The 72,089-nt window shown below is 36.5% G+C and overlaps 1 protein-coding gene across 1 annotated transcript; it reads left to right on the top strand.

Moving 5' to 3' along the window:
- The first annotated feature begins 37,660 nt into the window (after window positions 1-37,660).
- LOC129753871 (uncharacterized) lies at window positions 37,661-44,030 on the top strand. Its single transcript, XM_055749720.1, has 2 exons — window positions 37,661-40,544; window positions 43,930-44,030. The coding sequence occupies exons 1-2, from the start codon at window positions 37,661-37,663 to the stop codon at window positions 44,028-44,030; spliced, it is 2,985 nt and encodes a 994-aa protein (XP_055605695.1).
- The last annotated feature ends 28,059 nt before the right edge of the window (window positions 44,031-72,089 follow it).

The following is a 72,089-nucleotide window of genomic DNA, read 5'->3' as shown; positions in this document are numbered from 1 at the left end:
AATAACTTTTAATATGAAAGAACTTAAACCCGAATAATGAGATAGTTTAAGTATCACTTTTTTCACTATTCTTCATATTTGCATTTTTCAAGCAAAAATGTACTAGGTAAAATTTCTTTCTTGGAGACTAAGTGAATTTTTTTCCGTAGCTGATCTACAGCTTTTTTCCAAACCATGTTTTTCGTTTTTTTTTCTTTGGCTTTGAGTATTGTCTGAAAAATATATTAGAGTTACATTACAAGGTTTTTTTTCAACAATTTCTTTATTTGAACGATTATATAAATTTTGTAAAAATCGGTTAGGAACAAGAAAGATATATTGATTTTAGCCAGGAGTGTTACTCCAGGGACTGTTACGGGTAAAAATTTCTGGGACAGATGGTAGTTAAATTGTGAGTAGTGTTTTTTTTTGCAAAGATTTTAACAACAAAAATTGGCATCTATGAAAATGTATCCCATTTCAAAGAAGACTCGTCCCTATGTATTCCACTATTCATGAAAATAATCCAAGATATTGTGCGTTCAAAAGACATGTTTGTATATGATGCAAACATGCAAAATAGCAAAATTTCTCTGATGCCCAATTTATTTTGAAAATCTGCAAAAAAGACACCGTGTAGCTGGAGAACAACTCAGGATGCCCATGCTCGTTATTATTATATTTGGGGATACCAATTTTCACCCAATGATGTTACAATGTCGATTGACTGTCCTGTTCCAAACCACAAAAATGTGCATTTAGTACCTAATGAAAATCAATATTCGTTAACAGTAGAGTAAGTTCAAGAAAATTTAATCTCTCGCCTGACCACTATGTCCAAACTGGGATCGAAATGTTATGATACCAAACAGCCAATGGACAAAATATGACCTGGAAAATCGCTTCCGGTTTAAAATCATTGTGTCCGCAACACAACACCTCATCAACTTCATCTGGACAGAACTAAGTCCACCTAGTAAGTCTACATGCAGGCGCTTGTAGCACATTGACATCCGGAAACCCGTGTCGAGCAGAATGCTGTTAAGTGTCTGTTTGTGTATTTCTAGCCATGAAATTCTGCAAAAGAGGAAACTGCGCCAATCAGCAGCAGCAGCAGCAACAGCAAAAAGTCGAGTCAAGTCCTGCAATGTTATTGCTGGCTATAAATATAAATTTTATAGACACTTTTCTCCCTGTAGCGCTTTCTGCTGCTGCTGCTGGTGAAAAATATATGTAGGTATCCATCTATATACGAGTTTAGTATATGCAATAATAGACTAAGTCGATTTGGGGTCATTTTTTAATTGATCAAACCCTAGGGTCTAAAAAGCTTCGTTTGGGTTCAAAACTCATCAATGTTTTTTTTGTAGAATTTTTGAGTAACGTTTACATGAGTAAATTTGAATTTTTAGGCATTCGACAAAGTTTTTCAGCGGAAAATTTCCTTCAGAAAATTCATAAATTGACACAAAAACCATAAGCAGGCTCGGTTCCACAGAAGAAACAGAAAGGATATTGATTTTTTCAGATTAAAACTTTCAATTTTTCCATACAAATCTAAAAGTTCAAATTTACTCATGTAAACGTTACTTAAAAATTCTACGAAAAAACCTGGATGAGCTTAGAATTAAAACAAAGCTTTTTATTCCCCAGAGTTTAAGAAATTAAAAATGACCCCAAATCGACTCAGTCTAATGCAATAATCTCCACACAATAAGCTCGATGTGCTGCTGCTGCTGCTTCTGAGCTGAGAGGCATCAGATGCACCAATAATATGGCCGAGTGAAAATGCATTGGCTGATTTTATTACGATTGCTTTGGAAAATAATTGGCTCGAATTGCGCTCTTGACTAGTTGTACTGGGTACCTCTAAACTCGAACGTAAGTAGGTATGTAGGTACCCACCTAGTCGTTGTCGAGTGGTTTTCTCGATCTGTTTCAACAGCCACTCACTCGAGCATTCGGGCCAAAGCTGTTTGTTTGTTTGTCAAACAACAACTGCGATTTATATGAGAATTTCATAGCTACCGGAAACGGAAACAGGATTTTTTTTAATTCACTCAAGTATCTAATTCATGGAATTATTGTAGAAGCAAACCAAGTTGTAAATGTTGAAAATAAATGCGAAATTCTAAAATTTTCTCTTGCCAAAAGACAATTCAAGTACATAATTATCATTTTTTTTAATTTTTTTTATCAGTTTTGGACAACTTTTGTGTCATTTTTGTATAATTTCTGTGTTATTTTTGGTTCAATCTTGTGTCATTTTTGTGTCTTTTTGTGTCATTATATTTTCATTTTTGTGTCGTTATTGTTTCATTTTGTGTCATTTTTGTACTATTTTTGTGTCATTTTTATGTCATTTTTGTATCATTTTAGTGTCATTTTTGTGTCATTTTTGTGACATTTTTAATTTATGTAAATTTTGTGTTATTTTTGTGCCATTTTTGTATCATATTTGTGTCTTTTTGTCATGTTTGTGTCATATATGTGTCATTTTTGTGACATTTTTGTGTCATTTTTGTGTCATTCATGTGTCATGTTTATGCCATTTTTGTATCATTTTTGTGACATTTTTATGTCATTTTTGTCATTTATGTGTAATTTTTTTTGTCACTTTTGTGTAATTTTGGGTCATTTTTGTGTAATTTTTGAGTCATTTTTGTGTCACTTTTGTGTAAATTTTTTGTCATTTTTGTGTCATGTTTGTGTCATTTCTGTACCATTTTTAGACTTTTGTGTCATTTTTGTGTAATTTTTATGCCATTTTTGTGTCATTTTTGTCATTTTTGTGTCATTAAGGTGTCATATTTGTGTCATTTATATGTCATTTCTGTGTAATTTTTTTGTAATTTTTGTTTCACTTTTGAATCATTTTTCTGTCTTTTTTGTGCTATTATTGAGCCATTTTTGTTTAATTTTTTTTCTCATTTTAGTGTTATTTTGGTGTAATTTTGGTGTAATTTTGTGTCATTTTTGTCATTTTTGTCATTTTTGTCATTTTTGTCATTTTTGTCATTTTTGTCATTTTTGTCATTTTTGTCATTTTTGTCATTTTTGTCATTTTTGTCATTTTTGTCATTTTTGTCATTTTTGTCATTTTTGTCATTTTTGTCATTTTTGTCATTTTTGTCATTTTTGCCATTTTTGTCATTTTTGTAATTTTTTGTAATTGTATTGTATTTTATTAAATTGTCTTGTATAGTTTTTTTTTGTTTTTTTTTTGTCATTTTTTTAATTTTTTGTAATTCTTCTAATTTTTGTAATTTTTGTAATTTTTGTAATTTTTGTAATTTTTGTAATTTTTGTAATTTTTGTAATTTTTGTAATTTTTGTAATTTTTGTAATTTTTGTAATTTTTGTAATTTTTGTAATTTTTGTAATTTTTGTAATTTTTGTAATTTTTGTAATTTTTGTAATTTTTGTAATTTTTGTAATTTTTGTAATTTTTGTAATTTTTGTAATTTTTGTAATTTTTGTAATTTTTGTAATTTTTGTAATTTTTGTCATTTTTGTTATTTTTGTAATTTTTGTAATTTTTGTAATTTTTGTAATTTTTGTAATTTTTGTAATTTTTGTAGTTTTTGTCATTTTTGTCATTTTTATCATTTTTGTAGTTTTTGTATTTTTTGTAATTTTTGTAATGTTTGTAATTTTTGTTAATTTTGTAATTTTTGAAATTTTTTTTTGTAGTTTTTGTCATTTTTGTTATTTTTGTAAATTTTGTAATTTTTGTAATTTTTTTTAAATGCTTGTAGTTTTTCTAATTTTTGTGATTTTTGTCTTTTTTTTTATTTTTTTTTTTGTCATTTTTGTCATTCTTGTAATTTTTGGTATTTTTATCATTTTTGTCATTTTTGTGATTTTCACAATTTTAGTTTTTTTTTGTAATTTTTTTGAATTTTTGTAATTCTTGTGATTTTTGTATTTATTGTGATTTTTGTATTATTTGTTATTTTTGTCATTTTTTTAATTTTTGTAATTTTTGTAATTTTTGTAATTTTTGTAATTTTTGTAATTTTTGTAATTTTTGTAATTTTTCTAATTTTTGTAATTTTTGTAATTTTTGTAATTTTTGTAATTTTTGTAATTTTTTAAATTTTTGTAATTTTTGTAATTTTTGTAATTTTTGTAATTTTTGTAATTTTTGTAATTTTTGTAATTTTTGTAATTTTTGTAATTTTTGTAATTTTTGTAATTTTTGTAATTTTTATAATTTTTGTAATTTTTGTAATTTTTGTAATTTTTGTCATTTTTGTAATTTTTGTAATTTTTGTAATTTTTGTAATTTTTGTAATTTTTGTAATTTTTGTAATTTTAGTCAGTTTTGTAATTTTTGTAATTTTTGTCATTTTTGTAATTTTTGTTATTTTTGTAATTTTTTTAATTTTTGTAATTTTTGTAATTTTTGTAATTTTTGTAATTTTTGTAATTTTTGTAATTTTTGTAATTTTTGTAATTTTTGTTATTTTTGTAATTTTTGTAATTTTTGTTATTTTTGTAATTTTTGTCATTTTTGTCATTTTTGTCATTTTTGTCATTGTTGTCATTTTTGTCATTTTTGTCATTTTTGTCATTTTTGTAATTTTTGTAATTTTTGTAATTTTTGTAATTTTTGTAATTTTTGTAATTTTTGTAATTTTTGTAATTTTTGTCATTTTTGTAATTTTTGTTAATTTTGTTATTTTTGTAATTTTGGTAATTTTTGTAATTATTGTAATTTTTGTAATTTTTGTAATTTTTGTAATTTTTGTAATTTTTGTAATTTTTGTAATTTTTGTAATTTTTGTAATTTTTGTAATTTTTGTAATTTTTGTAATTTTTGTAATTTTTTAATTTTTGTAATTTTTGTAATTTTTGTAATTTTTGTCATTTTTATAATTTTTTAATTTTTGTAATTTTTGTAATTTTTGTAATTTTTGTAATTTTTGTAATTTTTGTAATTTTTGTAATTTTTGTAATTTTTGTAATTTTATTAATTTTTGTCATTTTTATAATTTTTGTAATTTTTGTAATTTTTGTAATTTTTGTAATTTTTGTAATTTTTGTAATTTTTGTAATTTTTGTAATTTTTGTAATTTTTGTAATTTTTGTAATTTTTGTAATTTTTGTAATTTTTGTAATTTTTGTAATTTTTGTTTTTTTCAATTTTTGTAATTTTTGTAATTTTTGTTATTTTTGTAATTTTTGCGATTTTTGTTATTTTTTTTTCTGTTATTTTTTTAATTTTTGTAATTTTTGTAATTTTTGTAATTTTTGTAATTTTTGTAATATTTGTAATTTTTGTAATTTTTGTAATTTTTGTAATTTTTGTAATTTTTGCAATTTTTGTAATTTTTGTATTTTTTGTAATTTTTGTAATTTTTGTAATTTTTGTAATTTTTGTAATTTTTGTAATTTTTGTAACTTTTTGTAATTCTAGTAAATTTTTATAATTTTTGTCATTTTTGTCATTTTTGTCATTTTTGTCATTTTTGTAATTTTAGTAAATTTTTATAATTTTTGTAATTTTTATTATTTTTGTAATTTTTGTAATTTTTGTAATTTTTGTTATTTTTGAAATTTTTGTTATTTTTGTAATTTTTGTAATTTTTGTCATTTTTGTAATTTTTGTAATTTTTGTCATTTTTGTAATTTTTGTAACTTTTGTAATTTTTGTGATTTTTGTAATTTTTGTAATTTTTGTAATTTTTGTAATTTTTGTAATTTTTGTAATTTTTGTAATTTTTGTAATTTTTGTAATTTTTGTAATTTTTGTAATTTTTGTAATTTTTGTAATTTTTGTAATTTTTGTAATTTTTGTTATTTTTGTAATTTTTGTAATTTTTAATTTTTGTAATTTTTGTAATTTTTGTAATTTATTTAACTTTTGTAATTTCAGTAAATTTTTATAATTTTGGTCATTTTCGTAATTTTTGTAATTTTAGTAAATTTTTATAATTTTTGTCATTTTTGTCATTTTTGTCATTTTTGTCATTTTTGTCATTTTTGTCATTTGTGTCATTTTTGTCATTTTTGTCATTTTTGTCATTTTTCTCATTTTTGTCATTTTTGTCATTTTTGTCATTTTTGTCATTTTTGTCATTTTTGTCATTTTTGTCATTTTTGTCATTTTTGTCATTTTTGTCATTTTTGTCATTTTTGTCATTTTTGTCATTTTTGTCATTTTTGTCATTTTTGTCATTTTTGTCATTTTTGTCATTTTTGTCATTTTTGTCATTTTTGTCATTTTTGTCATTTTTGTCATTTTTGTCATTTTTGTCATTTTTGTCATTTTTGTCATTTTTGTCATTTTTGTCATTTTTGTCATTTTTGTCATTTTTGTCATTTTTGTCATTTTTGTCATTTTTGTCATTTTTGTCATTTTTGTCATTTTTGTCATTTTTGTCATTTTTGTCATTTTTGTCATTTTTGTCATTTTTGTCATTTTTGTCATTTTTGTCATTTTTGTCATTTTTGTCATTTTTGTCATTTTTGACATTTTTGTCATTTTTGTCATTTTTGTCATTTTTATCATTTTTGTCATTTTGGTTTTTTTGTCATTTATGTCATTTTTGTCATTTTTGTCATTTTTGTCATTTCTGCCATTTCTGCCATTTTTGTCATTTTTGTCATTTTTGTCATTTTTGTCATTTTTGTCATTTTTGTCATTTTTGTCATTTTTGTCATTTTTGTCATTTTTGTCATTTTTGTCATTTTTGTCATTTTTGTCATTTTTGTCATTTTTGTCATTTTTGTCATTTTTGTCATTTTTGTCATTTTTGTCATTTTTGTCATTTTTGTCATTTTTGTCATTTTTGTCATTTTTGTCTTTTTTGTCGTTTTTGTCATTTTTTTTAAATTTTTGTCATTTTTGTCATTTTTGTCATTTTTGTCATTTTTGTCATTTTTGTCATTTTTGTCATTTTTGTCATTTTTGTCATTTTTGTCATTTTTGTCATTTTTGTCATTTTTGTCATTGTTGTCATTTTTGTCATTTTTGTCATTTTTGTCATTTTTGTCATTTTTGTCATTTTTGTCATTTTTGTCATTTTTGTCATTTTTGTCATTTTTGTCATTTTTGTCATTTTTGTCTTTTTTGTCATTTTTGTCATTTTTGTTATTTTTGACATTTTTGTCATTTTTGTCATTTTTGTCATTTTTATCATTTTTGTCATTTTGGTTATTTTTGTCATTTATGTCATTTTTGTCATTTTTGTCATTTTTGTCATTTCTGCCATTTTTGTCATTTTTGTCATTTTTGTCATTTTTGTCATTTTTGTCATTTTTGTCATTTTTGTCATTTTTGTCATTTTTGTCATTTTTGTCATTTTTGTCATTTTTGTCATTTTTGTCATTTTTGTCATTTTTGTCATTTTTGTCATTTTTGTCATTTTTGTCATTTTTGTCATTTTTGTCATTTTTGTCATTTTTGTCATTTTTGTCGTTTTTGTCATTTTTTTAAAATTTTTTGTCATTTTTGTCATTTTTTTAAATTTTTTAATTTTTATTTTATTTTTGTCATTTTTGTAATTTTTTGTAATTTTTTGTCATTTTTGTTATTTTTGTCATTTTTGTCATTTTTTTTTTAATTTTTGGAATTCTTTTAGTTTTTTTTCGAGATTTGGTTATTTTGGTCATTTTTGTCATTTTTGTTAGTTTTGTCATTTCTGTTATTTCTTTGTTATTTTTTCCATTTTGTCATTTTTGTGTTATTTTTTATTTTAGTCATTTTTATCATTTTTGTTGATTTTTGTTATTGTTTTTTCTTCATCGTTTTATTTTCCATGCCTCTGGACTTACAACAGATATCTCAAGAAGTGAAAAATTGATCATTAAAATCCTAGCACCTTCTTATATTGTACTTGACGACTGTTTTTTGCCGGAACTGAAACATTGGCCAATGGGAGGAAAAAATCATAAAAAAACACATTCGAAAATGGCCACTTTCCGTAAATACAGGCAATTGGACATTTTACTGATGGGAAGTTGCCTCTTTGCCAATTGGCTGTTGCTTTGCTTGACCAGCCAGCGCATCGGCTTTTAGCAGCCAGTATATTTTACATCGAATTATTGGCCATTCAGGGAATTGAACCTGATGCTGTTGGAGTTTCGAGGTGGGAAAAAAGCAGAACCAATTTTGGGATTTCTTTTTTCGATATTTTTATTTTTATGAAACACCACTGGAGGTGCCCCATATATGTGGAGTTCGGTTCTTCGGTCTCGGAGGTGTCGAATAATAAAAGCAGTCGTTTGGTTTTATTGCGGCATGTGCTCTTGGCAGCTAATAGGTTGATAAAAGGTTTTATTGTAATAAAACAAACAGTTTACCTAGCAAACAGGGTGGGAAATCAAATTTAAGGTTCTTCGATTCGTAGTAAAATTTTTATGGGAATTTTTACATATCCTTTTATATTGATCTATTGAAGAAGAGAGCTGATATATTTGCAGGAATTATAACATAACTTTGAAAACTTTTCATTATTTACATGGTGTTCACCTCGAACAAAAAAAAAATCTCATCGAATTTTCCAGCCATCAATCCTTCCGACCACTTTTTGTGGTCTTTGACTTCGGTCCAAAAGGAACAGAACAAATCTAATATCAAATGGTGCTAGGCAACAGAAATGGAAATAATAAAAAAGCGAATAATGAGGGTTTGAAAAGTTTTGAAACAGCGTTTTTTTTTGCTTTTGGCTCTGGGAGTGCGAAATTCTATGGGATAACTTTGACGCACATGAGCCAAGCCAAAAGGTTGGAGGGAAAAGTTTCCCTATTTTTATTAAATTTGATCGAAAAGGATCATGAGCCAAAATTTCAATCATCATTCACGTGTTGGTATATTTTCTGTGTGTTTGTTAGTTACATTAAAAAAAAATTAAACAATATTTCCGAGATGTAATGCTTTTCAGAAACGGATTTTTATTTATAATATCGCATAACAGGGACGTTAGCGAAAAAAAAAATTTAACATTACATCATTTTTGTAAAATATCAAATTTTGGTTTTAGCACTAAATCAAGGATAAAAAAAGACAGAAATGCAGCACAAGAAATAAAACGATACCGGCATCAATTCCCAGAAGAACGAAATTTAATCATAGCGAAAGATGAACAACGATATCGATGAATGAAGACGGAAGATGCAACGATGTTGTTTGTTTCCTCATCATCATTATTGATAAGGAAAAAAATCCAAGCAACTCGTTTTTCGAGATGTCTCTTTGATTATTGTTGCTTACTTTTGAGTCTTTCTTAAAAGTCATTTTTTTAATTGTTGAAAAAATTTCAAGTCTGAAGCTTTTTTCGACTCAAGCCCTTTTGAAATCATCTCCCAGATGAACATTCAACCGTCTGGAAGAGTTTCTCCGATGTATCGAGATATGGATTCGTTCATTTTGAAGCAACCATAGACGGTTTGGTAGTTTTCTTTCTTCCATCCCTCAAAATAAAAAAAAAAACAACTTTACGGAAACGAAACGCTGCTCTGACTTTTGACCTATACAATTCGCTCGACATAATTTATGCGGAAGAAATTCAATCATTCCCGTCGCGTTCGTTGAAACTATTTTCTGAAATTAAGTTGCAGTTTCAAACTATCATTGCAAAAAAAAAAAGTAAAAAAGGTTTGGTGCTGCTTTTACAATTCTGAGTTGTAAATGTATGAAGCTAAACAAATTTTTAAACATTGTCGGCCTTAACGAAACCTGCCTTCAAGCACTCTTAGTCCAGAAGACTTTATATCTTGAAGACCTTGGTTTTGTAGACCCCTGAACTTGAAGACTCTCTTCTTCGGAGATCACTGACCTTGTAAACTATGGGCCTTGATGGACCCTAGAGGTAAAAAGGCCCTCTATTTGAAGGAATTCGGCCTGGATTTACTTGCTTTTTAAGGTTTAGACCTCCTGCTTTGAAGAATTCGGCCTTGAGAACCCTTGACCTTAACGACCCTTAATATTGAAGACTCTCGGCCTTGAAGACTCTCGACTAAAAGACTTTCGACCTTGAGGACTCTCGGCCTTGAAGACTCTTGGCTTTGAAAACTCCAGAAGTTACTCGCACTTTAAGGTTTCCAGCCTTCAGACCCGTGGCTCTGAAGACTCTCGGCCTTGAGATCTTCCTTAAATTACATCAACTGTAAAGAAATAATGCATCCTTGATATCAAAATCTTTTTGCCTTGAAGGCTTTTGTTTTGAGATCTTTAAGATTTGGAAATCTTCGACCTCGAGAACCCTCGACCTTAACGACCCTTAATATTGAAGACTTTCGGCCTTGAGGACTCTCGACTAGAAGACTTTCGGCCTTCAGAACTCTCGACCTTGAAGACTCTTGGCTTTAAAAACTCTCTACCTTGAAACCCTCAACCATGAACTTGAAAGCCCTTGGCCTTGAAATCTCTGGGCGTTGGGGACCCATTTACTTTGAGACACATAGCCTCAGTAATCTTGGCCTGCTTCGGAGATCACTGACCTTGTAAAACTGGACCTTTAAGGATTCTAAAGGTAATAAGGCCCTCGATTTGAAGGAGCTCGGCCTGGAGTTACTTGCTCATTAAGACTTCAGCCTTTAGACACTCGGCTTTGAAGACTCTAGGCCTTGAGATCTTCATTGAATAACATGTACTGTAAAGAACTAATGCTACCTTAATATTAAAAACTTTCTGCCTTGGATACTCTTGGTTTTGAGATCTGTAAAATTTGAAAGTCTTCGGCATCGAACACCCTCGACATTAACGACCCTTGATATTGATTACTCTCGGCCTCCAGGACTCTCGGCCTAGAGGACTCTCAGACTTGAGGACTCTCGGCTAGAAGACTCTCGGCCTTGAAGACTCTCGCCCTTTAAGACTCTCGGCCTTGAGAACTCTCGGTCTTGATAACTCTTGGCTTGAAGACTCTCTACCTTGAAACTCTCAACCATGAAGTTAAAGACCCTTTGCCATGAAAGTTCTTGGCTTGGAGGACCATTTACTTTGAGACACATAGCCACAATGACCCCGACCATGTAAATTCTTGGCCTTGAAAAAACTTGGGCAAAAATAACCTTTGCTTTAAAACATATAGGCTATAAAGACCCTTAAAACATTTTCGGCCTTGGATAGAGTTTCGGCCCTTAAACCAGTCTCTGCCTCAACTCTTGGCCTTTCATACATTTCACACCTCTAAAGATCTTCAGCCCTTCAAAGACCCTTGACCTTTTCAAAACCCTCGGTCCTTTAAGAACCCTTGGCTTTTCAAAGACCCAAAGCCTTTCAAAAACCCTCGATCCTTAAATGACCCTTGGCTTTTAAAAGATCTTCAGCCCTTCAAAGACCCTTGACCTCGATACTTAAATGACCCTTGGCTTTTAAAAGACCCTCAACTTTCAAAAGATTCTCGATCCTTAAACCAATGACCTTTGAAATGCCATAGAAATTGGAAGATATTTGACCTTAAAGGACCCTCGGCCTTTTAAAGACCCTCGAACTTTAAAAAACCGTGAGCCTTAAAAAACACTTGACATTAAAAGACCCTCGGTCCTTAAAAACATCCCAAACTTTAAAATGTCCTCGTAGTTTAGAAGCAACTCGACTTTAAAAGAGCTTCTGATTTTAGAAGCCCGACGACCTTTGAAAGGTCGGATCCTCGGACTTGAAAGACCCTCGACCTTTGAAAGATCCTCGGCCTTGAAGCATTGCGACCTTTGGAAGACCCTTGGCCTTGGACGATACTCGGCCTTGGAAGATGCTCGACCTTAAAAATATTCTCGATCTTTAAAACCCTGTGTAACATACTCGCCTTCAAAATACCCTCGGCGCTTAAAAAAAGACCCTCGACCTCTGAAACACCTTCGACCTTTGAATGACTGTTGGCTATGAGAGACCCTCGACTCTACAAAGACCCTCAACCTTCAAAATACGCTCGGCCTTGGAAGAACCTCGGCTTTTAAAGGATCCTCCAGCTCTGAAACACTCTCGACCTTTAAAAGACCTTCGTCCTTGAAGGACCCTCGGCTCTGAAAAGATATTCAATTTTAAAAAAACTTGGCCTAGAAACACACGGAAAAACTTTGAACATTGAAAGACCCTAGGCCATAAATGATGCATGGCCTTGATCAATACTGGACCGTGAAAGATCCTCCCTTCAAAGTTCCTCGTCCTTCAAAAGACCCTGAGCCTTGGAAGACAGTGGGCCTTGAAAGATTTTGGATTCTTAAATGACCCTAGCATTTTGAAACAGATTCGACCTTTGAAACACATTCGATCTTTGAATGCCTTTTGGCCTTGGGAGCCTTCGGCTCTACAAAGTCCTTTGACCTTTAAAAGACCTCCGGCTTTGGAAGTCATTCGGCCTTGAAAGATACCTGGCCTTGTAAGACACTCGCTTTTAGAATACCCTCGACCCTAAAAAAACCCTCAACCTCTGAAATACCCTCGACCTTTGAATGGTCCTTGGCCTTGAGACCCCTCGGCTCTACAAAGTTCCTTAGCCTTTAAAAGACCTTCGGTTTTCGAATAAATTCTAGATCTTTAATGACACACTCGACTTTAAACGACAAAGGGTCCTTTAAAGATCCTCAAACTTTTAAAGATGCTCGGCCTTGAACGATGCTCGACCTTGAAAGATCCTCGATCCTTCAAAGATCATCCTTCTTTAAAAAATCCTGAGCCTTTTAGAGAAACTCTGCCTTGGATGATCTTTGGCCTTGAAAGACACTCGGCCTTGAAAGACCCTCGACCCTGAAAAGACCCTCGAACTTTGAATGATCCTTGATCTTGGGAGCCTTCGGCTCTACAAAGTCACTTGACCTTTAAAAGACCTTCGATTTTGGAAAATACTCGGTCTTGATGGACCCCGGCTCTTAGAAAACCTTCAAACTTAGAAAATCTTGGGCCTTGAAACACACTCGACTTGAAAAGACCTCTTACTTATTAAAGATCCTCAAACTTTTAAAGATGCTCGGCCTTAAACGAAAGATCCACGACCCTTCAAAGATCATCGTTTTTTTTAAAAAACCCTGAGCCTTGGGAGACACTCTGCCTTGAATGATCTTTGGTCTTGAAAGAAACTCGGCCTTGAAAGACCCTCGACTCTTAAAAGACCCTCGAACTTTGAATGATCTTTGATCTTGGGATCCTTCGGCTCTACAAAGTCACTTGACCTTTAAAAGACCCTTGGTCTTGGGAGTCGCTCGGCCTTGAAAGATACACGGCCTTGGAAGATGTTCGACCATTAAAAGACCTTGACCTTTATAAAACCCTGAGCCTTGTAAGACACTAGCCTTTGAAATACCCACGGCCCTTAGAAAACCCTCGACCTCTGAAACACTCTCGCCTTTGAATAACTCTTGGCCTTGAGAGCCCTCGGCTCTACATAGACCCTCGACCTTCAAAAGACCTTCGGTGTTTGAAGATAATCGGCCTTGAAGGACCTTAAGCTCTAAGAAGACCTTCAACCTTCAAAAAACCCTAAGTCTTGAAACACACTCAACTTCAATAGACACCTGACTCATAAAAGATTCTCAAACTATGAAAGACCCTCGGTCTTGAAAGATGCTTGAGCTTGGAAGATTCTCGACTCCTAAAAGACTCTTGTCCTTAAAAAACCCTGAGCCTTAGAAGACAATCTGCCTTGAATGATCTTTGGCCTTGAAAGACACTCAGCCTTGAAAGATCCTCGACCCTTAAAACACCCTCAACCTCTGAAACACATTCGACATTTGAAAGACCCTTGGCCTAGACCCTTGACATTTAAAAACCCCTCGGCCTTGAATGTCACTCAGGCTTGAAGGACCCTCGGCTCTTAGTAGATCTTCAACCTTTAAAAAATCCTGGGCTTGAAGGCACACTCAGCTTTAAAAGACCCCCGACTTTTAAAAGATCCTCAAACTTTGAAAGTCCCTCGGGCTTGAACGAAAGATCTTCGATTTCTGAGACACATTCGACCTTTGAATGACCCTCGGCCTTGAGAGCCCTTGGCTCTACAATGACCCTCGAACTTAATAACACCCTCGGATTTAGTTGATACTCGGCTTTGAACGAACTTCGACCTTAAAAATCCTAAGCATTAAAAAACACTCGGCCTTGAAAGACCCTCGACCCATAAAAGGTCTAAGATCATTGAAAAGCCCTCGGTCATGAGCTAACTTAGGCCATTAATCGATCCCCGAACTTTAAATAACTCAAGGCTATGGAATACATTCGAATTAAGAACCTCAACCTTCAACAGACACACAAATAAAGCGATTGCAGAAAATCCAAAATAAGATTATGAGAGTTGTGACACGTTGCAACCGGTACACGCCTAGTGCTCTTATGCTTGACATGCTTAAATGGCTGTCTGTGAAACAACGAATTGCTTATAATAGCCTAATGTTTGTTCATAAAATGAAAATTGGAATGTTACCTTCATATTTGGCTCGAGATCTACAAGTTGGAAACGATATTCACAGTTACAATACGAGAAGGGCATGCGATTTTAGACTTCCATTAGCTAAGAAAGAAATGACAAAACGATCTATATTCTACAACGGCTTAAAGATGTATAACAGCTTGCCGCAAAACATCAAAGATAACTTAAACATAAAAAGCTTCAAAAGAATGGCAATACTATATGTGAAGACAAATTATTAAGATATGTAAGAATCCCAAATGGGATGTTAATAATGTGATGGAAATATGATATCAGACATATAATCTGTACAGTGATGGACATACGCGGGAGTTGATAAGACGACCAAGTAGTACAGAAAATGACAAAGAAATATGTAAACAAATATCCTAAGGATAAATTGTCCCTCCCACTTCAAATGATGCGTATGGGGTGGAGGGAGGACCCAAATGGGCCTCATGGGACCATCACAAAAAAAAAAAAACAGACAACCGACTTTAAAAAAAACCCTCGAACTTTGAAAGACCCTTAGCCGTGGAACACACTTTTAAATGACCCTTGGCCTACAAAGACCCTCGAACTTCAAAGACCTTCTTGGATGATACTCGGCCTTTAACGACATTTGGCTCTTGGAAGACCTCCAACCTTTAAAAAACCCTGGGCCTTGAAACACACCCCACTTAAAGAGACTTCCGAACTTTAAAAGGTCTCCGAACTTTGAAAGACCCTTGCCCTTGAACGATTCTCTGCCTTGAAAGATCTTCGGCCCTTAAAAGACCTTCGTCCTTAAAAAAAACATTGAGCCTTGGAAGACACTCGGTCTTGAAGACCCTTGCCTTTGAGACACTCGACCTTGAAAGAACCTTGGCCCTCAAAAGACCCTCGACCTTAAGAATTCCTGAGCCTTGAAAGACATTCGATCCTGAAAGACCCTCGACCTTGAAATACCCTCGATCCATAAAAGGCCCTCGTCAATTGAAAGAACATTAGCCATAAAAGACACTTGGCCTTGTTAGAACTTCGGCCATCAATAGACCCTCGAACCCTAAATAACTCGATCCTAAAAAGACCTTCGCCTTGGCCATGTAAGCCACTCTACCTCGAAATGCCCTCGGCCCTAAGAAGACCCTCGACCTTTGGGAGATCCTCTGTGTTGAAACATACTTGGTCTTGAAGGATCCTCGTGTCTTAGAAGACCTTCGTTCTTTTAAAGACCTTCGACCTTCGAAAGATCCTCGGCTTTGAACAATACTCGGCTTTGAAAGCTCTCTCAACTTTTTTAAAAATCCTGAGCTTTGAAAGACATTCGAATTAAAAGACCCTTGGTCCTTAAAATACCGTCGACCCTTAAATGAATCTCCACTCTTGAAAGACACTTCGCTGCTTACAACACCGTTGAAGATCTTCCTTCGAATCTACCAAAATGAAGACTCTCGTTTATGAAGACCGTCGGCTAATCATCCTTGGCCTTGACTTCAAGAGTCAGTAAGTCAAGAATCTCTGCCATTAAAACCGTCCACATAAAAACAAATTCTGCTTAAAAGTCTAGACTTCAGTTTAAAAGAAAACTGATCTTAACACCATTGGCCCTTGGGTCTTGTCATTATTATCTACAAACCCCTTGGTTTTTAAATACCTCAGTTAATAGGCCTGTAAGTTTTAGATTATGGCCTTGAAAACATTTAGCCTTAAAACCACAGATCTAAGAAGCTTTTCGGCCTTAAAGACGTTAGGCCTTAACAACCCTTATCCTTCAAAAACCTTGCCCCGAAGACCTCTGGTTTTGAAGTCCTACGGCTATAAAGATCTGGATAACCATCGGCCTCAGAGAATCTCCTTAAGGACCAACGACTTTCAAGAGCCTGAGCCTTAAAGTCCTTTCTTGAAAACTTTTATCTCAAAAACCTTAGTCCTAAAAGATAACCTTTTTACACTTTTTACATTCATTACATATATTTTTAATTGGGAGTTTCATTAATGAAAAAAAAAATTGTATGAAAATACATCATTTGGGAAAAACTTTTATCATAAAAGATACCAACTCGCTAAAACTCCAGCCGTCGGGCGTCTAGATAATTGAACCCCGAAAGCAATCAACACAGTCACGCACACCCATTAACAATTCATCGGCATCAATTATTCTCTACGCAGAGACAATAGAGTTGCTGAAACAATGCCATTGAGTGGGTCATGCAAAAATAAAAAGCGAGGATGAATAAAAAATGTAAATGTATGAATGTATGTAGGGGAACATGCCCTATTATGCGCCACCTAAGCGAATCGCTGATTTACTGTGTATTCCACGTACAAATTGTGTTGAAAATGGGTGCAATCGTTGAAGAAAAGTGTTTTCTACAAATGCCTATGATATTTTTTTACTCAAATTGCTATAGTTGCTTCAAAAACTTGATTTTTAAAAACCATATTCAAAGCCACAGAACAAAACTTTGTTGCAAATACGCGCCGCTGTGTATTCAATTTGCGCCTAGCAGCCGAACACACCCGAAAGCAGCCGAAGACCAAAAACACACCAATACTTACAGACACTTTGACTGAAAAGAAAATCAAAATGGACTAATCAAAATTTTGAAAAAATGAAAAGTAGATTTTTTGGGCTGAATTAACGCTCAAAATATGGTTTTAGAATTTTTGTTCATTTTTAATGAAAATTGGCCTTTTAGAAAAATTAATGCTATTTTCAGCCTACTACGATTGGCGCGTTATAAAGAGCGCATGGGCCGTGATAGAACATACCCATAAAAAGCATACCTTTGCGAGTTCAGTATGATTTTTTAGCATAAAATCATAGTTAAGATTCTCCTCTATCGATGTGTCAGAAAATATTGTCTTATTCGTTTTTCTCTGCTTGGTGACACCTTATTGAAAGTGTTTTAAAATTTAGATCAAAATTATGAAAAACCTAAATTGTGAAATTATCACGACACAGAGGCATTTTAAGGAAAAATTCATACTTGCCATAACCAATCACAGCATTTTAAACAAATTGGTAATATTTTGCAGGCTTCAAATATTTCAGATTCTTCAAATCAAAGGTGGCGCGTATTAGCCACATGGGGCGTTATATGAACTTTTCCCCTAGGTGGAATTTGTGCCCGTTACCGGCATCAGTTTAGACAGTTACCTCCTAGTCGAGAAGGATATTTTCTGACTGGCTGGCATTGACGCCAAAACAAACATATTAGGCGTACATTTTTAATGATCTGCAAACGAGCGCTCGGTTTTAAGGCTTTTGTCGAGAGTTCTTCTTTATTTTTTTTATTATTTACAACTTGTCGGGAGTTTTTCTCCTTGACCTTAGCTTGAACAATATTGCGTTGAATTGTGGATGTTTTGTGGAGAAAAGAAAAGGGCTTATAATGTCATAACAAACCCAATTACTTAACGATCATAAACAGGTGATAAAAAATGAGAATAGTTTATATCGAAGAAATCACGGGTATAGAAAAAAAAAAGAAATTCCTCATTCAGAATTAAATTTTAATTAAAATTAAAATTAAAAACTATTTGATAAAAAAATCAATGAAAATGAAAAATGAACCTTGAACAAGGCTTGTCATGAAAAGTGTATGAAGAAAATGCCAGTTTCCCTTAGGACCAACCAGTCCCAAACTCTTAGCGACTAAGCAATGCTAAGCTAAGTCAAAGATCCCGATCCTGGAAAATCTGATTTCTGAGGTTGTTTTTTTAGTGGTCTTGAATTTGATAGAAGCGCGACATCAAAATTTTTATAGATTATGCATTATTCATTTTCTAAACGGTGAATATTTTAAAGCGAATTAAATTTTAATTAAAAATTATCGAAGTGCAACCCCCTTGAGGGTCTAATACCAAGAGAGATAAAAATTGAGAATTCTCCATTACATTTTTAAGAACGTCTATGCTGATTTAAAAGTAGTAAACTTGGTTTAACACTATGGTCAAAACCTCAAGTCGCATTCCTGGCTCAGGATTCCGCCACAATTTTTACAAAATTGTCCCACTTGCAGATCGAAAATCCGTACAAATTTTTGTGCTTAGAATTCGAATTATTTTTATTTTAAGTTCGTATCACATTGAAACAAAATTTTAAATTCAAAATTTTATTTATAATGTTATGGGAGTAGGGTTCAAAAACTGCCATGAAAACATTTTTCGAATCCAAATTATGTCACATGTCACATTTGGCCCCATTTGCTTGATAAGTTTTCGAGTTGTTCATAACCTCCTTCTTCCCGTTTTTCCTCTGAAAGAAGGAGGGTTCCAACATTTGAATATAACTGTACACAAAAACATTTCATTTGAAATATGGTTTCTAAAGTTTGAAAAGTTTTCGAAACTTTGGGAATAACGTGAATAGAAGCCCCCTCTTTCCATCCATCGATTAACATTCGAGTTATGTTGAAAAAAAAATTGAATTCAAAAACCTTCTCCTGTTAAATTCGAATAATAAGATCTCGAGCCAAATTTTGATTCATTTGTTCGATTAGACAGACAGACAGACAGACAGACAGACAGACAGACAGACAGACAGACAGACAGACAGACAGACAGACAGACAGACAGACAGACAGACAGACAGACAGACAGACAGACAGACAGACAGACAGACAGACAGACAGACAGACAGACAGACAGACAGACAGACAGACAGACAGACAGACAGACAGACAGACAGACAGACAGACAGACAGACAGACAGACAGACAGACAGACAGACAGACAGACAGACAGACAGACAGACAGACAGACAGACAGACAGACAGACAGACAGACAGACAGACAGACAGACAGACAGACAGACAGACAGACAGACAGACAGACAGACAGACAGACAGACAGACAGACAGACAGACAGACAGACAGACAGACAGACAGACAGACAGACAGACAGACAGACAGACAGACAGACAGACAGACAGACAGACAGACAGACAGACAGACAGACAGACAGACAGACAGACAGACAGACAGACAGACAGACAGACAGACAGACAGACAGACAGACAGACAGACAGACAGACAGACAGACAGACAGACAGACAGACAGACAGACAGACAGACAGACAGACAGACAGACAGACAGACAGACAGACAGACAGACAGACAGACAGACAGACAGACAGACAGACAGACAGACAGACAGACAGACAGACAGACAGACAGACAGACAGACAGACAGACAGACAGACAGACAGACAGACAGACAGACAGACAGACAGACAGACAGACAGACAGACAGACAGACAGACAGACAGACAGACAGACAGACAGACAGACAGACAGACAGACAGACAGACAGACAGACAGACAGACAGACAGACAGACAGACAGACAGACAGACAGACAGACAGACAGACAGACAGACAGACAGACAGACAGACAGACAGACAGACAGACAGACAGACAGACAGACAGACAGACAGACAGACAGACAGACAGACAGACAGACAGACAGACAGACAGACAGACAGACAGACAGACAGACAGACAGACAGACAGACAGACAGACAGACAGACAGACAGACAGACAGACAGACAGACAGACAGACAGACAGACAGACAGACAGACAGACAGACAGACAGACAGACAGACAGACAGACAGACAGACAGACAGACAGACAGACAGACAGACAGACAGACAGACAGACAGACAGACAGACAGACAGACAGACAGACAGACAGACAGACAGACAGACAGACAGACAGACAGACAGACAGACAGACAGACAGACAGACAGACAGACAGACAGACAGACAGACAGACAGACAGACAGACAGACAGACAGACAGACAGACAGACAGACAGACAGACAGACAGACAGACAGACAGACAGACAGACAGACAGACAGACAGACAGACAGACAGACAGACAGACAGACAGACAGACAGACAGACAGACAGACAGACAGACAGACAGACAGACAGACAGACAGACAGACAGACAGACAGACAGACAGACAGACAGACAGACAGACAGACAGACAGACAGACCTAATGAGCTGTCAGGAAAAATTTGAAAATTTCTTCGACACCGTGAAAAATAATTGGCCCTTATTCTGCGCCGCGCGTGACGTGAAGATTGGCGAGTCACCCCACTGTCACTCGACTCTTGTCACCTTATTCCGACAGTCGGTGTGAGTGAGGTGACAGCAAGTGAGAGATGTTCATTCCCAGCTGAGTGACTAGGTGAGCCCCGAACTGTCAAACCAGGGGACTGAGATAAACAGAGAATCATCGTCAATGATCACACAAATTGTGAAGCCAATGATTGAATTTGTGGTAATTTGTGGCAATTTGTTAGGGAAAAAGAGATGGTTTGAGTTAAAATGAGAGAAACCAGTGCTCAGAGAGAGTGAAAATGTGCAAATTGTTGCAATTTGTGAAGCGTTGTGGAATTTTGATCATTACCATTCCAAATGCAAGGAATTCTCTCTCCACTGCAATCCCTTGTGTCAAACTTAGATTTTTGTTTTTTCTTTCGGAAAATTTTCAAGTTTTCGGCGGAAATCAGCGAGGAAAAGTCTTCCAAACAAGGAATCGAAAATGATTTGCACAAAATCATCGGCGTCTGCAATGTGTGCTTCAAGGAGAGTGCCTGGCCGGCCAGTCGGTGGAAGAAGTCCTGAATTCGCTGGAATTTGGAACGCTGGAATTTTATCTTTAGCGAATGTGCTAGCTTGGAACCTCTAGTTGTAAACATTTTAAAAGTACAATTGTCAGTCGAGATAGTTAAAACGGTAAGTTAGCAAAAAGATACGGCACACACGAAAAATATACCTACCATAAACTTTTTATTTTCAGATCTCAAAAAATTGCCTCTGCGTTTATGATTCAGCGTTTCAAGGATTGTTTGGTAGGGTACCAAATCGAGGATTACAATCCGTGCACTCTATGATAGCAAACTCCGGCAGCCAACAAACACAAACTACACGACAGGCCCGACCACAAGGATTGCTGTTGGGAAATCCGTCGGCTCCAGATTAATGATCAGATTTCGCGGTCGTGTTGATCACAAATGACACCTGCGATGGCTTCTGATTCGTCTTTCAATTTACAGGAAATCGATACCGAATTGCCAAATACCGAAAAAGCGGTTTGCACCTTCAAAAATACGGTGAATATTGTTGTGAAAAATCAGTTGGAGGCTCCCCAGCTGGTAGATAATCACAGCTGGAATGTAGCTCAGCAGCCGAACGAAAAAAGAAACCAAGAAGGATTGATAGTGGATCAGGTCATACGCAAGTAAAGTTTCCAACTAGTAGTTGGTAAGGCCGGAGAATCGGAGTCATCGAGTTCCATTAGAATCGACGGATTACTGTCAATCGCTAGTGGGGATTCCATAGACTCCAGATCGGGTTACTATTGTTATAATAGTTATTATATTTATCATAATAAAATTTTTGTTTTCGTAAAGTTTCCAAAACAGTAAAGTTATTTAATAAAGCATTGAACCAAATAAAAAAAAAACGAATTCAATTAATTTTTATTAACGGCTTATTTTTCTTTGGAACCTCCCAGGAAATTCATTTTTGTGTAAATTTTCTGACTTTTCGCTTATTGATATCGGTAATCCTCACCTGTATCCTTCACTTGAATTCCACATTTTTTTTATTTTGAAAAATAATGGCATATTATCATTAAGAAGTGAAAATAAATAAAAAGTACAAATATTTGATTTTCAAAGTTTTCGTCATTTCATCGTTTTAATGTTTCGCGAATAAAATTTCAATTAAAACTGAATTTTGGTTTTTATTTGGAGATCATTCTTTTCATTCAGTATTCCAATTCAAATTACATATTTTAGATAGCAATGAAAAAGCAATGAAATATATTTAAAAATCATATTTGCTAATAAATTTGTTTCATTTTGTTTCCAAAACTATCATTCATTAGTATAATTTACTATTTAGAGCCTAACATTCTGATTTACATTAATTTTCGATTAAATTCCTATCTTGTCACCACCTGAAAAGGTACCGACAATTCTCACCTAAAATCGTCAGTTGAATGCGACGATTCTCACCCACGGTGACTACGAGAATAGGGTAAGAACTCACAAAGTTCATCCGAAGTGACGTTCGTCACCTAAACCGACTACTGGAATAGAGTGACTTGGGTGAGTCGACTATCATCACGTCACGCGCGGCGCAGAATAAGGGCCATTGTATTTGTATTTTTTCTAAAAAGTATGACGTCAATGCCACATATGTAACTGATAATAAATAACTGAAAACAGGCAGTTGTTTTTGTTCCTTTATTCCTTTGCCTGATGGAACCTTGACTCATCGTTTAGTGCAAAATGATCATTAATGGTAAATAAATAAAAAAAAAAGTAGCCTCGACCAGGCACCGAACTCGAGTCATCTGTTTATTTCTCCGAAATTTTACCAATAGGCCAAATAGTCAGATGAAACTAGACAATCTTTATCTCTATAGTACAGTTGACTTCATCGAGTTGAATTAGCTAGATTCTACGGCAGAAAACTCGCGACGTGCCCCGATTAACGGTGCTTATACTGCCCCAGTGGGGGTTCTCATTATGCCCCTACTGAGACTGTTTTTCAGCATCTTTTAAAAGAAATTAAAAACGCATTTTTAAACGATTCTTTCTACCTTTTCATGTTTCAGCCAGTTAGGAAGTAGCTTTTAAATTATCAATTTCTTTAGATTACATTAAAAAACCTTCTTTCCCAGGAATTGAATTTCAGATTATGGAATGAAATATATTATGCTATCAATCAGTATAATTCACGTTTTTGCAGTTAGCTTGAATGCGGATATTTATATGCAAATCTGTCTCGTTAAACATACAGATTGTTGCACAATATAGGGGAGAGTGGGGATACTTGATCCCCTTTTCTTATTTTCACCATATCTTTTTGGAAAAATTTAGCAACTCGACGTCTTTGACATTTTCTGACAGCTTGTAACTTCAAGTTTCTATGCTCCAAAAATTAGAACGATACTTAAACCCGTTGATGAACTAGAAGCATTTTCGTGGGAGTAAAAAAAATACGATTTTTCTGAAGTTAGGGGAGACTTGATCCCCTATTGAAGGAAACTTGATCTTTTATTCAGGAAGCCCTAATCCTTGTATAAAAATCAAACAAAACCCCAAGATAGAATTTTAATTGACTATTTTGGTCATGTTTGTTCTCAATTCACAATTGATAGCAGACATAAGAAGAAAATTCTATAACTTTGTCTCAACGCTAATAACATTGCATACTTAAAGGCGCTTTTTTTTATTATAAAGAGAAAATTAATTATTTTTGCTCTTTTCTTCAGACAATTGTTTGATAAATACTAGTTTTTGGATAAATATTAGTAATTTCGTGATCAGCAATCATAACGATCAATTCAGAAGAAGAATATGCCGTTTGGAAGGGGGATCAATTGTACCCAACTCTAGGGGATCAATTGTACCCATAATCAACATTTTAGAAAACTTTTTCTGAAAAAAGTTGAGAGTTTTCCGTTGCTTTGAAAATATGGCATAACGAAGTTCATTTCACGCTCGAACGATTGATATATTGGAACAAATATCTTTTTCATAATTTTCTCATGTAAGGAACATTTTAAAGTGATGAAAAAAGATCTTCAAGTTACATTTTGTGAAATTTTTCAAACAAAGTTCAACTACTCAAACAATTATTTTGTGAAAATTTTTCAAACAACAAGCATTGTTATTTTGCTCATTTTGGCACATTTTTCTAGAACATTTGATCTTTGTAAGACATTCCAGTTTCGAGATATAGCTAAGGAATCAAGTATCCCCAGGGATCAAGTATCCTCATTCTCCCCTATTGTTAGTAATCAGTCCACAATAGAAATGAATAAAAAAAAGCACTCTAAAAAAGGATTAAGTTGAGGCAAAAAAGAGAACACTCGTTTCGCCAAAATGTTATGAAATGTACACCTTCCATCCGTGTGCTGATTACGGGATGAAATTTTAACCCGAATATTGTAGCTACAATGAAACCGAATTTACTGAGGTAAAAAACACAAACCAATTGTAAATACTCGGTACCAGGAAGTGATGGAAGGAATAAAGCATTCCAGTCCATTGAGTTTCGATCGGGACCCGCTCCGGTGTTCGGAAAAAATGCTCTGGGAAAAATGAATCAGTATCATGTAAAATTGTATTTTATTGTTTGTATCAAACCAAAGGAGAAAAAAACAAGCGGAATAAAAACACCCACGCGAAATAAAAACCAAGCGATGGAATGAAGAATTGCTGAAGAATGAACGAAAAAAAAAAACAACAATTCCTATGATCTCTGTTCCAGCTTCCAGCACATTCTCTCTCTCGATGATGTTGATTGGTAAATACCAACTAAATACAGCGGAGACGCAGGAAAAACCACAGACTGGATCGGATAGAGGGGAAAAAAAGGAAGAAAGGCAACCGCTGTGGGATGGTAAAATTGAAAATTGGAAAATAAAAACGTGATCCCAACTGCTCGCGGTTTCGGTGTTTGACTTTCATTTCATTTATATTTTGCGCTGCAGAAAAAGAAAATCCTCCTCGAACCAGCAGCATAAATGGCGGTGGCTCTGTGGATTCGATTCGCTGATGCTATCGAGTCGAGAGCAAGCCATTTCCATTCCGAGCTGCCGCTTTGGGAAAACCGAACTCAATGTTTATCGAGTGCGGCTCCAACCGGTTGATGGGGAAAAAGCATTTTACATTTCTGGCTCACGCTAACGAACAGCAGCGCTCTGCTAAATCAGCATGAAAAACGTGATTTTCGAGAGTTCACATTTGCTAATACTGCCTCCCGCATTCGCTTCTATCCTTTTTTTTTGTTACTTGAAGTATCTTAATTAGGAATAAACATAAGGACTGCAATTTAACAATTCATTTAAGCATGATTGGGGTTTGTATTAATATTATTAATGAAATACACATTACTTCCGAACAGAACGGAAAAACCTCGAAAAAAAATTCTGATAACAATGCGTGCATGAAGTCTGATTCGAATTTTTTGTACATGGCAGTCATCGTGAATCTAACTTGTGTATTTTTTGCTAGAGACAGAAATTTCTTTTTGCAACGAATTAGACTCGTGGTTTAAAGTCGAAAAGTTTTCCTTCGCTCGGTAGGACTCAGATTTTAAGACGATTTTAAAAATCTGAAAACCTGTATTTGACATCAAAAGAAAAAGGTGTAGAGTAGGGAGTGGTTAAAGTACGACCTTAGTACAATCCTGTTTTTTAAATGTTTTGCAATAGTTTTTTCATGTCACGACCAAGGTTTTTAGAAACACGAGGTTCTCCGACTTTGACAATAAGTAGGCGAGGAGTGAGCGGGGCTCTCAATGAGTTTGTTTACATACATAAGGTTATTTGCTCAACTTTTCTGTGGTTTGTTGGTAAACAAACTCCATGAGTGTCGCAGTTTCATAGCCTAAATAGCCAAAATGGCAGCATCGGGAATATCCTATGTATACAAACCTTGGTCACGACCAAGTGGCAGAAAGAAAAGAAAATTTTCGAACTGATATTTCAGTACCGCACTGACGTTTTGGTACCAAAATGCCATTGAAATCAAAGGGAAACTTACGTTTTGGTTCCAAAAAGTCAGTATGTTCCGTTTGTATGTGATTTGACAGTTGCTTCAGTGTATTGTCACGACCAAGGTGTGTATATATGTAGGAGATGTTACCGTTTATCAAACTCCCGATTCAGCCATTTTGGCTATTTAGGCTTTGAAACTGCGGAGCTCATGCAGTTTGTTTACCAACAAACCCCAGTAGAGCCGAGCAAATAATCTTATGTTTGTAAACAAACTCATTGAGCGCCCCGCTCACTCTTCGCCTACTTACTGCGAAAGTCGGAGTGTGTTAAAAAAAAACCTTGGTCACGACGGAACAGAGTGTCCCCAATAACAACAACCTTCTCACTTATCATCCAATGTGGTACAAAGAAGGTGATGAACAAACACGCACACTATTATAGAACTCGTTATTAAAAAAGTAAAAAGGTGAACAAAGCCTACGTCACTTGCCAGGATGTTTATGTCTGTACCAACACGTGAAAAGGATCTATCTCCAAAAGTAGACAAAAACCATATCCAGTACCTCATGATAGGCCAACATTTGCCCTACTTAACGGTAAAACCGTTTTCAGAAAATAATATTCCGTTACATTAGAAACTCAATTTGAGTAAAGGATCTATAAACATTCAAAACCCAGAGCTGCCATCACATGAATATACACTAGACTAGTTCACTTTTCGGCTTTTTTCGCAGATCAAAGCTGGACTCATATGGGTTGTTCCTCATGCATTTTCAAGTATTTCTGCCAAATTTGAGATCTATTGAACTAATTTCTGTTCTGCGCAATGAGTTTTTGTGAAAAAAAGCCCATTTTTCTTGAAAATTTTCATATAAGAGTACTAGCAAGCCCCTTTTAATATGAAACAATAATTTAAGGATGCATGGTGGTTGATATTATTAGCATTTTGATGGATCTGTTTTAGATAATGGTTCAAAACAAACCGAAAAAATTCAAAAAACCATAAACTACCAACTTGAGCAGAAATTTTACTCTCAAGTTGAAAGTAAAAAATCTACAGTAAATTAGAAAAAAATATTTTTTGCAAAAGCTCTTCTTGTAAAGCTAGCCCTTTTTATTACCTTTCTTTTGATGTAATAAACATACAAATTGGATATATAGCGGTAGAGTTATTTACAGATGTTTGCAAAAAATTTCAATTGATAAAATATTTTCTAACTATTCTATTGATAAAGTTTTCTCCTAACCAACTTGTGCACAAGCAAAAATATTTTATTTAATCTAGTACCCCAAGTCTAGGCCAGGAGTAAAAAAAAGCGCGCGCTTTGATCAAGTTGTATGCAAGTTCTCTTGATGCCACGTTTTTCAGGTTGCATGAAGCTAAAACTTGAATAGGAACATAATTCTGAAACTTGCCTCTTCTTCAATAGATCCTTTATTAGTAGTTGATGGTAAAGCGCTTAACGTCACAATAAGGGATGAATTGACGCCCTTATCTATGGAAATTCTAACTGAATTGCGCGAATATCAAGATTTAATTGGAGCCAAATACATCTGGCCCGGAAGAAATGGTGCCATTCTGGTCAAACAAACAGAAAATTCAAAACCTGATATAATTAAAACTAAACTCGAAATGAATCGTTATATGAGCATGCATGTCACTCAGCAAGGAAATAACACATCTACGATTCCAAATGAAAGTCCTTCACCCAAACGAAAAAGGAACAATGCTGATCCACGATCAAAATAAGATCTTAAATCTACAACTGTTTGAAACTTTTATATATTTTATTCAATGGATAGTTTAATTAATAGATACCACGAAAATGTAGAAGATTTTAATTTAAGTAGTTTTAATAATGATTCAAGATCCTTTAGAATTTTGCAATGGAATGTACGTAGTATGAATAATTTAGATAAATTTGATTGCATATTACAAACTATTGATCATTTTAATGTTTGTATCGATGTTATTGTTATTTGTGAAACTTGGCTTGGTAAAGATAACTGTTGTATTTACAACATTCCGGGATATACATCTATTTTCTCTTGCCGTGATCAACCATATGGAGGCCTAGCTATGTATATAAAAACAAATTTGAATTTTAAAACTACTGAAAATATAACTTTTGATGGCTTTCACCGAATAAGTGTCGAAATCTGTACAAGTGGTCAAGTAATTTGTGTTCATGGCGTATATAGACCCCCTGCATTTTCGTTTAACAAGTTTTGTGATCAAATTGAATCTCTTCTAACGTCTGTTGCTGATAATCACTCCTGCTTTATTGTAGGTGATTTAAACGTTCCTGTGAATCTGGTTAATTTGAATACCGTAGCAAAATATAGATCTATCTTAGAATCTTTTGGATACGCTTGTACAAACACATTTCCTACTAGGCCAACAACTCGGAATATTCTAGATCACGTAATATCGAAGCAAATTGACTTAGATCGATTGAAAAATGATACAATCTTTTCTGATGTTAGTGACCATCTACAAATACTCACGTCCTTCAATTTATTAGGTGATAAAAATGTAACAATTCTAAGAAAAGAGATAGTTGACTACGCTAAACTAAACAGCTTATTTGTGAATTATTTAAACAGTATTCAACTACCAGAAAGTGTTGATGAAGGCCTACAAGAAATCACATCAACTTACAATCGCTTTGTGAAAGTTTCTACTCGTACACTTAATAAAAGGGTAAAACTTAAAGGTAATTGCTGTCCGTGGATGACATTTGACCTGTGGACACTCATCAAAATAAAAGATAATTATTTAAAACGATCAAAAAAGCATCCTAATGATAACAATTTGAAAGAGATGTTAATTCATTTAAATAAAAAAGTGAGTGCAAAAAAACAAGAATGTAAAAGGCTCTATTACGAGCGCTTATTAAATAATTCTCCGCATTCTAAGCTCTGGAAAAACATAAATACGCTCTTAGGTAAATCTAAAACGACTTCCTCAATCAACCTTTCAGATGAAAGAGGTGTTATAACCAATAGTACACAGATTTGTGAGAAATTTAACAAACATTTTTCCACAATTGGAAAGAACCTGGCTAAAGAGATTCCAATAGACACTGAAAATGATCATTTGTCTCATATCGCACAGGTAGAAAATACAATCTTCTTACGACCCGCTAATGTAAACGAGGTTCGATTAGTTATTTTTTCACTTAAAAATAAAAAGGGTCATGGACCAGATGGCTTCCCTGTTAATGTCCTAAAAAACAACCATGAAACATTCTCGTACATACTCACACAATATTTTAACCAAATATTAGAGTCAGGAGTTTTCCCGAACTGTCTAAAAATTGCGAAAGTTATCCCTGTTTTTAAGGCTGGCGATTCGCTTGACGTCAATAACTATCGTCCTATCTCGACCTTAAGCGTTTTTAGTAAAGTGTTCGAGAAGCTTCTTGTTAATAGGATTGTAGACTTTCTAAATCAGAACAATATACTCTATAAACTGCAATATGGATTTAGATCAGGCTCGAGCACTCAAATTGCCATCTCAGAATTAGTGGAATCTATCATATGTAAAATAGAGTCAAAAAATGTTGTTGGGGCATTGTTTTTGGATCTCAAAAAAGCTTTCGACACTCTAAATCATGACATATTATTGTCCAAATTGCATAAATACGGGATAAGAGGAACAGCAAATAATATCCTTCGTAGCTACCTAGAAGATCGCAAGCAGTTTGTGGCTATTGAAAATACAAGAAGCGAATTAAGAAATATTGATATCGGTGTACCACAAGGGAGTAATATCGGGCCATTACTTTTCCTCTTATATGTAAATGATTTATGTAACCTTCAACTTAAAGGCACAGCACGTTTATTTGCCGATGATACAGCAATTTTTTATTCAGAAACTTCACCTGATATTATAATTCAGCACATTGAAGACGACCTAAAACTGCTTTCAAAATATTTCATTCAAACCTACTTCACTTAATTATACAAAAACCAAATACATGTTGTTTCGTTCTTCACATAAAAAAACTGCCTCGTACTAATGACCCAGCTATGAATGGTAATACGATTGAGAGAGTTAGTTGTTTCAAATACTTAGGAATTTACTTAGATGAAACTCTTTCATGGAATCGTCAAATTGAACACCTGGAAAAAAAAATTACTCCTCTTGCGGTGTTCTTTGGAAACTGAGAAATTTTGTTCCCCAACATGTTCTCTTTAAATTTTATTTTGCGTTTATTCACTCTCATTTGAACTACCTTGTTATGATATGGGGAAGAGCTTCTTTGTCTCACTTACAGAAACTTCAAACGCTCCAGAATAGATGCTTGAAAAACATCTTAAAACTCCCTTTGTTATTCCCTACCTTTCAGCTATACTCTTTAAGAACGCATAACGTTCTTCCAATATCTGAACTCTGTGATTTGCAAACTGTTATATATATCTATGATAATCTACACTCAACTGAAAATATTCAAAACCTCCATTTTACTACGGGGTTGCGAACTCATAACACTCGCCAGTCAGATTTCTTGCAACGAAGCCGATCCACAACATCATTAGGGCAAAAAAGAATTTCGTTTATTGGACCTACTAAATTACAACACCTTACCAACTGATATTAAAAACATAACCAATCGTTCCATGTTCAAAACCAAAGTGATACAGCTTTTGAAAGAAAAATTGAACCATTAAAACAGTCGACTCATCAACCAGTCTTTGTTTTGCATACCTTTTGCATATTTGTAGCGTTAATTTCTAATATTATTATTCTTTAAAAAATTGTAGTTTGTATTTTTATCTTATTAAATTATTGAACATAACTTGATAAAATTAGTAAATATAATTAGTGTAATAGTAAATATAGTATAATGAATCTCTTCAAAGGAAATTATTTTCCATTGAGATTCATATTGTTGTCAATTTAGTTAAATAATACATTTCCTCGCACGACATTAAACAATTTTGTGTTCTCAGCATGATTAAAATTTGCTCGCGTTAACTTTTATTATTCATTGCTGCCAGACATGCTGAGAACAGTAGCGTCCATTACCAGGGGGCTCAATTGAGCCTTTTGGTGTGGGGGAGTGTGGTGGGCCGCTACAAAAAAAAAAAAAAAAAAAAACTGATGCATAACTTTGCTCCTATTCTTGCGATAATAAAACTTTATACATCAAATGATTGATAATAAACTGGGCTACCATCAATTGGAAACAAGCGTGGAGGAATGTCTCAACCCGGAAACTCTTCCCTGGACAGAAAGAAACTCTATATCTGTGGACTAACAAAAAAGCGTTATGCCGACAACTTCTTTTCACTATCAATCGCGCTGATGATGAGACATGTATTCATTGCAGAACACCCATCGAGACCATTGAACACAAATACCGTGAATGTACTAATCTCAACGGAGCGTTCGAGCTACTTCAAAGGAAAATATACGAAACCCTCGACAGACAACGAACACTGGACTTCGAAGAACTAATTCATCCTACCTTGTTAAACATAAATAGACAAAAAAGTGAAAATTCTGAAATATCTTAGTAGCTATATAAATTTTATAAACGCAAGCAGCAATAGTGTAGACATCAATGCTTTAGATTTCCACATGAGTTTAGACATATGAAATTGTAAATAAGTTTCAACAAAATAAAACTTTAATTTATTAAAAAAAAATTATCTAAAACCGATCCTTTAAAATGTTAATAATATCAACCACCATGCATCCTTAAATTATCGTTTCATATTAAAAGGGGCTTGCTAGAACTCTTATAAGTAAATTTTCAAGAAAAATGGACTTTTTTCACAAAAACTTATTGCGCAGAACAATTAGTTCAATAGATCTCAAATTTGGCAGTGTGAGATATGAGTGAATCAGTCGTGTCATATGTTGCAATAAGTTAAACAATGCAACTGGCACCTCTATTTGCCAGCATTGTCATACCCATCACAATTGGGATTGGGCCTGCTAAAAAGAATAAAGCCTGCTCTTTACTCCTACACAGATTTCCATAAGAATGACAGCTAATCGGAGTGAAATTGGAGTGAAGGCTATTTCTCTCTCTATTTAACACACGAGAAATCGTATACCGGGACTGCGAGCGCGCCCATCGCCCATTGGTATCTTCCTCCCTCCAATCTTCTCTTTCCCGCCAATGGGCTTTGCCACTGGCTTCATCAGTTCGTCAGTCGTTTGTCTTTCGTGCATTCTAACGGACGTGCATCTTCACCGCGAAGCCCACAACAACGGTTCGCGTATTGACCGGACAAACGGGTTGAGATCGTTGTACCGGCTCTCTGGTAGACGCTGGAACCGGTCCCACAGGTAGAAATACTTGAAAATGCATGCACAACCCGTATGTGTCCGGCTTTGGTTTGCGAAAAAAACCGAAAAGTGAACTAGTCTAATATACACCTTTTACTCCGAAACAATTTTTCGCTACTACTCCACAAAAAAAACTCTAAATAATCAATTTCGCTCTTTATTAAACATAAAAACATAGTTGCAAATGAATGCGAGCTTATAACTAAAACTAAAAATAAGAAAATAGCAAAGGGTGTATAAACAGGTTAGACAAAATACTACGTGGGCTAGATTCTATCTACGATAGCGATTTGTTTTTCCATGGAAATTGATATTCCTCTATGCTTCTTTAAAATCGTTTGTCTTTCATGAAAAGCAAAAATTCTAAGTGATTTTTAATAAGGGATTTATAATAGGTTGTATTTTATTCTAACGCGTTTTCTCCATACGCCATATATGGAGATAGATCCATATTATGTGTTGGTAAAGATTTGACATTTTATTCAACATCAAAACATATTTTCAAATGAAAGTGAGCTTAAAACTAAAGCTAGAAATAAGAAAATAGCAAAGGGTGTATAAACAAGGGAGACAAAATATTACGTGAGATAGGTTATATCAACGATAGCGCGTTGTGTTTCCATGGAAATTGATATTCTTGTATTCTTACATATAGGGGATGCTTCTAAAAATCGTTTGTCTTTCATGAAATGCAAAAATTCCAAATGATTTTTAATTAGCGTTAGTTAGTTGTATTTTTTTCAAACGCGTTTTTCTCGATTCGCCATGCATATATGAAGATACATCCTTTTCATGTGTTGGTACAGATGTATCCTAGGCGAGAATCGTAAACAGTAGTTGGCAATGATTTTTTTGTCTAGCTTTCGCTGTTGATTGTTTGTTTGAAAATGCAACTGACGTCACGTATTGTCATGGTTACAATGTTTACATAAAAAAAACTTTTACTAACACTTAGCACGTATGTTCATCATCCATACTTGCAGTCAACTAACAGCGAAAGGTAACACTAGTTTTTATGGATAACCTTGGTCCGTGCGAAAAGCGCCAATAAGGACAAAAACGTGCCAAAAGCCCCCCAAAATAAGAACTGAACGAGAACCCCTGGTTACAATCATTCACCACAAAGTATACAAACAAATATTTCCTTCAGCATTTCAAAAACAATTTTTTAAATTTTGTTTTTTTTGGTACTGTTTATTTCCGTGTATATCAAGTGGTATGATTTAAATATTCTCGTTTCCCGAACATCTCATTCTAAAATATGTTGTATTCTGAGTTTGCAGCCATTTCGTGCACCCATGTTGAAGTACCATTTAAATTATTCAGTTTCATAACTTGTGTCTTCAATCATGAATAAATGAGTACAAATTTTATAACTATTTTATTCATACTAAGTTTGTTCGAAAGATATTTATAATGTAAAGTTACTCAAATTACTCGAAGGGCATGTATTAAATCTAACATAACTTTCACAAAACTCAAAGAAATTTCGCTAAATTTGGATAGAAAGTTTAATTATAGTTGAGCAACAAAACAGACTAATAAAATTAGGAGTCAAGTGCTTGACTCAAGTGCGCCATACAGCGGTCAATCCGAGAACTTTTTCCACATATCTTCAAGCAGGGCCGTAGGAAGAACCGGCTCATGGGGGAGGGAGGGGGGGTTTGTGACATAAATTTTCAAATTTTTTTTTGAACTATGCATACATAAAGAATAGGAAAAAATGTAAGGTTCTATATAGTTATTCAAGTTTGAGTTATTTTACATTAATAGAAACTTATTTATTTTAATTTCTAATTTTCGAAAATAAGTTCATAAAGTGCCAATGTTTTTATCAAGCAGTCTTAAAAAATAAACGAAGGGTTTGAAGATTTTATTTTAAAGAAATACTTTTTAAATTTAATTAAATATGAAAGTAGTAAGCTTATTCTTTTTAATCACAAGCATGGCCATTTGAAGCATTGGTAAAAATTTATCAAATATTTAGAAGTAATAGAAAAGATTAAGTTTGCGGTTCAAATCAGATTCATTTTCTACTCATGTAAACTCAATTAAAATAAAAGATTTGTCTGTTGTCAATTTTTGTTTCAAAAGAAACTGCAATATAAATAATGTTATAAAAAACCAGTAAAATATATTTTCAGTTGAATTTTATCATGAAAATAGAGTATACATGTTCTTTGGTCACAAAAAATTATCATTAATAATTTATTTCATAATTAGAATCCTGTGAAGTTTAAATAAAAAATTAAACCTAGGTTTCTCAAAAACCAAAATTTTATTTTATATTTTCAACTTCTTTTGGTTCGCGAATAACCAAAAGTTGGTTAAAACGTCTCTATGTATGTATGTATGTTGGTTATCCACCATGGGTGCACGGATTCACCGCAGTTTCTGCCAAAGTATGTGCTCACATGCATTTTTTAGATTATTAAGTTCGACAAATCTCCAATGTAGCGTGCCACCATACCCGGACCCCATGGCTTCGTATGAACTGTTATGGAGTGAATGTATTCGTGTGTTGATGTAGGTATATTTTGGAAGAACGAGTCAATCAGGTGGGCTAGTTTACTTACAGATATTCCGGCATCCGTGTATATACCTGGCCAGCTGGCAACTGATTGAACATTCTTATATTATATATTCAGTTATATGAGGAAACACATCTTACCTGTCGGCCAACTTAAGAGATTCGAACCCAAAAGTTTTCTTGCCGATACCGGGAATCGAACCCAGTACGCCTGGCATACCAAAACCAGACTCGCGCCAGCCTATCCACTAGACCACATCGGCGCTTAAAAGTTGGTTAAAACGTCTCTAATAAAATTAAAAAAAAAACTTCTTTTGGTTTGTGTTCCAAACTGACTCCGATTGAATAAAAATTTTAATTTTGAATCCGACATCTGCATTATAAATGCATTTCTCACATTGTTTTTTTAACTTAACTTCAATCTGATTCTGAATTTTCAATTTTGATTCCGAATTTAAGTACTGCCTTTTGAACCTGATATCGGAATGTAAATTCCGAATTTGTAATCAATTTTGGATTCCAAGTTCCAGATAACTAACTATTTTTACGAATTAGGAGCCAACCGGAAATCTCTTATTGGAATTCTGAATTTTTGGCTTTCAACGTAAACTTTTTTCAGTTATTTATTCAAAATTCAACTTGTGAATCTGAACGAAAATTGTTAGTGATGGAACTGTTTAAGATTTTTCAATTCTGGATCACCATTATAAAACTTTCTTTAGTTCCAATTCTGCATCAGGAGATCATCAGGAGATCAGTAACAATTAGCTAAATACAGAGTCCTAATTCTTATCTGAGGCAACAAATTTGAATGTATATATTCAAATATGGACCCAAAAAATCCCAGAATCCCAGGACCCAGAATTATTCTAACCTAAGCTTTCCAAAATTTTTTTGGCACGTACCCGACCATGCAAATCCGGAACATGTTCTGAGACATGATAATCTAATGAAAATCATGACTAAAAACATTTGACTTTTGATTATCGAAATACATTAGTCAATTTTAAATCATATATAAACTTTCAAAAATAATTTAGGTTAATTCTGATAAAATTTATTCAAAAAATTAGACGCAAATACATAATTTTTATGACTAAATTTAAGTTTTTGTTTAATTTTGCAAATGAAGTGCAAAAAATCGGGAATAAATCTGGATGATCTGACAAGCTTAGCAACAAGTCAATTTTTTGAAAACTGTTGTAGAATTATTGACCATGGATAAAAATTCTAGGTTTTGACTTTAGTTTTGAGTCGAGATTGTTACTCTTGAATCGTTTCAGTCGTTCATTCGATTAGGAATTTGTAATTTTAAGTTTACTGAAGAACATTTTGCTTGGCATTTTTGAACCCTCTTATGAAAAAACCCCAACGTATTTGTTTTTCCTAATTTTATGAAATTTTCATCACTTTTTTTATTCTAGAGTACTGTTTTTTAGAATTTATTTATATATTTTCGCCAAACATTGTAGGCTACATTGTTGCATTTTATGAACATTTAAGAACTTTATAACGTAATTATGGTGTTTGTCTAAATTATATTGATCCTGATAAAGCGAAAACTATTAAGCCGGATGTTGCAAAAACCGAATGTTGCCAAAAACGAACGAGGTCTGTATTATTTAAATTTCCATCAATTTTTCAAGGTGTAGCAAAGAACACCGGGTCAGCTAGCTTCATAATCAAAAAAAAAAAAAAAAATTAAAAACTGATTTGAATTTTGAGGTTAAATTCCATTTGAATCAGTTTTATAACAGAGGTACCAAAAAAGCTGTTCCCGCCCTAGTGATATTTTTAAGAATTTATTTATTTTTGCATAACATGTTGAAGATGTTTTTCAACAAACAACATCTCATCGCTAATAGACATTTGGTTTAGATACGCTGTTTGCCACTCAAAAACAGACACGAGATGAGAGTGAGGAAGGTATATTGGCGCCATTTATTTTTCTTTCTTTCCACTGAAACCATGTTCAAGCGTTTTAAAGCTCCAAACAAGTCCACGTGTTCAACACCCACACTTACACACAAACAGACACACATACGTAGGCAACTTGGCACGGCTTGAAAGCAAACATATTGTTAGAAAAAGAAGGAAAACATATCGACATTTGAAATGCTTGAACACCCCCAGCAATTAAAAACATCGCACGGCTTTGACAGTTCTGCCGTTGCGAGTGTGTTAGTGCGTGACTGCCGAAACAGCTGATTGAAACAGCAGCAGCAGCACAGTTTAGCATAAACCACCGTCGACAGTAAGCCATCTCGCAATAAACCGCCGCGAATTAATCAAGTCGAAAGTAAAGTGTTTCAATATAACGATCCGCGAATTCCCCGACAAGTGTCCGAACCGGTAACGTGATTGGGTGAACGATTCCCCCGAACATTTTGGTCCTTCGAAGCCAGATTCAGGACATTTGTGGAAGCCCTGTGAACCGCGGAATAGTGAAGCTGTTCGAGCTATTGTTCCTGCCTGATAGCTGCACCATTTTGGACGCCGGATTCGCCATCGCTACAGCAACTGAGAGACGACGCCGCGACGCCATCGCAGATTTGGGTGCAATTGAAAATTGCAATCTATCAGCTGGGAGATACTGCAGTTTTTGGAAGCAGATCCAGGAGGAACTAAAGGCCTTTTTTTTGGTTTGTTACGAGAACGGTAAAGTGTATACGATTGGTGGCTTGATGCATGTGGCCTACCTGAGTGAAAATAAATAAAGATTTTGCATGTGAGTAAGTCTTGGTTTGTTGCATGTGGTGTGAGCCTTGTATGCTGTAATTGGTCTAGGATTTCGCCGCATAATTTCACTTTGCTGTTCTCTATCGGTTGCCTCCCCCTCGCTGCTGTCAATAGGGTTGCCAGTTGTCAGTTTTTCGTCGCGGTACTGTGGAACGTCGAGTTGATTATTCGGTCAGTGAAAAATAAGTACAGTGTAACATATTTGGTGCAGTGTCAGATATTTAAAAGTGTAGCAATGTCTAAAAGTACGCTGAAGGCTTTGCTAAAACGTGAACGGCAGTTATATGTCATTTTTGATGGTACGGATAGATTCATCCAAACCTATCAGATTGATAGTGATCGGTGTCAATTAAGTTCGAGATTGCATGTGATTGATACTGTGTACAGTGAGTTTTTTGAAATACGGAGCAAAATTGAACTTTTGCTGGATGAAGCGGATGAGAAAGAACAGAAAGATGCTGACAGCGAAGTCAAAGGAGAGATTGCCAAGCAACGTGAAGAGGAAAACGACAAGGTTCTACAGCAATTCGATGACCGATACTTCGCGATCCGAGGTGACCTCCTTAGACTCCAAGGTGATAAGGATGCCTTAGGTGAGAACGCAACCAGCAACAGTCAGAGTCAGTCTGCGTCAGGAAATACTTCGAGAGTAAAGCTACCAGAGATACGTTTGCCGTCCTTTAGTGGAAAAATAAGAGAGTGGATTACATTCCGGGATTCCTTCCGAAGCCTTATCCATGACAACGAGCATCTGACGTCTATGGATAAGTTTACATACCTTCGTTCCTCTCTGCAGGGTGATGCACTTAAGGAAATCAACAACATTGAGCTTTCAGAGGCAAACTACGACGTCGCCTGGAAAACTTTACAAGTTCGCTATGAAAATAAGAAGCTGATTGTGAAGGCTCATCTCGACGCTCTTTTCGCCCTCGAACCGCTGAAAAAGGAGAATTACGACGGTCTGAACTTCCTCATCAGCGAGTTCGAGAAAAACTTGATGATGTTGCAGAAAATCGGAGAGCCAACGGAGTCTTGGAGCACAATATTAGTCTACATGTTGTGTTCTAGGCTAGATTCTGCAACATTGCGCCAATGGGAGACGCATTACGGGTCTAAGGAGGTCCCAACGTACGAAGAGCTGCTTCTGTTCTTGCAAGGTCACTGCTCTGTTCTCCAATCAATCACCTCTGCAAGAAATCCACCATCCGAAGCCCGTCAGACGAGATCAACAGTTTGTAATACAACCATCAGATCAGTTTCACGTTGTCCGTTCTGTGCAGATCCATGGCACTCACCGTTCCAGTGTGGCAAATTTCAACGGATGAAGGTTCCCGAGCGAATGGATGCTGCCATTCGAAACAAGTTGTGTCGGAATTGTTTGATGCCAGGCCACTTCTACCGAAATTGTGAACGAGGTTCTTGCCATCATTGTCAGCAGAAGCACCACAGTATGTTACATTCTAGATCCTCCGTTCCACAGCCGCAGTTTTCGGCACAATACCGACAGCAGAGTCAAACGCGTTCGGCGCAACAAATACCGTTTCAATCGCAACCGCAACCAATGAATCAACAGCAACAACACAACTCAAGACCAATTCAGCATGCGCACACCACTACACAGCATGCACAAACCCACTCACACAACACAAACACAAATCCAGACAACGCACAAGCCACCACAAGTCAGAATTACGTAGCACTTCCGTTTACACCGTCTCGTAATATTTTACTGTCCACGGCGATGATCCGAGTCAAGGATCGTTTTGGAAATACACTTCTGGCACGTGCGCTGCTAGATTCGTGTTCTCAGCATTGTTTGATGACACGTGAATTCTCTCGACGGCTTAAGTTCCATGAAACCCCAACGTTTTTGTCGGTGCAAGGCATCGGCTCGTCTCAAATGGTTTCAACGAAGTTAGTTTCCGCAGAAGTTGGTTCCAGATCCCCCAGAATTTCTCAGTTTAAAGAATGGATGCAATTTTTTGTACTGCCAAGGTTAACAGTTGATCTGCCTACTGCTGCTTTTGATCCTTCGATCCTTACGCTGCCGAGTTCGGCCTGTTTAGCAGATCCTGGGTTTTATGAGTCTGGTCCAATTGATGTTATTATTGGAGCCGAATTTTATATGGATTTATTGTCAGATGGAAGAATGAAGCCGTTAGAGAACGGACCCACATTACAGAATACAGTTTTTGGTTGGATTGTGTCTGGTAGATTGCCCAATAATCAAAATTCAGTTTCTCAGTCAGAAGTTTATGTCTGTTCAGTCGGTGATATTCAAGATCAGCTCACACGTTTTTGGGAGCTCGAAACATGTCATGTTCGCAGCGTTCAGTCGATTGAAGAGTCAGCTTGTGAAGAGATTTTTAAGAATACTACTGTCAGAGATGAGTCAGGAAGATTTGTTGTAACGTTACCCAAAAAAGAAGGCTTTTTGAATCGAATTGGAGATTCCAGAGTTATCGCCACGAAACGGTTTTTGAGTTTGGAGAAACGATTATCAATGGATTCTGAATTGAAAAGGTTGTATTCTGAATTTATTCACGAGTATCAGAGTCTTGGTCATATGTCAGAAGTTATCGACAGCTCAAGTCAGTTGAATGAAGTTTGCTACTATTTGCCGCATCACGCAGTTCTTAAGCCCGAAAGTACCACGACAAAGTTACGGGTGGTTTTCGACGCTTCCTGTAAGTCGTCGACAGGAGTCTCTTTGAATGATGCGCTTATGGTTGGCCCGGTTGTACAAGATGAGCTGATCGATATTGTTTTGCGATTTAGATTGTGTCAGTTTGCGATTGTGGCAGATATTGCCAAAATGTACCGTATGATCCAAGTTCAGAAATCAGACCAAAAATTGCCGAAAATTCTTTGGCGGGACTCCATCGATCAACCCCTTCGCACTTACGAGTTGTTAACAGTAACTTACGGAACAGCGTGTGCGCCTTACTTGGCAACAAAGTGTTTGCAAGTCCTAGCTGATCAGGGTTCTAAAACTCATCCCTTAGCGTCGAAGATTTTGGGTCGTTGTTTCTACGTCGATGATATGCTTGCTGGAGTTGACAGTATCGAAGAAGGTGTACAGTTAGTCAAAGAAATGTCAGAATTAATGGACTCAGCAGGTATGTCTTTGCGAAAATACGTTTCGAACAGCTCAGAAATACTCTTAGAAATCCCTGAAAATCTTCGAGATGAACGTTCGGTTTTGGAGCTTGATTCATCAAGCTCGATGGTGAAAACTTTGGGATTATTATGGGAACCTGAGTCAGATGTTTTTCGGTTTAGTACTCCAAGTTGGAAGAGTTCAGCACCCATTACGAAAAGGTCAATTTTGTCAGATGTTTCCAAGTTATTTGATCCATTGGGATTAGTCGGTCCTGTGATTATTCAGGCAAAAATTTTCGTTCAAGAACTTTGGAAACTACAATGCGGATGGGATGATGAGCTTACCGAAGATTTAAAGAGCGCTTGGGATGAATACAGAAGAAATTTGATTGGGTTAGATAATGTGTCAGTACCACGATGGGTGGGTGTCAGTAAAACAGTCAGTTCATTACAAATCCATGGATTTTGTGATGCGTCAGAGAAGGCCTATGGGGCCTGTATTTATATCAGAACTGTGTCAGAATCGGGAGAAACTGTTGTTCAATTGATGACCTCAAAATCACGGGTTGCCCCTTTAGAAAATCTCCAGAAAAAGAAGAAACGTCAGTCGATTCCAAGGTTAGAGTTGTCGTCTGCATTACTGCTTGCTCACCTGTTCGAGAAGCTCGTGAAAGGTACGGAGCTATCTTCATTCAAATCGTTTTTCTGGACAGATTCGATGATAGTCAAATGTTGGCTTGCATCTTCACCGTCAAGATGGACTAATTTTGTGGCAAATCGTGTATCTGAAATCCAGCACATTACACGGTCGGGCGTGTGGAGTCATGTCGCAGGCACAGAAAACCCAGCAGATATCATATCGCGAGGAATGACCCCCGCTCAGTTACAGTATCAGTCTCTTTGGTTTCATGGTCCCAGTTGGTTACGATTGGAGGAATCGCATTGGCCTCAACCTCAACAAGTTTGCCCAGAAATACCCAGTTCCATGCTCGAAGAGAGAGGAGCTGTCACTGCCGTCGCTGATTCTTTGACAACCAATGAGATATTTGAATTGAGAGCCTCACTTGTAGATTCAATTCGGTTGACCGCGTACTTTTTGCGATTTCGCTTCAATGCGCAAAAGTGTAACAACAGTAACAGAAAAGTCGGATATTTGTCAGCATCAGAGTTAGAAGAAGCCCTTCAGTGCTTAATCAGATTGTCCCAAAAAGAAAGTTTTCCGAAAGAATATGCAGATTTGTCGAATAACCGTCAGATTTCAGTCAGTTCAAAGTTGCTGTCTCTCAATCCACGCATGATAAATGGAATAATTTGTGTCGGTGGTCGATTAGAGAATGCAGCAATCTCTGAAACGAGAAAACATCCGTTTATATTGGACTATAAACATCCGCTTACCAGATCAGTCATGTCGTATTACCATGAGAAGTTGTTTCACGCTGGACAGCAGCTGTTGATCGCAACAGTTCGTCAGAAGTTTTGGCCAATTCATGCAGGCAGTTTGGCTCGGTCAGTAATTCATAATTGCGTACGTTGTTTCCGTGCTAGACCCAAGATTCAAGAGCAGCTTATGGCTGATTTACCCCCGGAAAGAGTGACACAAAACCCAGTATTTCAACGTGTGGGAGTAGATTACTGCGGCCCATTCCTTGTCACTTACCCCCAACGTCGATGTCGCCCGGTGAAGGTATTTGTAGCCATTTATGTGTGTCTGGTTACGAAAGCTGTGCATCTTGAAGTCGCGTCAGATTTGTCAACAGATGGGTTTCTTGCCACTTTCAACCGGTTTTGTGGCCGAAGAAGCACGCCAAGCTTGATTATGTGCGACAACGGCAGAAATTTTGTTGGAGCCAAACGGAAACTCGACGAACTTTCCAAGTTATTCAGCGAGAATAGTTTCCAAGAATCGGTCATAAAACACTCAGCAAACCAAGCAGTTGAATTTAAGTTTATCCCAGCTCGATCACCTAATTTTGGTGGACTTTGGGAGTCTGCAGTGAAGTCGTTTAAATCACTCTTGAAACGCACTATTGGTACACGCACGTTGGGCCTAGAAGAACTGCAGACAGTCGTTGTACAAATTGAGGCAGTTCTAAATTCACGTCCGCTCACTCCGTGTAGTAACGATCCAAACGATTTCGAAGTGCTTACTTCTGGTCATTTTTTGGTTCAAAAATCGCTTACTGCTCCCCCAGAACAGAACTGGGAAGATGTACCAGACAATCGTTTAAATGTATTGCACAGAATGGAAAAAACAGCCCAACAAATTTGGAAAAGATGGTCAACTCAATACTTGTCTGATCTGCATAACAGAACGAAATGGTCAAAACAGCGAGATAACATCAAGGTCGGAACGATGGTAGTTCTTAAAGAGGACAATTTACCGCCATTACAATGGGCAATCGGAAGAGTTTCAGAAATTCACCCTGGGTCAGATGGTAATGTCAGAGTTGTAACTGTTCGAACGCAATCTGGAAGTTATCAAAGAGGCATTTCGAAGATATGCATCTTACCAATTCGTGACAATAATGTCACATCGGAGAAAGAACAACAGAGTTAGATTTTGTCAGTTTTTGAGTTTGTATTTTGAAGTCTTCAAAGTACCTATACAGTTTACCAATCAAAATTCAATTAAGACTTGATTAAGTACAATAATTATGCCCGATTTAAAAGCATGAAGCATGCGATTGTGTCAGATAATATGTCAGTCAGTAACTATGTCAGAATGAACTGCGTCAGAATGAAACATAAGGTTTCACTAACAGAGGCGTTAAGTGCCAGCACAGCATTGTGCACGTTCAAATTGAAATTGTGTCCAAATGGGACTAACAGCGGCGTTAAGCGCCAGCACAATTTAGTGCACGTTTTCCAGAATGGCAGAATGATTCCCCCTAAGATGCAGAGCACATATCACCTAGCAGGGTTGATAGGTACCGTCAACCCTCTCGTCCAGGCATAGCAGTAATCGGCAGGCTTGGCCAGCATTGTCGATCGCAGCTTAAGACCAAGCACACTGGACCAGATTGGGAGCCGTCAAAATCACCAGCGAGAAAGGACTCGAGGCAACGGAGGAGTCAGCGGAGGCCTAGTGGCCTCCGCGCCAGGCAAGTTCCTTTCATGTTTGCGCTTCGACGGTTTAAAAAGCGCTCTTCATCCTAACAGGTCACTCTGGTATTCTTCCCGCACGTCATCGAGTAACATCACACGTCGGTTGCATCGCAGAACTCCACCGCAGTAGATCACTCAGCACTACAAGGTTTTTGAGAAACCGACGATCCAGCAGCAACAAAACAACGGCAGTAAACATCAGCGCAGCCTAAAACAGTGAAACAAGCAGAAATTAGTTTCATCATTTAAAGAATTTGTTCAAATTCTTCTCACTGCTAACCGTATCCCTACTGCAAGGTCGCAGTCATCGCAGTTCACATCATACTCATCAGCTGATCTCAAATATGCAGCAGCTAACGGAACATAAAGGATATGATGCAGCATTTGAACACACATAAACTAATACACTTCAGAACTTTTTCACACCCTAGATTAGTTTTCACAATATTATAAGCAGAATTTGCATTTATTTGTATAAAATCAGATCCACCGTAACAGAATCGCACTATGATGAAATCAAAACAAACATGAATTATGTTTATATACCGTTAGAGTAAGTAAGATAGATTGAAATGATATTTCAAGGCGGGCGGCATATGTTAGAAAAAGAAGGAAAACATATCGACATTTGAAATGCTTGAACACCCCCAGCAATTAAAAACATCGCACGGCTTTGACAGTTCTGCCGTTGCGAGTGTGTTAGTGCGTGACTGCCGAAACAGCTGATTGAAACAGCAGCAGCAGCACAGTTTAGCATAAACCACCGTCGACAGTAAGCCATCTCGCAATAAACCGCCGCGAATTAATCAAGTCGAAAGTAAAGTGTTTCAATATAACGATCCGCGAATTCCCCGACAAGTGTCCGAACCGGTAACGTGATTGGGTGAACGATTCCCCCGAACACATATTATAACATGAAGCCGCCCTGTTTATCTAGTACGATACACACATAGAGAGAGCAAATTTCCGTTAATCCCGTGCGGTTAGGGACAGGTGAAATAATTTTATGTTGGACAAATATGGCCGAACACGTTTTTGCGGTTTGGCGGACTCTGTTTGCATATTTGATCGTGAGCTGTTTTTTTGCACCTCCAGTTGGTTTGCGCGCATAAATAATGCTGCCCGACTGAGTTGGTGCCGTGCCAATCGGGCGGAACAATGTTGTTCCATTCGGGAAATTGACCGAGAGTAGCTGCCGGCGAATTAATACATTGAAATAAGTTCGGATCGAATTGCGAAACGAGATTTTTTTATATTTCCTGTTGTTTCGATGTTTTAATCGAATCAGGTTTCATGGCGTTCGGAAGCTGCGATTTGTCATGTTTTTGGGTAACATTTTCCTGCAGCAAATGGCGTCAGTAATTCGAAACGATCGGATTTCCGGAAGCTATCGCAATTTAAAATTATTAACATAAAAGGGGTTCAGGAGAGTTAATATATTTTGGTAAAATTTGTAAAAATACGGTGCTTTTCAATCAGGAAAGATCGGATGAAAATTTTGAACTAAAAAATGGTTTATCTTTAAATAGATATTTAAAATTTTCATGATCAATGTTGTTTTTATAGAAATTTGCTTTTATCAATCCAATTTTCTGTTCGATGTTTGCCAGCTATTATACTGCCGAACCTCGAATTTAATTTCAATAACAGATCCAACTTATCTTTTACTCAAAACTATTGATCTTCGTCTACAAAAACATTTTGTTCAGTGAATAACTTTTGAATGTATTGATGGATATTAATGAAAATTTTCTGTTAAGCTACCTAGTAATGTGAATTGTTTTCTACAAACTTGTAACCAACAGTTTTTGAGGCAACATTGACCAAGACACCACATATATATGACGACTCGTAAGCTATATAGTCATTTGTATGAATTTAAAATGTGCACATTTTTCTTTCAGAGAGCAAATTTGTATCTGGAGACGTTCGTTAGTTATAAGGGATTTTTTTAACAAAAATCTGTACTTTTTAAACTATCATGTCTTGGATTGGTGCAAATAAAAAAAATATATTATATGGCGCCATTATTCAGTTTAAATATCAAATATTTATTGTGAAACTATGGGAAATAGGTACTTTTGAAACACGAGAAAACAAATTCAAAAATTTGTATTTTTTCAATACAAATTCACATATTTGAAAACCCTTTGGAAGAGAACATCCCTATTTCTCGACCAAAAGTCGTTTTCTTCGTTTTATTGTTGTCTGAGTTTATTACAATTATTAAATAAAAGATTAAGCACATTTGCACATTTACACAATAAAAAAAATGAAAATAACAATTACACAGGCAATTACAAAACTTCTCTTTCGAAGGGTCTTGAAATATGTGAAATTGTATTAAAAATTAACAAATTTTGGGTTCTTTTTATCGTGTTTAAAAATTACCTATTTTCCATAGTATCATAATAAAATATTTCACATTTAAACTAAATAATGCCGCCATAAAAGAAGTATAAGTTTTTGTTAAAAAATCCTTAACGAACGCTGCCAAATACAAGTTTGCTACCTGAGGGAAAAATGTGCGCATTTTAGGTGTTTTCCAGTCGCACGTTCGGTTTTCTGCACTTGTTCCTGGCTTAGGAAAATATTTTATGCCTTAAAGTTGTTTTGTTTCTTCAATAACTGGAGCTATCGTTCCTCTTATTTCTCGTTTGTGCTCCAATTCCGAGGAGAGATCTGGATATAGGTAATTTGTGCTTTTGGTGCAAGTGCTGAAGTCATTACAAAGGCAAGAAAAATGGAAAAGTGGATTGCCAATGGAGAAGAAACAAAAAATGGCAATTGGCAAAGTTGGAGACTGGTGAAAAAATTTGCTTTTAAAAAGTGTTAAATTGAACAATTCGTCCAAAGAATTTGAAAAACAAACAAAAATAGTTTTCTGGAGCGTCGTGCTACTCTTTGCTAGCTCCAATTATTTGACAGTGAAAATAAATTTGAGTTCGAATGAAAAAGGACATGATTTGCGTATGCTCCGAACTTCAATTTTGCACCTGTTAAATGCGTTTGAAATGGAGTTAGCTAGAAATGTGTATTTTGTGGAATGAGTGTTGAAAAATCAGGAAATTAGGCCATTTTAAGGAGACTAAATGGTTTAGAAACACGTAAGCCAGAGAGGATAAGGAAAGCGAACGACAACTTGAATCAGAGATCGGGAGTATAAGTTTGCGAAATTCCTGTATTCCGAAAAATTTCCACAACGGATGAAAAGCTAAGTACATATTTGAATTTTGTAAATATCATTTAAAAAAATATATAAGATGACATGAAGTTAGAAAATAGGTTAAAACAATTTTAATGTGCGTGTTCGTGGTTGTTTTTTTACCGACCTCATTGGTTCCTTTTTCATTTAATTTTAGACTGCTGCGATTGAATGTATTTTTTTGCTTACACGTACTAACTTTAACACGAAAAGTTTAAATGCGGAACAATGATCCTAAACTTTTAAACGAATTCTGATTCGATGTGATATTAACTAGTTTTTAATCAATGAGTTTTACTGAAATAATAAATAAACATTTTTTTAAAAACTATGAACGAACCATAAGTGTGCCAAGTAAAATCACCAGTTTTAAAAGCTTTCTACGTTTTGTGCAACAGTGATTAATGTTTCCTATAAGGTAAATTTTCCTATTCTACAAATTGTATATTCGTCGTATTTGGTGGTATAATATTTTTGACAAACCATATAGAAAAGGTAAGCATGTTGAATACTATTGTGTTTTCCCACGAAATCTTTTAAACGCATTGTTTAAAAAGATTTCATGGAGGTTTTAATCACGTTTTTTCTTTTTTTATCTAAATTTCTTTTCAAGAGCGAGCAATGGCGCTATATCCAAGGTCGATGACCAGAAATGTGGTGCACAGAAATCCAAAATTTTGATGTTCTACATTTAATAGAAATTTTAGTAAAAGCTTTGGTTTTTTAACTCGAAAAATTAAAAAGTTTCCATTGGATTTTGGATTTCTGTGTGAAATAACCTCATTTCCAGCCAAATAAGGAAGAATATTCCAGAATCGGCATCTAGGAGCTCACTATTATTTAGCAGATGAGCTCCCAACGTACGAACTGTCATATCACGGGAACGTATGGTACTGTTGTCCACGTTCCTTCCTCCTTGTGTTCCAGTTGTCTCTGCGTTCAATACTGCACAGTGGGCCCGGCCTAGTTGAGATGAATAGTAAATGTACTTTTACTATTCACCGGGATGCTGACAAGATCTGGCTGTGTATGTATCATAAGCATAAGCATAAGCATAAGCATGAGGGAAAAATGTGCGTATTTTAATTTCATACAAATGTTTACGAAACATATTTCATGTATGAACTTATTCACAAACGTCAGAGCCAAAATACTGTTATTTTCGACACTCCCTAGCATTTCAGCTTTCAAAAAATCATAACTTGCTTATGAATCGCCATATACAGTTGCGTTCAAAAAGAATGAAATCGCATGAAGCCTCTGCCAACCTTGAAAAGTTGCTATTTCTCTCTTGGTTGATAATTTTCATGAAATTTTCCCAAACATTCTACAAAGTTTACATTCTCTACAATGACTGGAAACAAGAATACAGTTATTCCCGTAAACAAGTGAAATTTGGAATTGCTTCACTAAATTTGCTGTATCTTTGGCAATTTTCATTGTAAAATCTTGAAATTTGGTTCAAAGTTGTAAAAATGTTTGATGTAGTACCAGGTAAAGTTTCGTAAACATTGATGAATCAACCGAGAGTGGAATGGCAGCTTGTCAAAGTTGGAAGAGAGTACGCAGCTTCACGCGGTTTCATTCTTTTTTGAACGGAACTGCATATGTGGTGTCTTTGGCAATGTTGCCTCGAAAACTGTTGGCAAAAACTTTGTAGAAGACAGTTTGGCTCAATCTGTTCACTGGAAAGAGTTTTTATGTGTAAAACATGCAAAAACGACACGCCCTAATATTTGATTTAAGATTATCAAAGCGCACTAAATGTACTACCAAGATGTGGGGCCGCTCCGGAGTCTATCGGAGAACCCGCACGACGATCTGGATTTATTGGGTCCCATCGCCGGTCTTTTGGTCCTTGGCAGAGCGGTGAAATCGCACGACCGTTCTGGCGCACGACAGACAAACTGACTGCAGGACCGACCGGGCCTGTGACTGTGCCCGTTGGAGGGAAAGAGAGGATTGGGGCGAAAAAGATATCATTCCATGACAGATCTAACAATGCTAGCGAATAGTGGTGCCAGTTGCATTGTTTGACTTAATCCAACATTTGTCATAATTCCTTCTCTCATATCCCACACAAGGCTGACGCCAAATGCAACCGTTTTCCCTGCGTAGCATTTTTGATGGTCCTTTTTGTTTTTGTTGAATCTGGAATCGTGCCATTACGCAAAAACTGTGGTGGACTGATAGTAAGTCAAATAGTTTTTTTTTGTTTCGATTATAGTCGTTTTACCATCTTTATGGCATTTGCGACTTTATGAACGTTACAGTTGGCGGATCGTTATTGAAAAACTTATCCTGTACAACTGTGTTCGATGTTTACTCTTGGGCTCGAACTCGCGGACATTGGCTCAGGAGACAACAGACTTGCCAACTGAGCTATATCACAAGCTAAAATATAGTATATTGTTTTTGTGCCAAAGAAGGACAATCGGCTATATTTGTCATAACTTTGACCAAATTGAAAATTTTGAGTTATCTTGAAGGTAAAACTTCAAGAAATAGAAAACGTAATCAAAAATTTTCTTGATTTGGAAAAAGGGTGATTCATAGTATATATTATAGATGGCACGAGTTGTGCGAAAAATAAAAGTTAAATTAAAAAAAAAAAACTTGCCAATTTCAGGCCGCAGAGGTTATGAAGAGGAATCTCAAGGAAATTAATACTCGGTGCCAGAACCTTGTGAAGACGTCGGAAAATAGATTTTTGGCGCTATTTTGAAATCCAATTTACAAAATAATAAAATTTATAATAGAGTTTTTTTTTGACATTTCTCACGCACACTTGCTGAGCGTGTACAGATGAGACGAGACAATTAATCTAAAAAAATCTCGGTAGATAAAACGGGCAGCTGGTCAACAAATACGGTCATTTTTGATGTTGATTTTCCCAAAACTGAAAAGAGTTGGTGGAACAACCAGCATAATGTCACGAACACTGCCAGTTGGCAAATAGGACTGTGATAACAAAAATCGAAAAAAAAAACTTTGACAAATTTTTGACTACAATATGGAAAAAATATTAAAAGTATAATAACTGATAAAAAAAGACAAATACGATAAAATTTTGTAATTAAATGACAAAAATACTATAAAAAAATTACAAATGTGATAAAAATATGACAATAATATGATAAAAATGGAATAAACAGAAAACAACAGAAAAAAAAGTTATGACAAAAATTTATTCACGCAGAGAAAAAAAAATTCAAAGTGGAGTGCGCCACATACAATGGAAAATTTCTTTCGATTTTGGGATGAATAATAGAGTAAGGTGGGGTAAAAGTACGAGTCGGGTAAAAGTACGTTTTGTGATTATCATAAACTAAGGACAGCAAAATTCATAACTCTTTCGTGGATTGATAAAAATTTGGACAGCCTACATCCAGACATAATTCTTTTTCGTAGTAGTTGAAAATACTCCAAAAAATGAGGTAAAGTAGCCTTTTTGCATAAATGATGTATTATTTAAAATAACGGCAAAGATGATTGAGCAATCAAAACTCTGGCTTTCAATAAAAGTTTTAAAGTGTCTGTTTAGTTCAGTTTAGTGTTTAGTTTAGAATTTCATTAATATGTCTCTGCTTTGCACAATAAATTCTGGACTACAAGAAACCTTAAAGGGGCAAAAGCACGAACTGCAAATGAAGCAAAAGTACGAATGATATACAGGGTGCGAAATTTGAACTTTATTTTAAATACTCTGGAAACAGCAGCGCATATTTTTATATCTACAAAGACCTGTTCGCGCAGAAAATTGCCCAAATACGATGAGAACTGGATTTCGTAAACCTGATGAATATGGACAATTAGTGGAAAACTCCGAATTTGCTCAGATTGTTTGCCTATGTATAGGATTTATATCAGAAACGAACACAGAAGCTGCTGTTGTAGGCAAAGATTGATATAAAATAATTTCTCTCTTGACTTCATGCAGAAGGGTGGAATTTTTAACGGTCGTACTTTTACCCCACATCATTCGAACTTTTGCCCCAGAGGTGGGGTAAAAGTACGTTTCGATAGCAGTTAGGCATTTTCACTATAGCTATCAAAAGCGTCGATCAATTATCCTCGTAATTTTTTAGAAGAGAGATAAAAGCCTAAGGAATCATATGCTGCTTTTGGTTTTTTGGAAAAACAACTGCAAAATTTTCTAAAAATAGGATAGCACTTAGGTCGTACTTTTACCCCACCATGCTCTAATTATTTTGGTTTAAATGCATTTTCCTTTGTTCCAAAGAATTTTTTTTGAAAAATCTTTGATTTGAAATACTGATGCTTTGATTAATGAAACAGTGTTATTTGCTTCAATGTTATTTTACTTTGACACAATGTAGTAAAGATTTAGATCAAAAAGCATTTATTGATTGCACAATTTTCCAGTTTTTCAAAAGGAAGAAATGTTTTTTGTTGTATTGAAATTCCTATTAGGAAAAGAAAGAATGTTAAAACCACCAACCCACAGAGAGTGTACAATGTATGTCGTGACCGGGATTCGATCTCATGACTGTTGGCTTAGAAGATTTGAAGGCTTTTCTCTACTCCACAGGCTGCGACCCGCAGCTTTTGAATCAAATTAAAGAGATCATATCTTCAAGTAAAAAACATTTTTTTTGTAAAACACTTAACTTTGTTCTAAACGAAATAAGCAATTGAACCATCTATTAGGAATCACAGATGTAAGATTTTTGTTATTTTAATGTAATGTTTTTGTTATTATCATATCATATTTGTAATTTTTTTTGTCAAGTATTTGTTCTTAAACAAGTTCTGTCAGGTTTTTGTCATTTTTTTTTCAAATTATTCATCATTTTGTCTCATTTATCAAAATTTTCATAAATTGTCCACATTTGTCATACTTTTCCCGTTTTTTGAATTTTTTGTGAAATTTGTTTTCATATTTGTTGAAACTTACGGTCATCGGTTTCGAATTTGGACGAAATCCGTCTTACAGTCGACACAACAAAAACACATTGTTTTGGTTCTCCTTTTGTTTTGGTCAATTCGCCTATTGAGAATAATAAGTCATTTCCCCACTTGTCAGACGAACAGCTGATTTTTCATGTTACATTTTCTCGGCATATCGTGGTAGGGTAAACATAACAACAACATTACGTATGTTCAATGACCAGATAGTAACGATATGAAATTGGCAATGCGATTGTAGTGGTTTTGCAAGCGCACCTTGGTGAGGAGCACATAAATTCTTTATTTCATGATTTGTAAATTCATAACAAGTTAAGTCATGGATGTTTGTTGATGCTTTTATTCAAAGAAGTCTTTTAAAGAAAGCATTGAACAGTGCTTATTATCATAGATCAAAATGGCGAACAGTTGGTGTTTACACTTTTCAAAACAAAAACAAAAAGCTACCCTATTTACCACAATCTGTCTCAGGAAGTACTCTATAGTCCTATTCGCCGCTTGTAGTGTTCGTGATATTATGCAGGTTGTTTCACCAACACTTTAAAGTTTTGGGACAATCAACCTCAAAATCGACAATGTGTGTCGACCGGCTGTCCGTTTTTTATACCGAGAGTTTTTGAGGTTAATTGTCTCGTCTCATCTGTACACGCTCAGCAAGTGTGCGTAAGAAATGTCAAAAATAACTCTATAGCGATTGATTATCGATGATTATGGACGACAGATGGTGATGGTAAACACGGTTTAAATGTATACATCATCATACTGTAAACTGAAACTACTCATACTGCAGCTAGCAGTTACACTGCAGTGTTGGCAGATTGTAATGAGTAATAATTGCATTTTACTCATTGAGAAATGAGTACTATCCCTGATAGGGAATATGTGAAGTGAAAAGTGGCAAATGGCTATCGCTCATGTAATGTGTAGTTATTAAAGGACTTGATGAACACACTTGAATAAAAAAGTCACTTTTTTCTATCACTCAAACCTGCATTTTTCAACAATTGTAAATTCAACAATTTTCAATTTTTGTTATGATTGTGTAATATTTGTAATATTTTTGGCTTAATTTTCTTATCATATTTGTCATATTGTATTTTAAGTTTTGTCATTTGTCACTAATCCGTTTGTCTTATTTTTGTCATAGTTCTTTCAGATTTTCTTTATTTAAATGTCAAATTTTAAGTAATATTAATTGTTTACCACAATTTTGTTATGATTTTGTCATTATTTTGTGATATTTTTCGAAAACTGCTTATATTTTTTTATATTTCGCTATTGCTATTTTCAGATATTTTAAAGTTTTGTAAAAAAAATTCATATAGTTATTTTTCATCTACTTTTGAAGCCCTTTCACTCACTGGATCATTATTATGGATGGTTCATGTGTTTTTCAGTTATTTACTGCATTTTGAAGTTAAGCGGAAGCCGCCATCTTGGATTTCAATATGGTTTCGGATAGCGAAATTCGACTTCTACTTATTTAGCCCTTTCGCCCAAATTTTCAAGAAAATTTTCAACGCAGCTTCTACAATCAACTTTTCAAACAATGCAAAACTTGAGGGGTCTTTTCGGACAACTGATGACACACTGTTTCAAACAATTTTCCGTTTATTTTCTTCAATAGTTTTTTTTATACAATTCACTTGAGTACATTTGCTAGACAGGGTATGTCATTTGCAACATTGCATATGCTCTTATGCACAGTGTGCATTGCACACTTGTGCTCAAAGAATAGAGGGCCTGCCAATTATTTTGCGAATTTCAGTGTAAGTTTTGTTATGATCGAGCTTTGAAAATAATACGTTTAATATTAATTTCAAAACATTACTCTCCCTAATAGTATTAAAAACAAAAACATATGAATCTGCTCAATTTTTTAAACTTAATTCAAGCACTTACCAACTGAAGTAATTTGTTGATTAAAAAAAGGTTTTCTTAGCTGTCACGTTTTAAGAAGGATACTAGGCTGTTTGAATGATTTATTTCATGATATGATTTGAATTCTTTTGTTTTTTGCTTTTAAATCGGTATGAATGACTTGTTCACATGTTTAACCTTATCAAGTAGGTAGCTGATTCTTGAATTTTTTTTTTTCAACTAACTGATTTTTCAAATAATTGAAAATAAAACCCTTAAAAAAGGCAGTCAAAACAAAAAGAATAAAAACATCTATTTGAGTTTTTTAAATTTTCTATTCTTTTGATTGGTTTGGATTTGATGGAAACAGAAAGAATTTTTCTTTGTGAAAAAACATTAAAATACAAAATATTTTTATACTAAGCGTACATTGATTAACATGCGGCATCTACAGTTCGATTCCTCTTCTTTGGTAACAGATTTTCCTTGCACGGATTCAGTGTTGGTTGGTGTATGTTTGTCTCTTGAAATCTATCTTGTTCTACTCATTTCTAGTTAAGGGGTTCCATTGATTTACATATGTATATCGGAGATCTCCATTTGTTGATATATACTTTGTTACTTTTTTTCGATATACAACTGATATGGGATAGGTTACAGCTGATATACAGTGAGGAATGATAGACAGAGTTCAACGCTGAGCTATCCTCCAATCCAAATCACACTAAAGTTATTGTCACTACACACCCACAGACACGCAAAGACACGCACACACACACACAGGTAGACTAAGCTAGGCAGCAAAGAACCTTCCCCGGGGTCCCTCCCACATCACAGCAGAACAGCTTAGCGATCCCAAAATGGTGTTGGTGGTGTTCCAAAACTTTCACACCGAAGCCGGAAGTGGGTTTCGGGGTATTTCCTCGATCGCCAGCGATGTCGATAGTTCTCCATTGAAGGCACAATCCAGTGGCGTCGGGACGACGGCGTCGGTTCGATCCACAAAGTTCCCCTCCCGGTAGGCCATCCGGGTGAAGCTGCTGTGCACCGGAGAGCAACCGATGCCCGGTCCATTCGATTGGGCTGCTTCGAAGCATCCATCGCTTCCGCTTCCGATTGGTGGAAAGGGTCCCAGAAGCGGTGCCGGCGGAATGTCCTCGTAGTTGGGATTGGTCACCGATAGGACCCCATAGCGGCCTCCCTCGCCGTCCTTCAGGCTGCGGTAGGTTCCACGGCGAGATTTTTGGCCCCGAGGGGCCGAGTAGAGCTTAAGGACCTTGCAGTTGCAGGACACTAGCATCGCTATCACCAGACCCTGGAAAGGAAAGAGAGAATAGATACATGTTAGGGTTAATCATTCTTTTGTCAAGTTAATCCACAATAAGTTGCTTGAATTCAGCTTTTTGTGAATGGTCTTTGTTGGGGCTGGACATTTGGCAGAAGGTCGTCATTATTTTAAATACAACTCCGATTCTCAACCTCCCCATGGTGCTGAGTAAGACGAGCACGGGCGCAACGAGCTAGGTGGTAAGACCAAGTGGAGCGTGTTCTGGCGAATGTGGGATGTTCGAGAAATTGAAGAAGAGTGGCCATGGACCGATTATATTTTAGAAATTATGCTCAATATGTTATGTCGTTTCGATCGAACAGTATTCGGTTTGATTACCTTGGACCAAGTTGCATTTTGTCTAACGACTTTCGACCAAATGACGCAGCCTGATTTTATTTTTTGAGTAGGTGGATACAGCATAATAAATATTGAACCTCCAATATAACTCTATGATTTCAATTCGACGAAATACCGATATACCGACGAACCAGCGTGTAACTGAAAAGCTTATAACATTTTTATTAAACCTTTTAAAGAGGTCAATTGATACCTGAAAGTGTGATTCGAAGAGAAATTCGGCTAAGAACTGTATCGAAAAATCAATAGCAACTTTTTAAAACTAGTTTACTCGAAAATTGGCCACTTTTTTCTTATGTGCATGGAAGTAAAAGTTTGTTTACTTGCTTAAAAAGTGTTGTGCAATCAATTTGTTCGGATTGATTGGGTTTTGACGAATGTTAACCATGATATTGTTTCTAATCATACTGATCTTCAATAAGAAGAGTAAAGATAGAGAACAATCGCCGCAAGTTTACGCTCTCGGTTTTAAAGGTATCTATTTTAAACCGTTGTGAAGCCACGAAAATTCTACTGTTTTTCAATTCATGATTCCTTTAAACGTCACATATTGTCGAGAATTGAGGGTTTCTTCAAACTTTTTGAGAAGAATTTAATGCTTTTTTCAGAATGAAAATCGGTTCAGAAGGTTGTGAGTTGCACCCGGGTTAAGAGTGCATTGTGACGTCACGAAGATTGATTTACTTTTTTTCGAAAACGTTAAAGACTTTCTACTTCAACACTATTAAAAGAATTCTACAAGTTTTTCATACGAATGTGCTTGAATAAACATTTTTAACGAAACTAAGAAACTTGATTTTTTTTCGCATAAACGCGGTTGTTTTAAAACGTCTCTATAAAAACATATAAAATCGCGCTTGTTAAACACCTGATTCGAGAATATTCATAGAAATGAAATCCTCATCAATTTTTTAAAACAATCTTTGCGAATCATAAAGCAGGTAGTTATCAGTGATTTGAATAAAAATGCCGTCCCAAAGAAAACATAAATGAAAAGGGAAAAGGAAATGGATATAAATTAACATTCCATAGTGATACAGATATAAATAAAAGCTCAAGAGCAAAATTCAAAACCTTAAATCTGATTTCGTTCAGAACTACAATTCAGTGTCTCAAATTAAAATCATAATTTCAAATCATTATTTGAGAAACAGTTAACAAGTGAATTTTTTATTCAAATTTAACAAACAAAGTTGCAATCAGGGCCAAAGCACTAATTGCAGAACTAATTTATAATTTCAATTCAAATGTTTTTTTTTGTAGTGGCCCACCACACTTCCCCACACCAAAAACCTCATTTGAGGCTCCTGGTAATGGACTCTACTATTCTCAGCACGTTTGGTAACAAAACAGATGAAACTTAAACGCGGACAGACTTTAATCATGCTTAAAACACAAAAAATTATAACGTAGTGCGAGGAAATGTATGATTTAATTGAAATAGATTACGATAAGAATCTCCATGGGAAAGGATTTCCTTTGAAGAGATTCCATACTTCAGGTATCAGGTATCAGAATGGGGGTAGGCTTAATAGCGGCACGTTATCCAAACATACGGGAAAATTGTGCCTAGCCTTTTTTTTTATCCAAGATTTCATCATTTACCTGAGAAACCTGAAAAACCTATAAAAGGAAGAAATAAATTCAATCTATTTAAGATGGCATAAAGCCTTTCCACTAGGGATTATTAGCATTAAAGCTCTTTTCTACATTCGGTAAGGAATGATAGAATGTTTTTTAAGTTTAATTTCTTAAACTCAGATTCGCTTAAAGCGTAAGATCCCAGAGTACGAAAACGTAGTCTGGCAAATGAGGGAAAGTTACATATAAGATGGAAGGGATCTTCCACATCTGATTCACAACTACCACATACTGGAGATTCAGCACGCTGAATGTTGTGCATGTGATAGTTGAGTTTACAATGACCGGAGAGTGCTCTGATCAAGATGCTGCAATGAGATTTATTTAAAGTTAATAAGTAACTCGATATGATTGGAGATGGTTTTTCTAAAAATAATTTAGTTTGACGACAAGTGTCCAACTCTTCCCAGTATCGTTCATGCTGGTTAGAGGACCAAGTTTGAATTTGGTTTCTGAACCAACATGGTGATATTGGGACAGCCGGCTCTTGTCCGTAAAATTCCTTTTCCGACCCAGCTCTAGCGAGTTCGTTGGCGCATTCGTTTCCAAAAATTCCCTTATGTCCGGGTACCCATAGAAGGTTTAATCCATTGCCTTCAGCAAGTTCTTCGATTGCTTTCCGGCATGCGATTACCAGTTTTGATCTAGAACTGGAAGCACTGAGTGATTTGATAGCTGCTTGGCTATCTGAACAGAAATAAATTGTTCTGAACATAATCTTCTTTTGAAGTGCAATTTGCACTCCATACATAATAGCATATAGCTCAGCCTGAAAGACTGTACAATATTTTCCTAGAGGTTGAGCATATTCTATGTTCAACTCGTGACAGTAAACTCCTGCACCTGCACGGCCGTTTGATAATGAACCGTCAGTATAGAATACAATATGAGAGGACATTTGGTCCTCTACGAAACCTGATAACCATTCTTGAGGAGAAGGAAATTTGACTTTAAACCCCATGTAGGGAAAACTACTCGAGAGTGTTAAATCGTTTGGCGCTAGATTAAACTTGTTTAATCTAACTAATTCAGGCCACACATTTGTATGACTCGATGATCTTTCGATATTTCCTGACAGCCAGAGACCAACTGCCTGTAGACGAAAAGCACACGAGAAGGCTTCCTGTTTTAGGAACAAGTGTAGAGGTTTGATAGAAAACAGAGCCTCTAGTGCTGCAGTAGGAGTTGTAGTGAACGATCCGGACATCCCCAAAAGACACATTCTTTGAAGGTGATTTAGTTTAGTCCGAACTGTTGCAACTTCTCCTTTCTGCCACCACACTAGACACCCATAGGCCAGAATTGGTCTTACTATTGTGGAATAAATCCAGTGAATATGTTTGGGTTTGAGTCCCCAGTTTTTTCCGATTGCACGTCGGCATTGTCCGAAGGCCTTGCATGCTTTTTTGATTCTGAATTCGATGTGATCAGACCAGTTTAATTTGGAGTCAAGAATGACACCCAAATATTTAACTTGATTAGACACGGTGATTTCGGAACCATAAAACAGCAGAGGGCGCACCCCGCGGGTGATACGTTTTTTAGTAACTAAAACAATATTAGTTTTTAGAGGATTAACTGAAAGTTCTACATGAGAACACCATCGTTCAACAGAGCGCAGAGCTTGTTGCATTATATCAAATAATGTGCTTACGCACAAACCTCTTACCAGCAGAAGATAATCATCTGCGAATCCATAGGTTGGTATTCCACGGTCATTGAGTTTTCTCAACAAGCCGTCTGCAACTAGGTTCCACAAAAGAGGTGATAGTACACCTCCCTGTGGGCAACCACGTGTGCTAACTTTTGTTATTGAAGCCTGTCTTAAAGACGAATGAAGATTCCTGTTACTTAGCATTGCGCTTATCCAGTTAGTTATAACACTAGGCACTCCATGAAGTAGTGCCGCATCCATTATTGATGTAAACGAGACATTATCAAATGCTCCTTCTATGTCTAGAAATGCTCCTAGACATGATTCTTTCTGTGAAAAACTATTTCCAATGTTATGTACTACGTTGTGCAGAAGAGTTAATGTTGATTTTCCTGTTTGGTATGCATGTTGTGTCGCATTAAGCGGATGTTGGACAAGGCATTCTTGCCTGATATGATGATCAATTAAACGTTCGAGTGCTTTTAATAGAAATGAACTTAGACTAATAGGACGGAAGCTTTTGGCTTCGTCGTATGATGATCGTCCCCCTTTAGGGATGAATTTCACGGCTATCTGCCGCCAAAGTTTAGGAATATATCCATGAGCAAAACTGCTTATCATTATTTTTCTTAATATGTGTTTGAAATGATCGAAACCTTTTTGAAGCAAAACTGGAAATAAACCGTCACTTCCAGAAGATTTGTATTGAGTAAAACCATCGATTGTCCATTTGATCGATTCTGTAGTAACTATTTTCCGAGCAAAATGCAAGGAATCTAGACTTCCAGAAAAGAACTCAGGCTCTATCGATGAATCTTGATCAACACATCCTGGAAAGTGAGTATTGAATAGACAACTTAATGTTTCTTCGTCGTTTGATGTATAATCACCACTAGGGGTTTTAAGGTATGAAACCTGATAATCTTTTGATTTGGCTAAGACTTTATTTAACCTACTTGCTTCGTGCAAGCTTGAAATGTTTGTGCAGTAGTTCTGCCAACTTGAGCGTTCGGCAGCTCTTGTTGCTTTCCGGTAAGCTCTGCGAGCCAACATGAAAGCATCAAAACCTTCCGTGCGCCTTCGGTTCCAAGAGCGTCTGCAGTTTTTTCGTAATTTACTGAGATTTGAGTTCCACCATGGTGTACTGTTTTTGTTGAATTTCAACGTTCGTAATGGACACGCTTCTTCATAAGAATTTAAAATAATTTCGGTGGTTTTTGCAACCACTTCATCCAACTCAGAAGGAGTAGTAATTTCAGGTGTATATCCATGAAATTTAATAGCAATATGCTCCAAATATAGGTCCCAATTAGTTGTTCTTGGGTTTCTGAATGTAACTGTTTCTAAAAACTCACCTGAGTGTTCAAAATAGATAAACCTGTGGTCAGAAATCGTTCTTCGTTTGGCACATGCCAATTTGAAATTTCCTGAGAAATTGTTCTAGAACAAAGTGTGATGTCAATCACCTCTTCTCTGTCACACCTAACAAAAGTTGGTTTATTTCCTACATTTAGAATTTCTAAATCAGTGCTGCTTAAATATTCCATAAAATTTAGGCCTCTCAGATTGATATCTGAGCTACCCCATACAAAATGATGGGCATTGGCATCACAGCCAATTACAAGAGGTATATTTTGTGATTTACAGAATGAAATGACATTTTTTAAATCATCCGTAGGGGATGATTGTTCATATGGCGAGTATGCTGAACAGTAGACGTATTTTCTATCAGGCAGCGAAACCTGAACGACGCAAATATCTCTTGTTGTTAGATTGGGTATAAGTGTTGCATTTAAAGAATTGTTTATCAATATACATGCACGAGGCATTATTCGGGCATTAGTCATTCCAATTACACTGAACACAGTAATGTTTGGTTTGAGCAAATTCCCTAAATAAAAAGTTCCATTTCGGAAATAGGGTTCTTGGACCAAGGCGATAGATGCAGTTCCATTAAGGATTAAACGACATAAGTTCAGTGTAGCGGTTCTTTTGTGCTGCAGATTTATCTGTGCAACCTTAATAGAAAGCATTTCTATCAAAGAATTCCACACATATTTCCATCACACACAAGAACCTCTGCACCTTCATATCGACGCATGAAGCGGGGTATCCCATACAGGATGAAAATTTTAAAATCGTGTGTGTAATCTGAATCCCACGAGTTGCCAGGAAAAATACGGCCCTTTGCACCAGTGCCTGGCTATAGTGCAGACCTTAACAACGTTCTGCTTAAGATAGGATTATTATACACCCTCCTACCCCCACTTTGGGGCCCGCAGGCACAGAACCACCTTGAAGCGGGTGTTTACAAAATTTAGGAGAATACAACTCGTGCATGCACATTTATAGCAATAAGCACAATTGGTGAATCCTCCCTGAAGAAACTTGGCTTGGAAACAAGCCAAGGTTCCCCCCTCCCAATGTGATAGTCGCATTTGAAGAATGACTAACGCATATGGGAAGTACTGGATAAGTCGCCTTTTACGACGTGGACCAGTATCCCAGTGGTAGTATTCTATAAGCCGCCACCACACAGCCTATAAAAAATTTATAACGTAGTGCGAGGAAATGTATGATTTAATTGAAATAGATTACGATAAGAATCTCCATGGGAAAGGATTTCCTTTGAAGAGATTCCATACTTATTAATCATTAAGTACACTGAATTTATATTTTTCTAGATTTACTAAATTACAAAAAAAAAACTAAAAGAAACTACTAGGCAACAAAATTCACTTAATAAAATAAAAGACTGACAATTGATCGACTTTTTTAATGGTTCAATTTTTCTTTAAACAGTTGTACTACTATGACTTTGAACTTGGAACGGTTTCATTTTCATGTCTTTAATAAAAACAAAGAAACATCGTTTTCATGCAATGTGTTTAAAATTGAAAAAAAAGCGTTGAATATTCTATTGAGTGTTTAATGAAAAACATAAGCGATTATATCTATTTCCTCCATTTGAATGCCCCTCATGATTTTAGGTCGATTATTTTCAACCAGATGATATTTCCATATGATGTATTGCAAGATTTTTTTTCCAAGAAGAAATATTTCTGATTTTCAAAACGTCACCAATAGCTGAAAGGACATCAGATGACTTTTCGCTTCTAGGGCGTTTATCACCAAAGAGATTGGGTTCCTGTGAAATCTGGGACTGGAACAAAACATGTCGAAACAGGTCCCAAGCAATTTGAAATGGCTTATTTCATATCGAATAAGATTAATACAACGATAATTTTTAACCTTAAATATACCATAATTTCCACCACACGTGTATTCAGGAGAATTTTTGAAAAATTAGTGAAAAATGAGCAAATTTGAACCAAATAGAGGCATTATTCTTGAAAAATTCAAATGAAAAAAGAAAAAAAATCTTTTAATGTAAAGTCTTCATTCAATCACAGCAGCAGTTTTAAAATTATATCCAAGGATTAGATTAATTCAAAAATTTTTGTTCAATTTAAAAACAGTTATAAATTGTTATAAATAGTTATAAATACTTATCTCAACTATTCGGTGTGCCGAATATTCGGTGCCGAATTTACGGCTTTTTTTGGTGGTTTTCGGCGCCGAATATTCCCGCTGTGAGCTTTACAAATGGAGCAGCTCATTCAAGAGTATACTCCGTGACTCCAGGAAATTGTAACGAACTGTTTATCTAATAAAAAGGAAAAATATTATGAACCACCTTATTCAAGATAAGACGATAGAATCGATCTAGTCTAATCTTAACCGTTTGCAAACATGTAGTGCCATCTGGTGGCCGATAGCGTCTTAAGTCTAGACTCAACAAACACTTCAAACGGTCCCGCTCCAACCGTTTGAGCAAGATCGCTCTTGGGTTGCAACGTCGGAAAAGTTTGACCCTTGGACCCGGTAAAACCACCATACGTATGTGTGCAAGTGAGAAAGGAACTTGCGCCAAAAATGTGGCCTATTGTTTTAAGAATTCGATGCCGATTCCTGGTTGGCCTTGATCCACTTGCTACTCGCTTCGACACTTGCTTTGTAGAATCAAAACCGTTAGGAATGTGATATTTGAGATTCTGGAGATTAACATAAAAATTGTTAAAAAGATATTTGTTAGTCGATTTCATTTAGTGAAAAATAAAACGTTATCAGATAGTAAATTGAATTGATACTAGCATTGAGTAAGTGTAAAAATCGTTATAAATACAAATTGATAAAAATTACATGTGCTTACATAAGGTTTCATTAGTCTAGCAGGATAGCAGGCTCAAAGCTAGTTAAGTGAACACGCTACGTGAAATAAAAAGCGTATAAAAAAAAAAAGGTAACTAATCCTGTTGTTGCGATTTAGTCGGGATAATCATGATAACCGTTGACAGGTAACCCGCGTCAACGTGGGTGTTAGTCTGGGGTTGGAAAACCCACGCCACAACTGCATCCATCGTCCTTAGTGGTAAGCGACCGGCAATCGGCTGGCTCAAACTCGGTTGCGGATTGAGAACCCCCGAGTCGTGAACCTAGCCGGAATCCACTAATTACCACGTGACATCGCTTCTCGGCTAGAAAGTGGGCTTCAATCGTCTGGCTCATAGTCGTTGCGGATTGACGAACCTCTGGTGTGCCCATCCGCCGGATTTGTGCAATCCCACGTGTCGTCCAGATCCTAGGCTGTAGTGTCAAGCAAGTGACTATTGCCGGAACCATCCTCGTTGTGGACTGAGAATCCCCGGGTTGTGGAAAGCGGTGCCTGCGCTTGTACGGAACCACGTGCCATCCATCCGTCGACATCCGGTCCTTCGTCGACACCTAGGCCCGAAAGCAAGAAGAGGGTTGGGGAAAGTGGTGCCTGCGCTTGTACGGAAAACACGTGCCATCCATCCGTCGACATCCGGTTCTTCGTCGACACCTAGGCCCAAAAGCAATAAGAAGAAGCCGAGTCAGCAACGGTGTGAAACTCGGGCCAAACTCGGTTGGCATTTAGGAATCTCGTACCCTGGCAGCCCGATTCCTCCTTGGTCAAAAGTAACACCTACCTGTCAGTGCTGAAATCCCACCTACAAAGGTCGTGGGTGAGTATTTGAAATCCCACACAAAAATCGCATACACACCAAAAGTAAAAATTGTAAATTAGTAAATAAGAAGTAGGGAGCCAGATAGGAGTTAACCGAATTGGATAATAATATAAACTAGAAGTAACTATAAACAGTCCGTCTTTTGCCTTCAGTTCAAAAGCGCCCGAAAGGCAGGCAATTTCTTCTACTCAAGCTGTTGTCGTTGCGTGCAAGTTTTTGGATTAGACCGCGTCAATAACGATAAAATTATTCAATTAAATGTACTTTGGCCTTCTGCGTAACGAGATTACATTTTCACGGGATTCAAGATCGAGTGCGTTGACGTCTTGTTTTAAAACCCTATCCTAAACCGGGGAAACGATTGTTCGAGCCACTTATTCCGCACCCGCCTTGTGAAAGGGTCTTGGCCGGCATTTCAACTCGTGTCAGCAATCTTCCATTCTGGAAGTGGCGCCCTTAAATAAATTGCTGGCATTGATGGTGAGACAATAACATCCGTTACATTTGGCGCCCAACGTGGGGCCGAAAGGTTTATATTGGGGTTTTTAAAAAAGTGAATTATTTCTGAAATTACGCTTAGTATTTGGATTACTGAATTTATTAGTTGGAAGATATAATTTTATTTTTTTTTTTGGGTTAATTTGAGATACATGTGTTGATTCTTCTTTCTCCATCCAGTTAATTAATAATTCAATATAATAGGTTAATTTAGTAAGTATTCAACAAAATATATTTCTAGGAATTATCTGTAATTAAAATTTTAGATACATAATGGAACAGTATCATATTAATGCAAATGATCTTGAGGAAGAAGAGCTAAACTATGAGCTCCTCATTCGTGACCAACCAATTGGAGGTTCAGTTGAAAGTCGTTGCCGAATTTTACGTAATATATTACGGTCCGAGAATCCTTACGATGCCCTAAAGATTTCGCATGTGGGAGTGATAGATGATTATGAAAATATGCCATACCAACTTCAGCAGATAGGAGTAGCCCTTGCTAACAATCCTCCAAAACATTTTCGAACTAGAATGCTTTCTCGCCTTGTACACTACCACATGAGAGTGAGGCGACTTGTCCCACAAGACCCCGTACAAGAAAACAATTCGCAATTATTACTTGATTTGATCTCGCGTTTATCGCGAGAATACTTTCGTATGGATTTTGATCTGATCGTTCAGCAGCTTAAAACTTTGTACGGCTCTGCTTCGGTTCCTTCCAAAACTTTACAATCAAGAATGGTAGATGATCGAAAGTACTCGACGCCACTTCAAGAAAACCAAATTGGCAATCGAACATTTGAATTTTTTGAAAAAACTGTTGAAGGTTCACGGAATAATAAATCGAAACAGGTGGAGCCCGATCCTGAGGATCCAAAACCTTCTTGTGGTACAATACCAAAAAAACTAATTTTTAAATCCGTCGTTCATACCCTTAGCGAAGGGAGGTGGGCGGAACTAGGGGTATCACGTGAGACGTTGGCTAAGCCAGCCCCGTTAAAAGTGGAATGGGTAAATGAACATCAACCGTTTCATAGTCAGATGAACCAAACTATACATAATCAAATTAAATTTTCGCCAAATACTGGGAAGCAATTTACTGATGATCTTATAGAGATCTCACGAGAACCTTCTCTGACTCCAGCTGGTGATAATCTCAAAGAGAAATTTCCGGAATTAGACCGTCATAACCCAGATTACCCCGCTCCTAGTCATGTACCTCGAGTAAGCCCCTTGATGGCAAAAACAAGTTCGAATGAATTTATACACGTGTCCGAGATCGATGCGTATGTTCAAGCTTACGTACGAGAACTTCTAAAACCAGGCGTCGACTATAGCCAACCTATTAGGGAAGAACCCGTTCTAGCGAGACAGTTTAATCAAATGAACTTAATGGGTGAGGGTTACACACAACCAAGAAGGGAACCTAGAACCTCTGAACCATTCGTCAATACTCGAAAGTCCGTACCATTTGACTTAGGCGTGCCATTACAGTTATCGGGCCAACCCCGTTTTGATCATAATAACCGCGCTACACCAATTATGAATCTTGTAAAACAGCCGTTCCCAAACTGTTGCCAACAAGATTCATGAGGATCCCTACTTATCATCTAGCAAAAGTCACGAAACGTCAGAAATGAAATGATTAACATTAGTATTCATTTCTGGCACAATCAAAAGGTGCATTTAATAGTTTAAAGTATCAAAATCTATTTGTTGTGGAATAATACTATAAGGAGACATAATGTAAGTTTATAAATCAATTTATACAAAAAACTGGAATTATAATAAACCACTGTTTTACAGCTTTGAGCTGACTGCAACAGGAAAATATGTATGCGAGTTTGCTACGAAGACCCCGAAAAATAGTACCCACAACAATCTCAAAGATTATTTGGATTAAGATGCCCGGAAATTCTTTTATACGGCAAACTAGGTCCAAGACCCGTCCAAATACGGTATCTGCAAAGCGCGCCAATCAGCAACCGTTTGTCGAAACGCAAAAGTCAGCCGACCATAACCTACAAACGGGAGCTACTGCTGAATCATCTGTTGATAAACAAACAGATTCGGACGGATTTCTGGAGTCGGTCGTTGATGAAGAAGGTGGAGAAGAAGTTGATTGTGGTGCATGCGACCGGCCAAAAAATGCCAAAAAGTTCATGGTTCTTTGCATAGACTGTCGGGTATGGTACCATTTTTCATGCGCTGATGTAAACCGTGCTACTGTGCGATCGGATACGTTCGTTTGTGCTAAGTGTCGAAAGATCCCACCTCCCTTGAGTTGCACATCAGGGAAGTCGGGTAGGACAACTAGTTCTCGGCAGTCGCGTATTGCTCGGGACATACAAAAGCTAGAGGAAGAAAATCGTTTGTTTGAGGAAATGCACTCGGAAAAACTTGAACAGAGGAAGAAATTCATAGATCGAAAGTACGAGCTACTTAAGCAGCAGGATGATGAAACAAAGAGTGGAAGAAGCCAGCGTAGCAGCCGGACTAGCAGAAGCAGAAGAATTGATGAGTGGGTGGAGAATCAGGCGATAACGATCGAGAGTTCCGATCGGGTTGTCGTTGTACAGACATCCGAACCTGAAACTTCCCATCAATCGCTGTCCGTAAATCCGACTGACGTTCTAGATGGTAAGCTTACATCAACACCTTTGATCCGAAAAGAAGCTGCTCAAGTTGAAACTCGACAGCTACATCTACCTCCCACGATAACGGGGAATAAGCTTGACGAATATCGAGATCCACTTGTTCCTCCGATCGGAAAGGTAAATTTAAATCCACTCATCAATATTATTAAAGAATCCCAACCTCCTCATCTACCCCATATGCCAGAGTTGAGTCGTAAGACTGGTCAAAGTCTTTACCAGCACTGGCGTAACCAGACAAAAATTATGCAGGAAGAGCATAAAAAGGAGCTAGACCGACAACATCAGCGTGAGAAGGAACTATTGGATGCCATCAATAAGATTCAGGTTCAACGAGACCAAGAGCAAGATTTGCAGCAGCAGAAGGTAACCGACTTACGGAAACAACTACTACGTCAACAGCAAGAAGAAGTTTTATTGGTCAACAAAGTTCAAGAGTTACAGATTGAACGAAAAGAAGCCATAATCATCCAACGCAAAAAAGAAGAAGACCTACTCAAACTGGCTCAGCTGCAAATTATGGAACGTGAAGAGCAGATTCGTAATTTACGACTTGCACTGAGCAAACGAGATCTATTAAGACCGAAAGATGCTGCCAGAGAGACGGCGCGTGAAGCGCACACTCAACAGGAGCCGGAATTTGCTGGACTAAGTGACCGTCAATCGCAGTTTGAGGAGCAGCATGTAGATTGCCAAAGGGGTGCCACAGAAAGACTGCCGGACATGCCTAAAGGTAACCCACACCCATACATAGGTGCAGCAGTGAGTGATTTTTCAAATGCTCCCTCCGACTCAAATCGAAAAAAATCAAGCTTGAGCTCTACGGATTTCGAAGTGAACACTCCAACGCCATGCGTTGATCGATCAGTTTACTCATATCCATCGTCTTGGCTACCTCGTCCACATAATGTTACACAACCTACACCCAACACAAATTATGATCCACCTCCTTTACAGCCTCCTGTGAACATAGCTCCACCCATGCAGCAAAGTCGGATTAGCTGTCCTCCAATCGTATGTCTGGATCAACAAGGTTTGGAAAGTCCTCCTACTCAGCAGCAGTTCATCGCACGCCAGTTTGGCGCACGAGAGCTGCCCATATTTTTTGGTGATTCTGCAGATTGGCCATTGTTTAGCAATATCTATCATCAGACTACTGTGTCATGCGGCTTCACGAACTCGGAAAACCTTTTGCGTCTTCAAAGATGCCTAAAAGGCAGCGCAAGAGAAGCAGTTAGCAGCTTCCTCCTTCACCCTTCCACAGTACCACACATCATCTCGACCTTGCAGACTTTGTATGGTAGACCGGAGCAAATAGTAAACCACATGATTGCTAAGATTCGTGCAATTGCCGCGCCTAAAGCTGATAGGTTGGAAACTTTAGTGCCTTTTGGATTAGCCGTACTGAACCTGTGCGGCCACATACGTGCTGTGGGAATGGAACAACACTTATCAAATTCTACTCTTCTTCAAGAGTTAGTAGCGAAACTACCAACATTGGTGCAATTCAACTGGGCTCTTTATCAGCAGCAATTTCCGACAGTTGATTTGACAGTATTTGGGAAATATATGGAAACTATTTCGGCAGCCACATGCAGTGTCACGACTAATGCTTTTCCTATGACGGGTTACAGAGATGATCGTCATCGGAACCATCAAAAGGGATATTTTAATGCGCACACAGTTCATAACGCTAGTTTTGAAGAATCTGAACAGGGAGAAAGGAATGAAAATTCAAACAATAATAACCAACATTCTATACCTTGTCCAATTTGTGGTGCAGTTAACCACCAGACTACGGCATGTAACATTTTTAAAGCTCTCAATTTGGATGACCGTTGGCAAATAGTAAAAAATAAGAAGCTGTGCCACCGCTGTCTTATTTCTCATCCTCGATGGCCATGTAAAGGAGAAAAATGTGAAATAAATCAATGTCAAAAACGGCATCACCGTTTTCTTCATTTTGAGCCTTCGAATAATCAAGGCAACCAGATTGAATCCGTTTCGAATGCTAGCACTTAGGGGGAGCTGAGATCTTATTCAACGTATTCTCGACAACCTTTGGAGACGGTGAATATTGGAATACCTACCGCTAATAACCAGACGAACCCACTTAAGGTTTGTTGATGTGCACACCGATAGTTAAAGGTAAAAATTGATCTTGCTGGACATTTTTAAAGTTGGTGACCCTGAGACGAGCCCTTCGGTATACACCCAGGCGACACCGGGGGGAGGATGTTGCCAACAAGATTCATGAGGATCCCTACTTATCATCTAGCAAAAGTCACGAAACGTCAGAAATGAAATGATTAACATTAGTATTCATTTCTGGCACAATCAAAAGGTGCATTTAATAGTTTAAAGTATCAAAATCTATTTGTTGTGGAATAATACTATAAGGAGACATAATGTAAGTTTATAAATCAATTTATACAAAAAACTGGAATTATAATAAACCACTGTTTTACAGCTTTGAGCTGACTGCAACAGGAAAATATGTATGCGAGTTTGCTACGAAGACCCCGAAAAATAGTACCCACAACACAAACCCTTATTGCCCACCAGGGAGTTCTTCTCCATTTCCTTCAAATCGACTCGAACCACAGTTCTATTCCACGCCCGTACCCCATCACCGTTTACCACACCAGCAATGCAATATCGTTGAGAAGTGGCCTAAGTTTTCTGGGGACAATAATTTAGTGCCTGTCAATGATTTTTTGCGACAGATTGACATTCTGTGTCGGTCCTACGGTATTTCCAAACAAGACCTAAGAATGCACGCACATCTGTTATTCAAAGATGGGGCATATGCGTGGTACACCACGTATGAGGAAAAATTCGATTCCTGGGAAACACTCGAGGGGTACTTGAAGTTACGTTACGAGAATCCTAATCGTGACCGACTAATCCGCGAAGAAATGCGCAATCGAAAACAGCGTCCTTCAGAGCTCTTTAGTGCTTATCTAACGGATATGGAGATGTTTGCAACACGTCTAAACACAAAAATGTCGGAATTCGAAAAATATGAGATAGTGGTTGAAAACATGAAAATTTCCTACAAGAGGCGATTGGCATTGGAGGAAATTACATCAATCGAAGACCTCGCTCAAAAGTGCTTCCGATTGGATGCTTTAGAGACTCATTTATACCACCCTGGAATTTCTAAACCTGGTGTGAACCAAATTGGTGTTGGTCACTCAGATCTCAATTATTTGGAAGGGGATGAGGAGGAAGTATATATGCTTCAAAACCATGCTAATCGACCGCCTATTAATGTAGATAAACGTGAACCAAATCGATGGACAAGTAGAAATGAAAATCCTAGGAAGTGCTGGAACTGTGGAAGTTCAGCGCACATGTGGCGAGACTGCAGAGAAGAAAAACGAACGTTTTGCCACATATGTGGTTTCATGAACACTCTGACCCATAATTGTCCCAATCAACATCAGCTTAGAACGCCAAACAATACTCAAAAAAACGATTAAGTGAGGCTGAGTCGGGGAATACCTCACCTCCTAAAGAAAATAGTAAGATTCCCAACTATCCGTTTCGATATTTTAACCAAGTGTTTCGAATTAATACCACGTTCCATAGATGTCCTCATTTAAAAGTAAAGATTTTGTCCCACGATATTGAAGGTCTAGCAGACACTGGTGCGAGTATCTCTGTTATCAGTTCAATCGAATTAATTGATCAACTAGGTCTCGAAATCCTCCCACTTTCACTGAACATCTCCACCGCTGATGGGACTGCCTATCGATGCCTAGGTTATGTTAACATACCATTTACATTTGAACTAGTCACACATGTGATTCCAACGGTCGTAGTGCCAGAACTGGCGAAAGACCTCATCCTAGGAATTGACTTCCTCAATAAGTTTGGATTTGAACTAATTAACCGCTCTGGACAGACTGTGAATTCTCCAGTGACAATCCAGAATTCCGAAGTAAGTCCAGTCAACCACTCGGAAATATTCCGTGTGAAAAGTCAACCGGACGACTGTCCAGGTAGGGCTGAATTTCAGCTCGAGCCAAAAAAACCGTTTCTAGAACCACCGAATGAATCAGAAACTGATGAAAGTCTCGAGATACCGACCGTTGAACTACCTGATAGTATCATTCAATGCGCTGAAGAAATAGAAACTGGTCATAAGTTAGACTCGACTGAACGACAATCCCTTTTCGAAGTTGTGAAAAAACTGCCTGCAACCTATAATGGTAATTTCGGGCGAACACACTTAATGGAACACGTGATCGAGCTATTACCAGATTCAAAACCTCGAAAAGTACCATATTACCGTTGGTCTCCTACAATAGAAAAGGTTATTGAAACGGAGATCGAAAGGATGAAAACATTAGGTGTGATCGAAGAGTGTCCCGGGGCGGTCGACTTCATTAATCCTTTACTTCCGGTAAAGAAGGCTAACGGTAAGTGGAGAATCTGTTTAGATTCCCGCAGACTGAATGAGTGCACTCGAAAGGACGAATACCCCTTCCCCAATATGATGGGTATTTTACAGCGAATCGAAAAGTCCAAGTACTTTACCGTTATCGATTTGTCGGAGGCGTATTACCAAGTCCCTTTGTCAGAGCCATCCAAAAACAAAACCGCTTTCCGAACAAATCGTGGTGTATACAGGTTCTGTGTGATGCCATACGGTATTCGTAACGCACCTGCCGGAATGATGCGGTTGATGTCCTCGGTGTTGGGACATGATTTAGAGCCGTTCGTTTATGTTTACCTAGATGACATAATCATTCTAGGGAATTCGTTCAGAGAACATCTGGATCTAATTGGGAAGGTAGCTCAACGACTTCGAGGTGCTGGTCTTACGATAAATCTGCAAAAGAGTAAATTTTGTCAGACTGAAATTCGATACCTGGGTTATGTTCTCTCAGAAAGGGGGTTATCTATGGATGTAAGTAAGATCCAGCCCGTTCTTGATTATCCTGCACCTAAGACGGTTAAGGACGTGCGTCGATTACTGGGACTGGCAGGTTTCCATCAAAAGTTCATTCATAACTACTCGGAAATAACCACTCCTATTACAAATCTTCTGAAAAAGGATAAAAAAAAGTTTAATTGGACACCTGAGGCTGAGCTTGCTTTGAACAAGCTTAAAACCGCCCTAGTGTCGGCACCCGTTCTCTCAAACCCTGATTTTTCACTTCCGTTTATTATAGAGACCGACAGCTCGGACTTAGCCATCGGTGCGGTTTTAGTACAAGAGCAGAATGGTGAACGAAAACCACTTGCGTACTTTTCCAAAAAGTTA

Source organism: Uranotaenia lowii, chromosome 3, assembly GCF_029784155.1.
Source record: "Uranotaenia lowii strain MFRU-FL chromosome 3, ASM2978415v1, whole genome shotgun sequence".
Taxonomy (NCBI): domain Eukaryota; kingdom Metazoa; phylum Arthropoda; class Insecta; order Diptera; family Culicidae; genus Uranotaenia; species Uranotaenia lowii.
The sequence above is the reverse complement of the archived record's forward strand: the minus strand, read 5'-3'. Positions and strand labels throughout refer to the sequence as shown.

Excerpts from the sequence above, each read along its gene's own strand:
- LOC129753871 (XM_055749720.1), top strand. The coding sequence starts at position 37,661 with ATGTCTAAAAGTACGCTGAAGGCTTTGCTAAAACGTGAACGGCAGTTA. Across the intron at positions 40,545-43,929 it reads AGAATTAATGGACTCAGCAG|GTCGCAGTCATCGCAGTTCA; the intron begins GTATGTCTTTGC and ends CCCTACTGCAAG.